Source organism: Orcinus orca, chromosome 5, assembly GCF_937001465.1.
Source record: "Orcinus orca chromosome 5, mOrcOrc1.1, whole genome shotgun sequence".
NCBI lineage: Eukaryota > Metazoa > Chordata > Mammalia > Artiodactyla > Delphinidae > Orcinus > Orcinus orca.
The window spans coordinates 92050245-92122333 of NC_064563.1; the positions used below are offsets into that span (position 1 = coordinate 92050245).

The window sequence follows — 72089 nt, forward strand, 5'->3', positions numbered from 1 at the left end:
CCAATTAAAGTTAACTACTTGGACAACAGGAAAGAAATACAGAAAGAAATCTTTAAATGTAGCCATCAGTAAGTATCTTTACTTCTTTGTTCTCTTTCCATTGGAACAGAGTCATGGTTGAGTTTATCAGATTAGCTAATTGCTGGTCTGTAAAGTTCACAAACAGTCAGGAGATGAGATCCAGGAAGGAGCATGTACAAATAGACAAGGGATGGATGTGTACAGAAGAAATAAAGGGAGTAGAGATTTTAAAAAAAGGAAGCTGTAAATTTTCATTCACTGAGAAACCTAGTAAGTCCCAAGTCTACAGAGGAGAAGAGAAATCATAATTGAACCCTGAGTCTAGTCTTTGGAAAGGGTGAGGTCCAAGAGAGTCAAAGGAGTCAAACATTTTCTGATGATTAAGAATTGAATATGTCCTTCATACTAATTGATCAAACTTCTCCCATGACATTTGCAAGCAGGAATTGGTCCTGTAATTATGCTTTTGAAGCCTATATTGTCCTGGAAATGCTGTCATATACTGGGGCCAAATTGGGTATTCATTTCCTGATTAGTACCATTCTGTGATGCTGCTTGTGGGAGAAGCTTCACAAAACATGGCTTTGAGATCACAGGGATAGTCAGTGCTTGCTGCTTTGTCATGGGAGGCACTAAAGACTGAAAGCCACCTCCCTGAAAGTGTGACCTCTGGACAGCAAAGTGTTTGTGTTGACACTTCAACAGAGAGATGGAAATGCTAGATGTACGATAAAGTGATTCATAATTTCCTAGTATTTCAACTTGAAAACAAGTGACTCTGCACTTTTATTTTTAACTCAATAATCTGACAAGCTCTGGGATGGTAGTCTGTTTGACCTTGCAAGTCTTCCTCCAAGATACGGCATATATTTGGGAGCACTACAAGGTTGAGTAAACAAAGAAAACATATTTAAAATTACAGATGTTATTTCTAAATTGTTTATAAGTAACAGGAAACTGCAGGATGATATTTAACTACTCTGTAGGTAGCAGGCAATTTGCATTTGTAATATCAGCATAATGAGTTTAAGATGTGTATTGATCCCATTTCATTTTATAAGGAATGCAACAAAGCATGTTAATGGATAACCTAAAAGCATATAAATCAGGGAAAAATAGAAAATGTCATAAAATGCAGAGCTGTCATAGTAATTGTGCTTGTTTGAAACATCCCACCCAAGGTATCCACAAAGTCTATGGCAATTAATATCAAATGTAATTACAGTGAATGGAGAAATGAAGAATTTTCATTTTCAATTTTTCATGAGACACAGTGGATGATTTTTTCTAGAAAGATGCCCCACAGTAAAATCTTATATGATTGATGGTACTTTAATTAAAAATAAGAAGCTATTTCATAGTCGTGTTAGTCTTCCTGTCTCAGAAGCAGCCGATAGACTTTGTCCATGCTGGCCTTTTATTGTGTTTTAGTTGTTGCTCATTAATTGAATTTTTCAGAGTCATAACTCACTTAAATATTCAAAGGGTCATTTTATCCCAGTTAGGCGTGTGGGAGTTTACTCATTCATCTCAGTTTTGAGAGAAATGTATCACATTATTCCAAGTTATTCTTATTGTATGATTTTGTTTTTCTCTGTGGTTGCCGATTATTTTAAGAAGAGCAGAGTAAGTGCATAAGAATCATGAGAATGGGTGCTGTAATACAAACACAACAAAGTCAGTGTAAGTGATTACGGATTATTTTTCTGTTTATAAATGCTATTGTTGAGGTTCTCGAGAGAGGTTTTCTTTTCTTTTCTTTCTTTCTTTATTTTTTTTGCGGTATGCGGGCCTCTCACCGCTGTGGCCTCTCCCGTTGTGGAGCACAGGCTCCGGACGTGCAGGCTCAGCGGCCATGGCTCACGGGACCAGCCGCTCCGCGGCATGTGGGATCCTCCTGGACCGGAGCACGAACCCGTGTCCCCGGCATCGGCAGGCAGACCCCCAACCACTGAACCACCAGGGAAGCCCCATTGAGAGAGGTTTTAAAAGATGCTTGCTCCCTCTAGTAATCAGAGCAATGTAAATTAAAAGCAATTGTATACCATTTCATATACTTTCAGTTGGCAAAATGTGAGTCTGATAATATGGTAAGGGTGCAAGAAAATAGTCTTGCTGGTAGGAGAGTGAATTATTACCAAAACTTTGGAAAGCAATTTGTTGGAACCTAGAGAGCCAACGATGCCCATGGAATCTACTTGATATCTAGAGTAGTGGCTATCTAGATAGCTACTAAGAAAAATTCTCCCAAATGTGCAGAAAGATCATTGTAGTATCTTTGTAATAGAAGAAAAATGAAAACAACCTACCTAATCATCTCTTAATAGGGGAATTAATAAGTTTAGTTTTTTGCGGTACGCGGGCCTCTCACTGTTGTGGCCTCTCCCGTTGCGGAGCACAGGCTCCGGACGCGCAGGCTCAGCGGCCATGGCTCACGGGCCCAGTCGCTCCACGGCATGTGGGATCCTCCCGGACCGGGGCACGAAACCGCGTCCCCTGCATCGGCAGGCGGACTCTCAACCACTGCGCCACCAGGGAAGCCCCAATAAGTATAGTTTTAATTGATAAAGTAGAGTGCTACTTACTAATTAAAATGAATCAACCAGAGATTCATGTAGCAAAATATATATTTATATTTTATATATATAAACATCAATAGGTTGAGTGATAAAAAGATATTTCACAGTGTGATGATGTATATGTAAATTTAAAAATATATAAATGATACATATAAAAAGATAAATACTTGAAACTGATCCACACCAACATCAGAGTAGTGGTTGCCTCTGGGGAAAGAGGGAGAAGGAATAGAGAGTGGAGTCATAGCTGTATCTGTAATGTTTTATTATTGAAAAAGAGTGATTTGGAAGAAATACAGCCAATGTTAACATTTGATAAGTCTGAATTTTCAACATATAGATGTCCATTATATTATTTTCTGTGTTTTTGTGTACGTTTGGAGCATTTCATGTTTAAAAATTTTTAAAGTTAAATATGAATTAATATATTATCTCTCATATTTTATGACTGTACCAATATCATTTATAAGTAAAATGCCATTGCATATGCTGTTTTATGGGAATTAACCCTTTTAATCTGCACAGTGATTCTGTTTCGTAAATACTAATATTATCTACATTGTACAGGTAAGGAAACAAAAGCATAGTGCAGGATTACAGATTTTGGGCTACCATTGTATTCTTAGCATGTCTCAATTATCTGTCAAATTTAATAAGTTCTCATATGTCATATGAGACGTCATATCATATATCATATATTTTATATATATATATATATAATATACTGCTTGCATGCCTTTATCCTTTTTCCTGGGACACTTTTATCTAAGAATACATCTTAAATGTTGCTATTAATTAATTAGGGATAACAGAGTAGATAATGACACTATCCAAGGCCTCAGAATGGTGAGACCTGATTTCTGATCTCGTCTCCACCGATGCCCTACTGAATGATTTGTGGCAAGATCTTTCATTAGTCTAAATATTGGCTTCTCACTATAAAACACAATGGATCAAATCTGTCTCCTGCTCTGAAGATAAAACAATGGAAGGTATTTGGAAACACATTGAATAACACAATTATTTAGAATGTTATAATATAGAATGTTGTTTATTTTGCTGTTTTAATATGAAAGGTTATTTTTCACACAAACTCTGAGAAGATAGTCTACACACTGTTCTGAATCACTGTAAAATACACCTTCTTCTGCCTGAATTATGATTATTTAATAAACAAAAACGTAAGAGAATCTCTTTGGGATTTTTTTTGAGTCAGAAATGCTGCTCATGTGGACTTTGCCTCAAACTCTAGAGTTGAGCTGACTACTAGCTTCTATTTTGTGACGTTTGCTTCACTGTGTTCAATAAATCCCATGATTTCTGTCTTTAAAATGCTAGGTCTGGCTCCGTCTGAGTGCTGTCAGGGTGGCTCTCAGAAACTGCAGCACACAATGTTGAGCTCTTTCCTGTAAATGAAGCTCAGAATTAACCAGAAGTCAATTATTGCTAGCATTAAACTGAAGTTGAAATCGCTGGGAATTGCAAGGCAAATTAAAGTGGATGTGTTAGCGAGATCAGGAAATAGCAGATTTGAGTCTCACAGAGGAAATGAGGAGGCTCCATGTGGTAATCCGTATGAATCCAGAATGGACAAAAATCTTATAAACATAAGCTGGGATAACTGAACTGAATTAACTGAGATGTGGAGTCACAGCCTGCATCTTTAGCATTCTGCTATTATTTCTTTTTATTTTTAGTTCCTATGCTGTCAGTGACCTTAAAATTTTACTTTCTTCCTTTTATTCTTTTACTTATTTGACTTCCTCTATCCTTTTGCCTTATCTCCAGCATCTCAAGAACTTAAAATGGCAAGTTCTAGAATTCTCATTCTTTAGTTTTCCGTTTGGAGTTTTCTAAGCCCCGTAGTGCTGTTTGCCACACAACTGTTCTTTTTTTTTTTAAATAGATCTTTTTTGGAGTATAATTGCTTTACTGTGTTAGTTTCTGTTGCACAGCAAAGCGAATCAGCCATATGCATACACATGTCCCTTTATCCTCTTCCTCTTGAGCCTCCCTCCCACCCTCCCTATCCCACCGCCTCTAGGTCATCGCAAACCACCGAGGCGATCTCCTGTGCTATGCAGCTGCTTCCCACCAGCCAACTATTTTACATTCAGTAGTTTATATATGTCGATGCTACTCTTACTTCACCCCAGCTTTGCCCTCCCACCCCATGTCCTCAAGTCCATTCTCTATGTCTGCCTCTTTATTCCTGCCCTGCAACTAGGTTCATCAGTACCATTTGTGGGTTTTTTTTAGATTCCATATTTGTTTTTCTCTTTCTGACTTACTTCATTCACTCTGTATGACAGACTCTAGGTCCATCTACCTTACTACAAATAACTCAGTTTCATTTATTTTTATGGCTGAGTAATATTCCATTGTATATATGTGCCACATCTTCTTTATCCATTCATCTGTAGATGGACATTTAGGTTGGTTCCATGTCCTGGCTATTGTAAATAGTGCTGCAATGAACATTGTGGTACATGTCTCTTTTTGAATTATGGTTTTCTCAGGGTATATGCCCAGGAGTGGGATTGCTGGGTCATATGGTAGTTCTACTTTTAGTTTTTTAAGAAACCTCCTTACTGTTTTCCATAGTGGTTGTATCAATTGATATTCCCACCAACAGTGCAAGAGGGTTCCCTTTTCACCATACCCTTTCCAGCATTTATTGTTTCTGGATTTTTTGATAATGGCCGTTCTGACTGGCGTGAGGTGATACTTCATTGTAGTTTTGATTTGCATTTCTCTAATAATTAGTGATGTTGAGCATCTTTTCATGTGCCTCTTGGCCATCTGTATGTCTTCATTGGTGAAATGTCTATTTAGGTCTTCCATCCATTTTTTAACTGGATTGTTTGTTTTTTTGATATTGAGCTCCATGAGCTGTTTGTATAGTTTGGAGATTAATCCTTTGTCTGTTGTTTCATTTGCAAATATTTTCTCCCATTCTGAGGGTTGTATTTTTGTCTTGTTTATGGTTTCCTTTGATGTGCACAAGCTTTTAAGTTTCATTAGGTCCCATTTGTTTATTTTTGTTTTTATTTCCATTACTCTAGGAGGTGGGTCAAAAAAGATCTTGCTGTGATTTTTGTCAAAGAGTGTTTTTCCTATGTTTTCCTCTAAGAGTTTTATAGTGTCTGGTCTTACATTTAAGTATTTAATCTATTTGGAGTTTATTTTTGTGTATGGTGTTAGGGAGTGTTCTAATTTCATTCTTCTATATGTAGCTGTCCAGTTTTCCCAGCAACACTTATTGAAGAGGCTGTCTTTTCACCATGTATGTTCTTGCCTCCTTTTTTGTAAATTACGTGCCCATATGTGCGTGGGTTTATCTCTGGGCATTCTATCCTGTACCATTGATCTATATTTCTGTTTTTGTGCCAGTACCATAGTGTCTTGATTACTGTAGCTTTGTGGTATAGTTTGAAGTCAGAGAGCCTGATTTCTCCAACTCTGTTTTTCTTTCTCAAGGTTGCTTTGGCTATTTGGGGTGTTTTGTGTTTCCATATGAATTGTAAGATTTTTTGTTCTAATTCTGTGAAGAATGCCATTGGTAGTTTGAAAGGGATTTCACTGAATATGTAGATTGCTTTGGGTAGTGTAGTCATTTTCACAATATTGATTCTTCCAATCCAAGAACATGGTATATTTCTCCATCTGTTTATGTCATCTTTGATTTCTTTCATCAGTGTCTTACAGTTTTCTGAGTACAAGTCTTTTGCCTCCTTAGGCAGGTTTATTCCTAGGTATTTTATTCCTTTTGTTACAATGGTAAATGGGGGTGTTTCCTTAATTTGTCTTTCTGATTTTTCATTGTTGGTGTATAGGAATGCCAGAGATTTCTGTGCATTAATTTTGTATCTTGCAACCTTACCAAATTCATTGATTAGTTCTAGTAGTTTCCTGGTGGCATCTTTAGGATTTTCTATGTATAGTGTCATGTCCTAAGCAAACAGTGACAGTTTTACCTTCTTTTCCAATTTGTATTCCTTTTATTTCTTTTTCTTCTCTGATTACTGTGACTAGGACTTCCAAAACTATGTTGAATAAGAGTGGCAAGAGTGGACATCCTTGTCTTGTTCCTGATCTTAGTGGAAATGCTTTCAGTTTTTTACCATTGAGTATGATGCTTGCTGTGGGTTTGTCATATATGACTTTTATTATGTTGAGGTAGGTTCCCTCTATGCCCATTTTCTGGAGAGTTTTTATCATAAATCGGTGTTGAATTTTGTCAAAAGCTTTTTCTGCATCTATTGAGATGATCATATCATTTTTATTCCTTAATTTGTTAATGTGGTGTACCACATCGATTGATTTGCGTATATTGAAGAATCCTTGCATCCCTGGGATAAATCCCACTTGATCATGGTGTATGATTCTTTTAATGTGCTGTTGGATTCTCTTTGCTAGTATTTTGTTCAGGATTTTTGCATCTATGTTCATCAATGATATTGGTCTATAATTTTCTTTTCTGTGTGATATCTTTTTCTGGTTTTGGTATCAGGGTGATGTTGGCTTCGTAGACTGAATTTGGGAGTGTTTCTCCCTCTGCAATTTTTTGGAAGAATTTGAGAAGGATCGGTGTTAGCTCTTCTCTGAATGTTTGATAGAATTTGCCTATGAAGCCATCTGGTCCTGGACTATAGTTTGTTGGAAGATTTTAAATTATGGTTTCAATTTCATTACTTGTGATAGGTCCGTTTGTATTTTCTAATTCTTCCTGGTTCAGTCTTGGAAAATTGTACCTTACCAAGAATTTGTCCATTTCTTCATGGTGTCCATTTTATTGTCATATAGTTGTTTGTAGTAGTCTCTTATAATTCTTTGTATTTCTGCAGTATCAGTTGTGATTTCTCCTTTTTCATTTCTAATTTTATTGATTTGCATCCTTTCCCCTTTTTTCTTGATGAGTCTGGCTAATGGTTTATCAATGTTATCTTCTCAAAGAAGCAGATTTTGGTTTTATTGATCTTTGCTACTGTTTTCTTCATTTCTGTTTCATTTATTTCTGCTCTGATCTTTATGATTTCTTTCCTTCTACTGACTGAGTTTTCTTTGTTCTTCTTTCTCTAGTTGTTTTAAGTGTGGTGTTAGATTGTTTACTTGAGATGTTTCTTGTTTCTTGAGGTGAGATTGAATTGCTATAAACTTCCCTCTTAGAACTGCTTTTGCTGCATCCCATAGGTTTTGGGTCATTGTGTTTTCTTTGTCATTTTTTTCTATGTATTTTTAAATTTCTTCTTTGATTTCTTCAGTGATTTCTTGGTTATTTAGTAGTACACTGTTTAGTCTTCATGTATTTGTGTTTTTTACAGTTTTTTTTCCTGTAATTCATTTCCAATCTCATAGTGTTGTGGTCAAAAAAGATGCTTGATATGATTTCAATTTTCTTAAATTTTCTGAGGCTTGATTTTTGACCCAAGATGTGATCTATCCTGGAGAATGTTACATGAGCACTTAAGAAGAAAGAGTATTCTGCCACTTTTGGGTGCAATGTTCTATAAATATCAATTAGATCTATCTGGTCTGTTGTGTCATTTAAAGCTTGTGTTTCCTTATTTATTTTCATTTTGGATGATCTGTCCATTGGTGAAAGTGGGGTGTTAAAGTCCCCTACTATGATTGTGTTACTGTCGATTTCTCCTTTCATGGTTGTTAGCATTTGCCTTATGTATTGAGGTGCTCCTATGTTGGGTGCATAAACATTTATAATTGTTATAGCTTCTTGTTGGATGATCCTTTGATCATTATGTAGTGTCTCTCCTTATGTCTTGTAACAGTCTTTATTTTAAAGTCAATTTTATCTGATACGAATATTGCTACTCCAGCTTTCTTTAGATTTCCATTTGCATGGAATATCTTTTTTCATCCCTTCACTTACAGTCCATATGTGTCCCTAGGTCTTAAGTGGGTCTCTTGTAGACAGCATATATATGGGTCTTGTTTTTGTATCCATTCAGCCAGTCTGTGTCTTTTGTTTAGGGCATTTAATCCATTTACATTCAAGGTTGTTATCCATATGTATGTTCCTATTACCATTTTCTTAATTGTTTTGGGTTTGTTTTTGTGGGTCTTTTTCTTCTTTTGTGTTTCCCCACTTAGAGAAGTTTCTTTAGCCTTTGTTGTAAAGCTGGTTTGGTGGTGCTGAATTCTCTTAGCTTTTGTTTGTCTGAAAAGCTTTTGACTTCTCCATCAAATCTGAATGAGATCCTTGCTGGGTAGAGTAATCTTGGTTGTAGGTTTTTCCCTTTCATCACTTTAAGTATATCCTTCTACTCCCTTCTGGCCTGCAGAGTTTCTGCTGAAAAATCAGCTGATAATCTTATGGGGATTCCTTTTTATGTTATTTTTTGTTTTTTTCCTTGCTGATTTTAATATTTTCTCTTTGAATTCAATTTTTGCTAGTTTGATTAATATGTGTCGTGGTGTGTTTTTCCTAGGATTTATCCTGTGTGGGACTGTCTGTGCTTCCTGGACTTGGGTCACTATTTCCTTTCCCATGTTAGGGACGTTTTCAACTATAATCTCTTCAAATATTTTCTCAGACCCTTTCTTTTCCTCTTCTTCTTCTGGGACCCCTATAATTCGAATGCTGGTGTGTTGAGTGTTGTCCCAGAGGTCTCTGAGATTTTCTTCAATTCTTTTCATTTTTTTTCTTTATTCTGCTCCTTGGCAGTTATTTCTACCACTTTGTCCTCTGGCTCACTTATTCGTTATTCTGCCTCAGTTATTCTGTTATTGATTCCTTCTAGTGTATTTTTCATTTCAGTGATTGTGTTATTCATCTCTGTTTGTTTGTTCTTTAGTTCTTCTAGATCTTTGGTAAACATTTCTTGTATTTTCTCAATCCATACTTCCATTCTATTTTCAAGATTCTGGATCATCTTTACTATCATTACGCTGAATTCTTTTTCAGGTACATTGCCTCTTTCCTCTTCATTTATTTGGTCATCTAGGTTTTTACCTTGCTCCTTCATCTGTGACATTTTTTTTTTTTTATGAGTGGGATTATAGTCCTGTTTCACTGGTTGTTCAGCCTGAGGCTTCCAACACTGGAGTTTGTAGGCTATTGGGTGGAGCTAGGTCTTGGTGCTGAGATGAGGGACTCTGTGAGACCTCACTCTGATTAATATTCCCTGGGGTCTGAGGTTCTCTGTTAGTCCAGTGGTTCAGACTCAGAGCTCCCACCACCCAACCCTGGGCTTGTGAACCAAGATTCTGCAAGCCATGTGGGGTGGCAAAAAACAAAAAAAGTAAAAACAAAATAACAATAACAAAGTAAAAAATAAAATTAGACTAGGAAACTAACGTATGTTAGGAAGAAAGTAAAAATAAAAATATAGATGAATCAACAACTGGAAGCTACATCAATACCACAATAGTAAAAAAGAGGAGGAGGGAAAAGAAAAACAAAAGGAGCGGGGAAAGGCCTTGGCTGTGAAGGGTGGGGCCTAAGCAAGGGCAAGGTTTGGGTGGTGGGCGGGGTGTATGCTCAGGACCCACAGGGCTGGAAAAGGCCCTGGGGACTGTGGGGGGTGGGGCTTAGGCTCAAGGAACAGGAGGGACCCAGCTGTGCCCCCCACTCCTGGTCTCAGAGGGCAGGGGACCTCACCTGGGAGCCCATTAGGTTTCCTGGGCTTGAGTGGGTGGGGCAAACGCCCCCCTCTCCTCTCTTGCTCTTCTGGTCTGGGAGGGTCCCTCCCACCTGCCTCTCCTGATCTCGCCGTCCTCCCTTCTATGCCCCCAGGACCAATGTGGCCGGGGGGAGGGGGGACCTTGGAGGGCAGGGGATTGGCCTGGGAGCTCAGCAGGCTCCCCATGCCCGAGTGGGCAGGGCAATCGCCCTCCGTTCCTCTCCGGCTCTTCCCAGAGACTCCTTCCCGCCTGCCTCTCATGATCTCCCTGGCCTCAGGGGTGCTGATCCTGTCTGGCCTCCACTTCTCCTCCCCCCTCAGTCCCCCTACATCCTGCAGGTTCACTTTGGGGTTTCTCCCATCTCCTTGGGCATCAGAGTTCCCCACCAGCGGCCGGCAGGTATCCTAGTTGTGGGGAGACGGTAACTCTGCCACAACTCTTCTTAAATTAAGAAGCACAGCCATCTCTTTGCACTTTACAGACTTGTAGAAACTACTCCTTCTTACAAATCAAGTTGGACTGTCCCTGTTTAATGTTTGATGTGATAAAATAAAAATGTATGGGAGTAACGCTGAGAGTGCCAGAGGAAATCATGATCTTGAGGCAGTGTAACTGAAAGGAGAATCTGTTACAGTAGCACCTACCAGGTAAATGGGAGCTATAAAAGGATGTGAATAAAGTTAAGCTCATTATTGAAAAAGATAATTAAGATAGAGGTAAATCTGGGATGTACTCACTGAGATTGTGATTAAAGCAGAGAAGATCTGATTGAGTCACAGTTCAAGTGACTTTGAGAAGGACAATTTAGACATGAAGCTCAGGGGATAAATCAGAGTTTCAAAGAGAAGAGTGCCTTGCTCTCTGGATGCCATGACAGCAAGAGGGGGTTGGGAAAAGAAGGCTCAAGCCTAGAGGTGGGTCTGTTAACTAATGCCTTTTTGGCAGATGCACTGGTGCCAAACTTGAATAACAAGGCTATGTATTTACATCTTTCCAAAAATTATGCAGTTTTCATTCTAAGCTGCCCTAATAAAAATTATATGCATACAAAAATGTATTATAACCTATTCTAGACTCCAAATTATTTTTTCAGTATTTGTTTCTGGGCAATTCCAAATAAAAGCTCTGAACTGTGTACCTGTTCCTGTATGATCTGTAGTACAGAGGTACTCCAAACTGATTGCCAGAGTTACCTAGGGAGGGAGACAGATGGAATAATAGATGGATGTGTGGATAAATAGGTAGATTTCTGGATCTTTCCTCAGATTTACTGTATTCGAAGCCATAAGAATAGAGTCCTGGAATCAATATATGTAAAAACTTTCCAGATGATTCTGATTCCACTTGTCCAAGTTGGAGAATCATGTGGCATTGTCATGGAGATTGTGAGAGAAGCATGTTACCTATAAACAAAAAGAAAAGGGTAGATCTGAGATTTCTAGGAGCTTAGTCTCTAGAGAAATGACCATCTCTTTGTCCAGTGGTGGCAGCAGTAACTTCCCAGGAGAAGCTCCCATAGGAATTGATCTGGTAGAGCCTTGTGTTGGAAGTTACTATAGGGCAGATGAGCTGAAGGGAAACAAGGGCCCAGAGAGCTAAAGTGCTTCTTTTTCCCTAATAGGCTATTATAGATGACCCCCCAAAAGTATTAAGGACAATGTTTTGGGGTCCACTAAAAGTGGGGGAAGGAATTAGAGGATTGGCCCAATAAATGCATAGAAAGGTTGTGCCCAAGGATCACACCTTTGATAATGTGTGACCATGGTAAGGGTGTCTCTCCAAAGATAACCAGAAAGTGATCCATCCAAATGTGGTGGGGACCGCTCCAGGCCTGAAGCAGTGCTTGTACACCTGAAGATAGGGGACAGCTATGACTCCATCCTGTGCTCCGTGGCAGTCCCACTTCACTCTCATGGGCATTCTTTTCATTGCTTCTGGTGTCACAGGTAAAGCCTCTTTCCTGTTTGGCCTGAGATGTGCTTATATCTAGTCTTGCTATATATCTCTAGTCTGCTCTATTTACCTCAGATGTACCTTCACAACATAAAATTTCTCAAATGTGATACAACATCAGCACTTCTTCATGCACTACATCATCTCTCCTCACCTCTTGTTTAGAACTATAAGGATGAAGTTATGCAAAGATGCTTATCTAAATTCTTAAGCCCAACTACCACAAAGGCTGTCAAACAAAAATTGTTGTTTTCTTTTCCCAAACAATGTGTTAACCTGTAGTAGAAAGAATACATCCTTCTATGGAGCAGAGACTCTTCACTTTAAATTCTTTTAAAGTTAATTTTTTAAATTTATAGTTATCCTTTGTGTAGATCATAAACACTTACATTTAAATTCCTCCTACTGCTTTCTACTTATGTGCAAGTTACTAGATCTCTCTGGACCTTAGCTTTAAATTGAAGATAATTTCTACTTTATAGGGCTATTGTTAGAGTTCAATAGGATAAGAATGTAAAGAATTTAATACTCAGTAAATATTAAATATTCTTTCTTCTTTTACCTACACTTATAGACCTAAAAGAAAAATTTATTTTACTTTTCTCATTGATGAGTTCCCAAAATGCGCAGCATTCTGTCTAGAATCAGAGGTAAATAATGAAGGATTCATGAGCTCCTAGGGGTTCCATAGACGGACTTTAAGTGTCAATAGTTGTAGGTATGTATATGTTTTGGGTAAAGATTCATGAATCTCTTCAGATTCTAAAGTAATCTTTGACCTACCCACTTAAAATGTTGGGAATTATGGTTTTATCTGCCTTATAAATTATACTAATCCCCCCTAAGTTGAAAATCATCTTTTTGTGAGTTTCCATGATGCCACCTTAAAATTTCTGTGAGCATATTTTATCAAGGCATATTTCATAGAGTAGGTGTGAGATCAAATGAGATAATGCATACAAAATGTTTTCTTAAGCTATAAAACTCTACATAAATGAAAAGCATTACTATTAGCAGCAATCTGTACTGTACTGTTGTCTTTGTAGCTGTGGGATATCTCCTCCTGATTCGTTATGATAAAAATGATAATTGATTACAACATTAATCACAATTACATTGTATTTTTATCACAATGCTCACAGCTGAGCAAGTTAATTAAAAAAACCTAATTGTGGCTATTTTTAATTTTTCTTGGGCACCACTTCCTATGAATTTAGAACTACAATATTTTTTATGCTTTAAGAAATCTTTGATGGCATCTAAAATAACCTCTGTTTTTAGATGAGGGAACTGGGCCTTGAGTCCCTTGATGGCTATGAGAAAGTAACCTGCCTGTAGCCATATAGCTAGTTTATTGAAAGTTAGGACAAGAGAATATAATTAGGCTATTTCTTGCACTCTTTGATTTGTTAAAATAGTTGGTAATTTGAATGATCTTTCCAATATTTTTAAGGGAACGATGTTTAAGGAAAGTTCTGTTAAAGTATTTGTTATGGTAGATAAGGAAGAAAAGTAATATTGATAAGGAAAAAAAGAATTACTCCTCCATGGAGTATCTCCCCTTAAAATATATTTTGATTGGAATGACCCAGAAATCTGCCTCAATTGCACAATGTGTTTTCCTTAGTAAGTAGCAACTTATAGCTCAAACACTAGTGTTTTACTCAATGTGCTTTGGTAATAAGGGCCCCCTTTAGGCTTGCTTAAATAGAAAGCTATATTGAAGAATAAAGAAGCAAACCTCAGCCAGTCCCTGTGGGAGACAACCTTTGAGAACCTGGAGACCTTCAGGACAAGGATTTTTCTTTGTATGTCTGTTCTGTTCTTCAAGCCAAGAGAAGAGACCAGCTTTGTCTGCTTCTCATAATTGTACACGTGGGTAAATCTGACCCTAAATGAATTTTCATTTCACGTACCCAGACTTTTCTGTCAGGGCCTCTGTGTCTCTTCATTCATTTCAGAGAGACAGAATCTGATCATTGAGCAGTTGATGGATTGGTCTGTAGGCTACAGGATCAATTCTGGTTTTCCAGTGACTGGAGGTGAAATTTTATTTCGGTCAGCCAATCCCACATGTTACCAGAGGAGAGAGCTGCCTCAAAGAAAAAACTTAAAACAAATTTAAAACACCAGAATAAAACAATGGTTCTGAAATTTCTAGGGTTCAATTTTTATTTTCAGAATTATGTTTTGGGGCACGTATTTTGATACATGATCTAGCTATGGAGAAGGCTTTAAAAAATAGATATGGTCCTGTATAATCTAGGATATATGATTACTATATTTCCAGTATCAGGAAAATATAGAAGATTCTTTTTCCCTGGGAAAAAGCAATGATCTAAGAAGTTTCTGGGAAATTCTAATTGGATGTTAGGGAGTCTAGTACTTATTTTTTCTGGTTTAATATAAAACCACATGAACTGATTGATATAAACCTCTCCCATGAATATTATTTCAGGTTATCTTCTAGTTTTTATCACCACCTCCCGCCCCCAATGCTGCTCTTGAGTTAAGGGCATAGTATTTCAATGGCTACAATGTACCCAGGGAATTTGGGGTTGTTCAGCATGAAATGTTTTCTGAGAAGTCTCATATCCTCTTGTGTTTTATCAGATTTATACTGATGCCATTTTTAACAATTCAGATGACTTCTTCAGAAATGCCATCAATTAGGACATATTTTAGTGCCATTACCATATACATATTTATATATACAAATCCTAAAATATGATCATGATAACTCTGAAACTATTTAACATCATCTATACATAGAAACATAGAAAAACCATAATAATCCAGTACATACCGTTAGACTTTGTTAGTTTTTAAAGTAATGGCTATAGTATTTCATATCTCTATTATAATTTTGAGCTCCAGATTTTATTCTTCCCTTTTCCTTTCTCTCTGCTTGGAGAGTGAAACATGTAATAAAAGAGATAAAAATAAATCTAAAAAGTAATTAGCAAAACAGATATCTTAGTGTGTAGTTTATATCTATATTAATAAGAATAAATAACAGTTTAATTCTGTAGCTGAGATTGATAACTAGGAAGCTAAGGTAAAGAATTTCTTTTTCTTAATGCAAGGTTGAGAAGGAAACAATGAGTTGTTTCAAGGAGGTGGTTGAGGTTTTTAAGAGAGCAAGAAGAAAATCATTTTGGTCACAGACTCTAGTATGAATTTTCAGAAAATATTCTTAAGTTTACCAAGATTGGACAGGGAGAGACTAAATATTTGATTTTATTGATGAAAGAGGGGAAGGGTAGAGTTTTAAATACACAATGGAAAAAGAAACATGAAGTTTGGTTGAAATGATTCAGTAAGTAATGGGCACAGAGTCAAAGAAGATTCTTAAATTCCAAGTTGGGAGACAGGTGAGAAGATGTCAATGTCCAGGGCTTCCATGGTGGCACAGTGGTTGAGAATCTGCCTGCTAATGCAGGGGACACGGGTTCAAGCCCTGGTCTGGGAGGATCCCACACGCCGCGCAGCAACTAGGCCCGTGAGCCACAACTACTGAGCCTGCGCCTCTGGAGCCTGTGCTCCGCAACAAGAGAGGCCGCGATAGTGAGAGACCCACGCACTGCGATGAAGAGTGGCCCCCGCTTGCCACAACTAGAGAAAGACCTCGCACAGAAACGAAGACCCAACACAGCAAAAATAAATAAATTAATTAATTAATTCCTACCCCCAATATCTTCAAAAAAAAAAAGAAAACCACAGCTTTAAAAAAAAAAGGTCAATGTCCACTGAAATGTATCATTTCTACAAATATTTGTTGAGTGTCTAAAAGGGGGGGCAAGCATTATAACAGACACTGTGAGGGATATAAAAAGAAATCAAATGGAGAGACTTCATTCAATTTGCCATTAATTGAAAAGGAGGTAGAAGACATTTACAGATTTGGGGAAAATGACTGAATATGGAAATACGTAAAAGAAACACAAAGTGCTATGGAAGTTCAGAAACAAAACTGCAAAATGGAAAATCAAAGACTTTTTATGAAGTAGATAACATTAGACTTCTGCGTGCAGAAATAGTATGGAAGAACATTCCAAAAAAACACATGGAGACAGAGCCATACTTATCTGTATCTAAAAAGGCCAGTCAGTATAGTGAGAAATAAATAGCTTGAGTGACGAGGTTACCTTATTTAACATTTTATCATTTTTTTCTGGTACATAATATGGGTTCAAAAACAGTTGAATATTGCCAAAATGTGTAGCGATATCAAGGGAGATGAAGTCATTTGACCAATAGTTATTAAAGAATGAAAACAAAAGTTAATTAAATACCTTCTAATGTGTTTAATTTTTTAAATATACATTGCAGGAAAAAACATTTATATATTTTTAAAAAAGCTAATTGTTGTAGCTTTTTATTTCTGAGGGATGACACAGAGCATACCGGTGGGGAAAAATATCATCATCCTTTTTATTTCAGAGCGTCATGGGGGTCAGAGTAAAGACAGAAGAGAATGTCTTGTTTCTGCCTATTTTTTTGGGCTACTTAAATTTAAGGTCCAGAAGATGCACTTCTGCTTAGAAAAGCACATAAATAAATCCTTCTAGATAAAAGATAGACTTTCTAGGGAGAGAGTTTGAAAAAGAAAGGAAGAATCAGGAAACATGTTTTGAGCTGGTATTTGATGAAAAAAATTCTGCTGCTGAACAGATTCATGGTCTTGGATTGTTTTAATTATGTACGTTATTGGAGTATAAACTTCTTCCCTGACCCAAACTTTTAACAGAGTCTTCTGCACATAATAATCATTGGATGAGTGGATTTGGTGAAATCTAGGAAAAGAAGTTGTGTTCCACATCTGAGTCAGAAAGAAGATAGTAAAGAGACTGACTTTGAAGTAAAGAAGAGATTGAAATAAGGAAGTGAAGGGAAGCAGCAACTCGGAGCCAGTTGTAATTATGAGGAACTAAATCTCTAGGAATTCACAAAAATCACAAAATTGTAGGTTAGTAAGCTTGAACAATTTCATTTAAATTTCAAAGGAGAGTGAGGGCTCAATTCCATATACTTATGTCATTTAACACTGATTATATGGCGAAGGCAGAGTTATAACTCCTAGGTCTCTTGAGTCTCAGTTTTGCATTCTATTATATGAATGGAGGAAAGTAGAGCAAAAGAACCCAGAATTGTTAGGGATTGGGTAAACCATGGTTGCTAAGTAAAGTGTCCTATCTTTAAGGTACCCTGGTCAAACAAATGGTGACATCCAATGCTTTGCCAAAGGAAAAAGGGCAGTGGGAGCAGGAAGATGGATTATTTCCTGGAGAATTTAAAAGCAACAATAAAATTGACTTAAAGTTAAACTGCTGTTGTTATTATCAGGCACCGGTGAATCTAAACAATGTCCACGATAAAATCCTCTTCCCTGCTGAGGCTAACCTTTCTATCATTCCCATCTTCGGTGTGCCAGTGAAGATTTCTATTTGCAAGAGGCATGTACAGGTATCCCCTGATTTTCAAAAGTTTGCTCTCTGTCACTATGATTTTACGAAAGACCTACATCAGGACCTATTTTCCTTAAAGGAAAGAAATCTGAAAAGGATTTTTGCTTTTACGAACAAAGCGACAATAGCTCTCAGCATTCGTTTTGCAGCGAGCATGTTAGAGAGGCAGCAAGAGTGGCATCACCAAGCTATCTCCCCAGGAACAGCACTCAGCATCCACATCAAGCTGCCACAGCTTTGAACTGTCTCTGTGAGCATCTTGCTTTGTTAATCTCGATTTATTTTGTGCATCCGTTAGCAAGATGTGTCCTGAGTTCATTGCTTTTTTGTTTTATGCCATTTTGGCTTAAGAAAGGTTTCTTAGTAGGAATACTCTACTTTCGGGTGGTGGAGGAAAACTGTCATCTGCTTCCCTGTCTGCAAGACTAGACCCAAATCATGGAATAAAATCGACATGAATCTGGACGACTGTAATCAGTCTGGTAAATCATCTCACTCCCTAGAGCCAGGCACTATCTCATAGTGGCAACCTCCCTGTTAAGTATTTCAGTTGAGATTGACTGCATCTGTTTGCCTATACCCACTCTCTTCTATTCTACACCTACCCTTCTAGATCCTGTCCATTCTGATACTCAGATTTCCCTCCTAAACTGATTTAGCCAGTTAGAAATAAAATCACATTAGTCTAAAGTGTAAGCTCCCTGTGAATAGGAAAAGTGCAGGCTTTCCTTTTCTCTTTTTTAAAATTTGGTAAAAATTACATACAGTGGAACACACAGATCTTTTATGTATAGTGTGATGTTTGAGTGTCTCTCAAATCTTTTTCCCATTGCTTTTTATTGGGTGATTTGTCTTTTCGACAACAGACTTGAGGAATTATCCTGGATACATATATCTTGTGACCACCCCTCTTCCAGGTTCACTCCTCTTCCCACAAGTTGGCAGCCTGAACTCTATCCTTCAACATTAGATCAGTGAGAATTCTGCTCTCTCTTTAAATTCTAGAAGCCCTGTGTTCACAGCTGACTAAGAAATTTCCTTGGGGTAAAGAGCATATAAACATGGATCTCTTTCTTTCAAGGCTTAAATCGTTTCCAGTTTCTGCCCATTTTCAGTTACTCCCCTATGCTTTTAAATAACTTCAAACATTTCTTTTTCTTCAGACTTTGTCATTGTTATCTATAGAAAGATTAGTCAATACTAATTCACTGTTAACTGGAACAGGAATAGATTCCTGCTTTTTTCACTGTTTTATTCCCAGATACTTTAACAGTTCTTTTTATATTTTTGGAATTAAATTAACAATAATGAAAAAAAGGTACAATGCTTTGAAAAAGCTGAGTGTTATGGTCTGAATTGTGTCCCGTCAAATTTCATATGTTGAAACCTTAACTCCCAATGTGACTATATTTGAAGACAGGACCTATAAGGAGGTTATTAAGGTTAAATGAGGGTAGAAAGGTGGTGCCCTGATTCAGTAGGATCAGTGTCCTTATAAGAAGAGACATTAGCGAGCGTTGTCTCTTTCCTTTTCATGAGAGGACACAGTAAGAAATTGGGCATCTGCAAGTCAGGAAGGGCGCTCTCACCAGGAACTGAGTCGGCCAACACCTTAGTCTTGGCCTTCTCAGCCTCCAAAACTGTGAGAAATAAATATTGGTTCTTTAAGCTTTTCAGTTAGTGGTATTTTGTTATGGGAGCCTGAGAAGAATTTTTTTTTTCATCAAGTACACAGACAGAGTAAAGCCTATATTTTAAACTATTTTGTTATAAGACCAAACCAACTCACAGCATACTACCTACCACGTAATTTAGAGTTTATAATTTAGTGTAATTCTTTACTCCCTGTATTAGTTATATTTTGCTATGTAACAGATTACTCCGTAACTTAGAAGTTTAAAACAACAAATATTTCTTTTCTCACAATTTCTGTGGGTCAGGAATGCAGGCACAGCTCAGCTGAGTGCCTCTGGGTCAAGGTCTCTCATGAAGTAGCAGTCAGTATGTCAGCTGGGACTGTAGTGGAGGTTCTGCTTTCAAGTTTAGTTACGTCATGATTATTGGTTGAATTTCAGTTCCTCACAGCATGCTGGACAGAGGGCCTCATTTTCCCTGTCTCTGTTGACCAGATCCTTTTTCAGTTCCTTACCATGTGGGTCTCTCTGTATCTGACTGTCCTCAGAGAGGGTGAATGGAGAGAGCAAGAGAGCCACCAGGGTGGGAGTCACAGTCTTTTTGTAACCTAACCTTCGAGCCATCCCATCACGTCTGCTGCATTATCTTCATTAGAAGCGAGTCAGTGAATTCAGTCCAAGTGGAGAGGATTAAACAGGAGTAAAAATATTGGAGGTAAAGTTTATTAGAAGTCATCTTAGAAGCTGTCTGCAACATTTTCCTTACAGGCAAAATGATAATCATCAAAAATTTAAATATAAAAAAAACGGACCTCATCTTATTTCAGGCACTGCTATACTCTAAGGGATAGAAAGATACATATAACACAATTCCTGTCTTCCTGGAGCTGGTGGTCGGTTCAAGAGGTAGAACTGGATAAATGTGATCAGTGCTGTAAAAGCTGTGGGAATTGTGGGAACAAGGAGAACTTTATAAGATGTAAAAAATGTTGCCTTCACAAAGGAGGTAAAGCCTGGGCTGTGTGTTGAAGAGAAGGGACCAGCCTGATAGACCAGAGAGAAAGCACCTTGCAGCGTGTGCCTGAGAGCCTTGCAGGAGCTGCAGGCATCCTGAATGACAAAGCCTGGGGTCTGCATTGTGGGGAGTGGTGAGCAATAAGGCTGGATGAAGGAGCCAGAAGCCACACTGTGAAGGGCTTTTTAGGTCATACTAAGAACTTTGGACTCTATCCAGTAGGTGGAATGGAAACACTGAAGGATATGACCAGATATGCACAGTGTAAAGAACAGCCTGACCCAAGCTCCATGTGAACCGCCTTGCCAATCAACAGGCCAACGAGGAGAGGGATAGGTCTCATCTCCAGTTACACGAACTCCCCTGTCAGAATGATTAAGTCATAACCAGGTGGAAAGCGCTTTGTGAGTTCCTTTACTTCAGATCAAATCACACATCTCAATGACAATGCACCAGATCTCAATGGCATGTAATTTCTCACAAGCACCACCTTCTGTAAAGCAACTGGAAGACTATGATTTAAATTCATTTCCAGAGAAGAATGAAAGGAAATAGTGGTATTTCTGCATAATGTTAACCATGATGCAGCCCAACCCATAGCTCCTTTATTTAGCTTGCTAAATTCAATGAATCTCTAAATACTTTAATTACTTCCCCCACTGCAACTCTGTGCCATTCATTTCTTCCTCCACGGTGCCAACTCTATGCCATTCATTTGTTAAAGCCTCCTTTGAAATTCATTTTTCACTTTTGCCCAAAGATCCATAGGCTTTCTATATAGAAGTGAAAAGAAGCAGTGAGGCGTATAGTCAGTGATACTTAAAACTAGATGAGTCACCCGCAAGGACTGTCTGGAGTGTGTTGGAAGTCTCAGCCCTGTGCCACAGTCTACAGTCTGGTAAAAATCCAAACAACCCAGATTCTATTTAAGTCCATAACCTTCTTTTTAGTTCATGCTGAACCCAAAGGGCTCACCAATATTTACTAAATTTACATCATCATCAAAGGGCAATAACACTGTCTTTAGAGTATTGTGTGATGTGACTTCTGGTCATATAGTGCTCAACTAAACAATGAAGATTTAAACAATTTGAATGTGTTGGGTCCCTATTGACAGTAAGCCTTGCTCCAATATTTTTCAGAAAAACCCAAAATGCCTGGGTCAAAACTACAGGAAGTGAGATCCAGGTCACCCATATATGTAGAGATTATATGTCTCCTATCAAAAAAAAAAATTTTTCTCCATGAAATTTTAGAAACAAGTAGGAAAGCTGTGATTATCTTCAAAAAATTATTTTGTTCTAGATTACTATATTTTATAAATTTATCAGCAAAAAGATACTTTTATTCTTCTTAATTTATAAGCAGTCCAGCATGAAGTTCAGATATCAGAAGCAAAAAACATTCATTTTATTACCCATACCTTCTTAGTTAGGATCATGGAGGGGTTTGAAATTATCATTTAATTATGACTTAGGAAAGGCAATCTTTTGGAAAAATTAAAGGATCTGGCATGGCCCTTCAGAGAGGGTAATTGCCAAGGAAACTTAGCAAATATAAGTTAGGCAAACTTGAGTGATGACAGATGTAGAAACTGAGTGACACAGAATGAAGTGACAACACAAAATTAAAGAAGATACTCTCTAGTCCACTGTGGCTGATACATTCAGGATTAGAAATGTTTCTAAGATGTACAAAACACTAGCATTTTGCCATCAGATATAAGTTAATATAGGAACTACCAGAGTTCTAAAATTACAAACCTAAAAGTAATTAAGCAAATATAACTTAGTAAGAGCATTTATAAAATATCAATAAGATATTTTGCTATTTTGGAAAGCTGTTAATGCCAGAAACTCATGTCGCCATGCTGTAGTAGAGAAATGGAAGTACATATGGAAAAAGAGACAGCCAATTAAAGCCAATTTCTACCATTAGGGCATTTTCAATTTAATATATTATTGTTGGGCATTTTACTTTCAAGACTTTTCACATGGAAATTAATGGGTTTCAGGCTTTAGACTTTTACCTTATGAGTATGTGATTACTACCTCAAATATAGGAATAGAGTACATATGACCAGTTGAAATATAATGTTAAATTCATCTTAAAACAAACTTTAGATTATAATATTTTTTGCTAAGGAGCAGAAACAAGAACCAGTTGGGTAGGGTTTTTCTCCTATCCATTCATTTCAATATTTATCAGGAATCTGTGTCCTTAGAGAAAGAAAAAGGACAAAGTTGGCTCTATACTTATACGTAGTAAAGATGTGGTGAAATGGGGCCAAGCAGAGTGTCCTCCCATTCCATGATTGGGTAACTCTTAACGCCACCACAAAGTGAAGTACCAATAAGCTTATTCTCCCAAGTCACTGGTCTTGGGACTTTGGAGGTTCATTTTCACCTTCCTCTTGTTCCTTTCACCTACAAGCTTTCTTTAGCCCTGCACATGCTCAGTCATTCAGTTAGAGTTGAGCAACAGTGCTAAAAATACTCCTACTCATTACATGTACCCTGGCACTTCATTTAAGCTTTCTACTTTGTGCACGAATTTGGATTTGAATAGTAGTCTCTGGTTTCACTTCCTTGTTTACCACTTTATTTTTCTGCCTGTCCCTAGCCTAAATAAGGGCTTCTCAGCTCTTTGAAGGTGGAAGTGCTAAAATTTCTGCACTGTTTCATTCAAGTAAGAATATATTTCAGATAATGTAAGAGGATCTTTGTTACTCCATACTGTTCCTCTCTGGGGAATCTCCTTTACATCCAGTCTACGCCATATTTCACGGATAATCGGCTTTACCAGCATGTTTCTGTGTCTCCTCCCTTCCTGTTATTCATCATGCTTATTCCATGAAAACTGGCTCACCTCAGCCTCAGCTAATATCTCTACATGCTTCTTTCTTCTGTGTCACTTTCTCTCCCACTGTCCAACACCTTCCTTCTCACATTTTCTCCAAACTTGTTTTTCTGAAGGAGTAGTTAGCGGCATCTACATTTCTCTACATCCCCCCTTCTTCCCATTTGGATCTTCTAATCTCTGGGCTGACTCACTCCTCTCTTCCTTAGTTCCTAATATGTCAGGTACCAGCAGTTCCCTGATTTCTAGTTCCTCCAGTTCCTTTCTTTATAGAACATGAGCATATTTGCATTTTGATTAGCTTTGACGGGGCTCTGGATTTCTCTCAAATCACTTAATTTTTTCCTTCTGGCTTTCCTTCCTTGTTGCCTTCTTTTCTCCTTTCTTTCTTTCTCTCTTTCATTTTCTTCCATTCTTTTATTTTCTTTTTCTCTTCTTATTTCTATTTACCTCCCTCCCTCTCTCCCTCACTCTTTTCCTCCCTCGCCTTTCTTTTTCTTTTCTCCTTCTTTTTTCCTTCCTTCCTTCCTTCCTTCCTTCCTTCCCTCTCTCCCCACCCTTCCTTCCTTCCTTCAATGTTTGTCTCTCTGTAAGTATGAAATATAGTCTTGATTATTTGATTCAGACAAACAAGATACCAGCTGTGTTTCTCCCACTTCTTCCCAACATCATCTCATGATCTCATGTCAAATCTTTTTCAGGTTTTACAAGAAATTCAGTCATGTTCAAACTAAACTTTCCTTAGGATTGGAGAGAATTGGGAGTGAGGAGTCATACTGTACAATCTGTAGTATTCTTTCATCTCCTAAATTTTTACCCCTTTCTCACTCAATTTCTCTCCTCCTTAATCCTTCATCTATGGATTCCTTGTTTGCCCCTGATCCCAACTGTTCAGAGTGATGTCTTTCTTCATCTTAAGCCTAGGAGTAGGGGCTTAGAGGCTTAGCTATTACTCAAGGGCACTTACTATTATTAACTAGATTTTTGTGGGAAAAATACACACTCCTGAAAAATACTCCAAACAGTGGAGATATAGAAATGAAAATTAGATCTTTCTTGGACCCAAACCACCAGACTCTCTCCCTTTAGGTAAACACTGAACTGAGTATCTTTCTAGGAATATTTCACGGCTATATAAGTATGAATGTGTATATGTCCTTTGATAAAACACAAACTGTGGCATAGTAATTGACTGTTCAGCTCAGGGTTTTGTTGTTTTTGTTGTCATAAAGTCACCACAGCATCTCATATTTCTCACTTTTGTTTAGCTGAGTAATCAGCAGGAGCAACTATTTTAGAGAAGTTCATCAAGTTACAGTGTTACATTTGTTTGGCACCAGGGAACAACATACTACTAGACCTTAATTCTCATTATAAAGCTTTGCCATCATGCTATTTTTTTAACTCATCACTGTAAATCAGGCTCTCTTAATCTTTTTAACCTGGAAGAACATGCAAACTGATGTTCAGGTCTAAGGGAAGTCCTGCACAAAACTGTGATATCTATATCTCACAGTATATTTGATTGATCAGTCAGTTATAGATATAAAAATCCAATAATAAATGCCAGTGTTCCTTTGAATCAAGGTGGCATTTGCAAATACAGTTCTATTTATTATAGCTAACTTATTAACCTGTTCTTTATGTACAGTTTGCCCCTCCACCAAGATTATAATTGCTAAAACAAGTGGATATTGTAGGTGAAAGAAACTTCAATTTTTCTTAAAAGTCCCACTTAATTTTTTTAACCTTATCCATATTAGCCTAAAAGTCTCATTTCATGTTCCTTTAATGTGGTTTGCTAATGAGATAGGGGTGTATGGTAGATGCAAGAATAGTACTTTTTGTTAAAAGTGAGAGGATATTTTAGCCAAGTTTTTTGGAAAAAATAATAGGTCAATTTTACTATTCATAAAGTTAATTTTTTTCTTCCCATTTCTTAAGTTTTACATACACATAAGGTATACATAAAAAATTTCTGTTAAACAACTGTCTCAAGACAAAATCATATTTATTTCTTCCAAAATAAGGCTTGGTAGACTTCAATTTGCAATACAAACTGCAAACTGATTGAATTAAGGCTCTTTGCAATATGAAAATCTGTTAACAATATGAATAATAAAACTGTAAAGTCATAATCCAAAGCACTGAGTGAAAATACAACATATGACACAAATTTTATATAAATTTTAAAAGTACATTTTCTAATCAGTGATATAAGACTCAGATATAGGCTTAGAATTATCAAAATGTAAGCATGAGTTGATTATTTGATCTTATTCATGCGTCTACATATGATATAAATATAATATTTGAAACTAACTGTGAAAAAGTAAAATTTCACCTCTTTAATCTAAAACTTATGTGCTTTGCTTTCTTTTTTGCTTTGTTTTGTGTTTTGCTGCCAAAATTCTCACTTTATGGTTAAAAATTATATAAATACCCAGAGCCAACATTTTCAACAAAATGAGACAATTTCTACCCTTGCTCTTGATGTTAGATCAACAAGAAAAAGCTTACACACATATGTAAGAAATTGAAAAGTACAGCAAAATGTTCATTGCTTTCTTATAATGGCAGGATACTTTTGTTTTGTTTTCAGAAATACAGAACTTTTCTAGAGATCAGTCAATTTCTCTTCAGTATATGATCAGATGTAGCTCATTAAGTTCTTCCTTGTCTCTCAAATTCACATTCTGTGACTGAGAAGACTGTTCAAAGATAGATTCCTTCACACAGTCATACATAAAGACTGTTCAGTAGAGTTTACTGTATTCTCAAGAGTTCTTGGGGAGTTCCCTGGTGGTCCAGTGGTTAGGACTTGGCGCTTTCACTGTTGTGGCCCAGGTTCAATCCCTGGTCGGGGAACTAAGATCCCGCAAGCCAAGGGATGTGGCCAAAAAGAAAAAGAGTTTTCAATAGGATTTGAAACTTGCTGATCTTTTTCCTTACTCTCAGGCCCAAGTAGCAAATGGAAACATTTTATGATTTTTTTTGCAAAATAATCTTTACAAATATTCCATTTCCTTTGATATCCAAGAATTGCATCACTTGAAGTCAAAACATTTTCTCCAGGACCTTGCTGAGATATGTACAACTGGTTCCTGTGATGCAAAGTGCCCACCAAGTTCTGCAGACCAGGGTTGTGTAGCCATGCTTCAAAGCATTTCAGCAAAATTTCTTGATAGCACTTCTGCAGTTATCCTTTCAGTTAAGACATCCTGTTGAAAAGCCTTCACACAGTTTCCAAGAATATTCTTAAGTGAAATATTTTTTGTTTTTACTAAAACTAACCATTTTTTGGACCATTATCCAGAACTTCTATCCTTCCATCTCCAAGACTATTTGACACTAGCACCTTTCTGATGTGACAAAAATAGTATGTTATGATCACATTCAGTATTTTCATTTTTCCTAAGAGAGACAAAAATCTCTGACAGAGTACCATCAGTACAGATACAAGTCAGTTTCTCCAAGACACATTTCCAAAAATTAAGGGAAAAATATTTGATGTTTTCTTTTGGGGGACAGCTTTTTGCAACAGAAAAAAATTTATGAATTTCACAATAATTTTCAAATCTTGCAAAGGCTAAAATATGACATTTACTGATGAAACCTGTGGACAACTCAACATATATGGAGAAGCCATTGGTCTTTAGTTGATTACACAAAATCTTTTCAACATCATGTGACTTGTCATCAATAAGCTGGCTTATACAGTTTGTGATTGGAATCTTCAATTTCTTCATCATGAACTTTATCAGAATTTTCTTTTAGGACAGATCTAAAATTCTCCTCTACCCCTATATACCTTATCATCAAAAGTAACCACACTGGATCTTCAGAAATGTTGATAAATTAGAAAATATTAATGAAATATAAAATAGAAAGACATAAAAATAACTAAATGAAAAAAGTTGCAAAAATGTTAAAAATTGTCCCATTACAGTTAATTTCTAATCTATACAAGTCATGTATTGCAATGTCTTGCAACAACAAAAAAGAGGCAAATAAAGTTGAGTGTATCATATTTTTTTCTTTATAATGAAAATTTCCCTGCTAATTCCATTATACTAATAGAGCTTGTTCATGCCCATAAATCTGGCAGTTATGTATAATAGGAAATTGAGGAAAATAATTTGGGAAGGAGAGGTTATTATCATCAACCTAACATCATCCCCTTCTTGCAGTACAGAAAACACTAATTGTCAACAGCCTTTCATGCCAAAATGGAGAATGGAATCAACCAAATACACAGCTCTACCGTTTGCTTCCATATGGGGTCAATAATGAAACTCATAACAGAACTGCATGGTCACTGTCCATCATTGTGAGCACAAGCATTGCAGTTCAAAGCTCAAAAATTATGCTTGTTCAAAAAAAAATTGCTGTCTATTGTAGAACCCTTTCGCAACATCTCATAGTACTGTAGAGTTTTACAGAAGCTAGTTGTGAAACCTACTCTAGGAAACCAGAGTTCTGCATAGCTTTTATGCTTTTCCAGTTATCTATTGCTATGTAATAGAATACGTCAAAACTTAGTAGCTTCAAACAACTTATTATTCTTCCTCACATTTCTTGGATGACTGGATCATCTGGGCAGTTCTTGCTTGGGATCTACTGTGATTACAGTCGAATGGTAGCTGGGCTGGAGGCATCTGAAGTTTTCTTCAATCACATATCTGGCAGGTGGCCTGGGATGGCTGGAACACATGGGAGTTGGCTGGCTGTCTTTGCTCTCCCTGTGACCATGTGGCTATCTTAGGCCTCCTCACTAAGTAATTCCTAAGGCCAGCTAACATTCAACTGGAAGGGAATTTGGCTCCACCTCTCAGTGGGAGGAAAAACAAAGATTCTGTGACTATCTTTCATCTGCCATATACTAATTGTTTATCTAAGGCCCCAGATTTGTAGAATTCTTTTATCTTTCGAAAATGAGAAAGAAACTGAGATTTGGAGCATTTAAGAGACTTGCTCTCAAGGTCCTTCAGCAAATTAGTGACAGAGAAGTGAACAAAATTATACATAAATCCCTTAATTCTTTAAATAGCATATCCTCCAGTTGCAGAGTGTTTTTAAAGTGAATAATATATCCTCAGTGTTAAAATCTACCAGAATGACATTTTAAAGATTCTTGTTGATGTGCATTAGTAGCTTTTGTGCAAATGAAATATTTTCTCAAATTTAATGTTTTCTTTTTCCATCTCCAGATCCCCTAATTTCTAGTCTCTAATGTTTTAGAGACATGTTACAAAAAGCTACTGCACATATAATTTTCTCAGTGGTGATTTTATGCTACTGATTCTGCAGGCTGGAATTGCCATTTGCCCTTATCTTCTGAAAATTAAACTGTAATGTCAAGTAGACATTGCAAAGGTTTGGCTAGTTAATATACTTTACTCATGAAAATCCACTTAAATCTTAATAAGCAGAAGTTGAAATGTTAGCACTTTAAGCTCCATACATTTATTTTAAACTGGTTTGTTTGGGGGGAGGAAAGAGAAGAAAAAGGTGTTTTCTAGAAGCTTATTTATGTGACGTTCCTGGGGAATAAAGCTGCCTTCTTTGGGCCTTCGCCTAGAGTTTTACTCTATTTTCTTCTTGCTCAAATCTGTTGTTTTCTCCTTGATTTTTTGCGAGTATATTCTGCTGCTTTTTGGGATAGTTCTCCTGGAGGTTTCTTATTTTGTTCTTAGGCAGAAGCTTGACGCCTTTTTTTTGGTCATTTGCCAATGGATATTTGAGTTGACCGTGTAGCCCCTGATGATGATGGTGCTAGGACAGACAGCCTCTTTTTTGTACTTCTGTAGTTGCCCCTGAAATTTGTAAAGGCATCCTGTTTCATCTTTTCTAACTTTGGCATGGGTTTTTAGCATGTGTGTATATGCACATAAAATTCCTTCATCTTCCAAGTGAAAATGCACAGAACCCTTCCAGATATTGCAACCTGATAGAAATAAAAGACCGAACTCTTCAGCAAAATTATAACTCCATATACTTCTTTGCTTAAAGGAACTTTATAAAAATCATTATGACATATATTGTATGATACCACTTTCTTACTTATAAAGCAAGTTCAAATAGGCCATTTATTGGAACATCACCCACATAACTGGCCTGGCTCACAGCCCAATTTTCTGACTTACAATTTTATAATGTGTCATGTTAATTTCCCTACAGGAGAAAATTAACTGACTAGTTGATAAGTCTTTCTATAGTTTTATTTCTCATTTTAAGTTTATATATTAACGTTATGGTCAGGTTTATTGTGAATTAGTTGCTCTGATCCAGATCATCTTTAAGTTTACTGGCAAAATCTAGTTTCTATGGGTTGATGCTAGACTGCTGTTTCTTCCACTGTTCTAATGGCCATGATTATTAGAATCACCTGGGGTTGCTACAGAAAAAGCAGATTACTTAGGTCCTTTCCTGATCTGTTGAATAAAATTCTCTTCTGGAACAGGCTAGGAATTTACTTTTAAACAGATTCCCCTAGTGATTCTTATGTATACAAAAGGGTAAGAATTACCACACCCTATTATGTTGACTCCACAAAGAAAAATGGAAAAAATATAAGTATGCTTTTTTTATGTCACAGGCATTAGAGTAGATGTAGGGGACATATGATTGAATAAGGCAGAGATCTGTCTTCAAGGAATACCTAAAAATGACAGACCAATGGTCAACTATCTATATATTTCAATGACTTTTTGAATAAAGTTCTATCAAGGGATAGAGAAAAGAGAAAGTAATTTTTTGTTTGTCAGAAAAGGACTCTCTAGGGATAATAAAATGGGAAGTTCTGAGTCAAGTTCTTGAGAAACAGCCAGATTTGAAACATTACAGATAATGAGAAGATCATATTGCCTCTAATGCAGAAAGAAAAATCTCAAGAAATATGGATGACAAACTATACAGATGTAGTAGCTTTAGACAGTTTGAATAACTTTCGTGGGAAGAGAATTAGGAACAGAATGAAAGAAAAGGCCCTGAGCCAGAGTTCTTAATCAGAAAAGTGAGGAGTGGATGCTGGCCATGGGGAGTTGTTAGAATTCCCTGGGGGATTTGTCCAATTGCCCATGTCCAACATTCTCACCCATCCCAAGGTGGGAATGGTTATTATATAAAATGGAGTGAGGTTGGAGCTTAATAATATTTCCTTAGGATTCTTATACATGCTGATCTCCCATTTGAGATCTACTGATCTAGGAAATAGTGTTTGTCTAACATTTAGGCCATCAAAACTGTAAACTATCACATGCAGTTTTCAGGTATATACAGTATATGAAGAATTGCATAATCATACGGTAGAAAATCCTCACCATGATTAGCAAAATCAAGGTATACTTTGTACTTTTTGGTTCTTAATGGGAAAATTTAGAAAATAATCTTCCTGGCCTTTGTGTTCTCCATCAGTAATACTTAGAAAGGTTTAGCTAACCAGATGACGACCACAGCTAGCATCCACCATTAATGTGGTATTCAGCTGAATTGAGGAGCAGTGCCTAGAAATATATTACTTGTCTCTGAAAGTCATATTTTTTTTTTTTCTTTTTTCTTTCCTTGCGGTACGTGGGCCTCTCACTGCTGTGGCCTCTCCCATTGCGGAGCACAGGCTCTGGACGCGCAGGCTCAGCGGCCATGGCCCACAGGCCCAGCCGCTCCACGGCACGTGGGATCCTCCCGGACCAGGGCACGAACCCGCGTCCCCTGCATTGGCAGGCGGACTCCCAACCACTGCGCCACCAGGGAAGCCCCTGAAAGTCGTATTTTAATTGCACAAATCCATAAGGTGAAAATAAGTCCCATAGCAACAAAACGTAAAAGAAAAAAAAAAGATATTGAAAATGTGACAAGTCACTAGTGGAATGAAAGTACAATATCCTTTTTAAAAATGTGAGCAACGAAATTTGGGTATAAGTCATAGAAACAACAATGAGAGCTGATGTTATATAGTACTTGTATATATTATATACCAGAAATAGCTCTAAATTCTTTATATATCTTAATTTAATTCTCCTAGTAACCTTTCTTATTACCATATTACTATCTCCATTATTATAGATGAGGAGATTGAGTCATAGAGGTTAAGAAATTTGTGAAGATTACTTGGTACTAAATATATTATTCACTGCCCCACCTGTATAACAGCTTCTCCTCCTTAAGACTAAGGTAGGGCTTCCCTGGTGGCGCAGTGGTTGAGAGTCTGCCTGCCGATACAGGGGACACAGGTTCGTGCCCTGGTCCGGGAAGATCCCACATGCCGCGGAGCGGCTGGGCCCGTGAGCCATGGCCGCTGAGCCTGTGCATCCGGAGCCTGGGCTCCGCAACGGGAGAGGCCACAACAGTGAGAGGCCCGCGTAATGCAAAAAAATAAATAAATAAATAAAGACTAAGGTAAATTAAATCTGTGAAAACAATGATTCCTCATTCTTGCCTGTTGGCCTCGTAGTACACAGAGTCTGAAATAACTGGCAGGCAGCTGTGGCCTGAGGCTTAATAGAACTATGAGGACATCCCACGAGCACCACACTTATCCACTACATCAGTGATACCATGTTAACTGAAGTGGGTGAGCTAGAAGTGGCAAGTATGTTGAAGGCACAGAAAGCTCTCTAGCTGAAAAGATGAGAGCCTCTTTACCTGCTGTCTTTTTTTTGCGGTATGTGAGCCTCTCACTGTTGTGGACTCTCCTGTTGCGGACCACAGGCTCCAGACGCGCAGGCTCAATGGCCGTGGCTTACGGGCCCAGCCGCTCCGCAGCATGTGGGATCTTCCCGGACCGGGGCACGAACCCACGTCCTCTGCATCGGCAGGCAGACTCTCAACCACTGCGCCACCAGGGAAGCCCTACCTGCTGTCTTTGAGGCCAACTATCTTTCATATTTAGTCCTTAATTGGTGATTAATCCCCCTCAGCATTTCATTGTCTTTTTCAAATCATCAGTTGCCCCCAACAGTAGTCATCACCTTTCATAGTCCTTGTAATCATGATTTCTCTGTATTTCTTAACTACTTTGTACATTGTATCTATTAGTGCATTTCCTTCTTCCAGTACACCATCCAAATTCACAACCTGTAAAAGTTTTGACAATTGTACCACTATCCCATGCAAAAGGCTATGTCTATACACTGACATAATAGGGCTCTTCTTGCCAGCTAGAGATCCAGCTTCAAAATCTCATTTTAGGCCTGTGTTTTCAGACCACTGCAGCACCAACTATTTCACATTGAGTTCCCCAGGAGGCAGCCTTCGAGACAAACCTTTGCATTGAGGACATTTACTGAGAAGTTCTCCCAGAATCAGCACCTAGGAAGGGAGCGAAGAAAGTAGGATCAAGAAAGTGGAGGAAGAGATTTAACTGCAATGAAGTTATGTAAGAGGCCTCAGCCAATCCTACGGAGAGCCCTCTTATTGAGATGACCCTTGAAAGTTATCTGAGATCGATGCAAAGGTCTTTATATTCTTATATCAATCAGTCCTTAGATGCACACTGCTTCTGGAAATGGAGCATGATTTGGGGTAAGTCCTGAAGATATACTCACTTAAGCACTCTTAGCCACCAGCACTCCGAGCAGCTGGGAGAATGTTTCAGTCTGCACAGGAGATCCTGGTGGTGCATAATGGGATCCACTGCAATTGTTCTGGCTGCAACTGAATGATTCTTAGATAACTCTTCACAGCTAATAGAGATAGTCATCTTGGTTATGGGGTGCAGATAATAACATAGAAAATATATTAAGCCAACATTTAAATTTTTGTGATGGCTCAATAAGAGCACATGTGGAGGATGGCTGCAGACCAGAAAGAGTCATCAGCAAGCGGGCTCATTAAGTAAAGGCACTGTGGTGAGGAGGACTAGTCAGAGAAACTAGGGATATATCATGACTCATGAATTCCAAATTGTGCGACCCTAGCAAATGAATTAAATTCCCCGAATTTCAGTTTAATAAACTATAAAATGGGGATAATAATCCCTTCATTATATGGTTGCTGCAAAGCACCTAGCTATGACTGTCAAAATTAAAGTATGAGTTCAGGGCTTCCCTGGTGGTGCAGTGGTTGAGAATCTGCCTGCCGATGCAGGGGACATGGGTTCGTGCCCTGGTCCGGGAAGATCCCACATGCTGCGGAGCAACTAGGCCCATGAGCCACAACTACTGAGCCTGCGCATCTGGAGCCTGTGCTCCGCAACACCGTGATAGTGAGAGGCCCGTGCACCGTGATGAAGAGTGGCCCCCGCTTGCCACAACTAGAGAAAGCCCTCGCACAGAAACGAAGACCCAACACAGCCATAAATAAGTTAATTAATTAATTAAAAAAATAATAATAAAGTATGAGTTCAACATATGCCCTTTTCTTAGAAAAGGGTTCTAATTTCTTCTCACCATTAATCCTTGTTGATTTGGGAAGAAGTATCTCGGTTAATACTTAAATCATTAAAAATAACCAGTTTAAGAAAAGGTAATAGGGGGGCTTCCCTGGTGGCGCAGTGGTTGAGAGTCCACCTGCCGATGCAGGGGATACGGGTTCGTGCCCCGGTCCGGGAAGATCCCACATGCTGCAGAGCGGCTGGGCCCGTGAGCCATCGCTGCTGAGCCTGCGCGTCCGGAGCCTGTGCTCCGCAACGGGAGAGGCCACAACAGTGAGAGGCCCGCGTACCAAAAAAAAAAAAAAAAAAAAAGAAAAGGTAATAGGGTATGAAAATGGTAATTCTCTTCCCTGTGTTTTACATAGTATTCAAAAGTCTGTTAATAATTCTAGGAGGGAAGGGAAGTTCAAATACACTATTGTCATAATTTTATCTATCAACTAGAGAATTAAGTTTACCGGTTTCCAGGCAGATTGCTATTCTAAGCCTTTCCTAGATGGACATTCTGGAGCTTCTACTGAGCATATCCGATGTCCTCTTCCTCCTTCCCTATCCCCTTCTCCTCTTTCTCTCTCCTTTCGTTTCCCTTTCCCTCTCCATTCCTTCCGTTTATTATTCAATTGATTGTTTTCTCCATCATCTGCATCACTTGATTCATTTTCAAATAGCCTTGCAAAAGTTTACACTAACTTATACCCTAGAAAGGTTAACAAGTGTTTTCTGATGATTATATTTCCAATTTATTTAAAAGTAGGCTATGTATTTATTAGTTTTTCCCTACTTATTTGTTATTGCTGTGGATCAAGCTCGTGATTTAAGTCTCTCCTTTCAGTAGTAATTTTATTTGCATTTTTAAATTCTTATTTTGCATTCAACATGATTATTTAATTTTAGTACATAAAATAGCCTATTCTTAAGCTTGTATTTTTCTCAGTACTATTATTAAAATTAAAGTTATTACCTTTCTTATTTGTGAAATTACGTAACGATTTTGTGACTATAAGTAACGCTGACCTAAACATGAGAGATGAAAAAAAACGCAGTTTTAGACAGGCCAAGACAGTCATTCTAGAATTAGTGACAGGCTCAACTATTGAAGATTGATTTTATTGGACATTTTTCCACAGGTTATTCACCAGCTCAAGGATAGCTTGAACACTTTTATGTTTTCTGCAGATGGTGCCCAGTATAAAGCTACTTTTCTAATGCAATGCATAAAGTGATGTGGCATAAAGTTTGTCAGACAATATAAAATAATAAATTTGTCAGATGCTGCCAGAAATAAAGGGAAGTGTATTTTTCTTCGTTTTCTTTTTTAAGTGAATAGCAGGATTTAGTTCGTCATACCTGTAAAAATTTCTTGGTGAGTATTTACTAAGTGCCAAAGTTCCAGTTTTGCCTAGCCTGACAGTTTGAAACCTCAAAGGGCATTTGGCTACATCACAGGAGAAAGGTAAAGACGGGGAAGGATGGATTACTAGGCTATGTGTAGGGCTCAATTTGGGAAGCTACCTGAAAATTGCAAGGAGGGAAACTGAAAGCATGAAAGTCCATGCAGTAATGGGAAGAGAGAGATTTTTATTTAAAAAATGAGGAAGAAAGAAAGAAGGAAAGAGAGAGGGAGTGGAGAGGGAGGGGGAGAGAAAGAAGAGAGGCAAGAGAAAGAAAAAGCGAGAAGATCGTTTGTGGAGAAAAAGAAAAATCCTTCATGAAAAAGATTCAAAGGGTGTAAATACAGCTCCTAATCTGTAGCGGGAAACACATGAATGAAGAGCAACCAACATTGCTTCCACAGCATAGAACAATAACGTTGCTAAGAGAACCACTGCTTTGAAGAGCAGACTGCTGCTTGAATGCAGGTGCAGTTTTGTTTGAGCCACAAGTATTTTGTATCTCTTTCCTCTTGTTGCTTTCTCTCTCCTTTGATCCTCTGTCCATATGCTGAGCCTTTTTTTTTTTTCTTTTTAAGTTTTTGGTCGCACCCTGCAGCATGTGGGATCTTAGTTCCCCAACGAGGGATCGAACCCGCGCCTCCTGTATTGGAAGGCAGAATCTTAACCACTGGACCACCGGGGAAGTCCCTGCTGAGTCTATTTTGAATTTATATCCTATGGAAATTTTCAGTGTATGGAACTAGCAATCAAAACCTAAAGAAGTTCACAGTTTTGAGCCCTATCTTGCTGAACTTGGACTTTCCTTATTATGGGGGTAGGAATGTGTAGAAATCTGAGCAACGCTTAGAAGGTCTGCTTTTAAAATAATGCTCCCAACTGATATTTTAAAAATTTAGAATTATTTCTTCTTGTATTAATCACTAGCCTCTCCATAGCTTCCTCATTTAAAATGCATTGATTCCTGATGGGTAACAAATTTCATATTTTGCGAGATCTTCTACACAATAGTGGCAATTTGGTCAGCGCAGTTGTCAAGTTTCATCTAGCAAAAATGAAATCTCCTCTTATTTCTGCATTATTTCACACATCAGTAATATTATTTTGAAATGCAACTATTTTAGACTCAATTGTGTTGAACCCCCCTAAACATTCCAAGACTAGGTGAGAGGCCATCGTGCAAGTGTTGCCTGGGAGGTGGCCAATTCCAGTTTGTGAATCAATTCCTCATCCACATTTAGGTCTAAATTCCTAAATGTCAAGTTGGATGTTGGAAGAGGATTTTTGCAGAGGACTGTCAGTATGGTTTCAACTGTCTCTCTCCCCTAGTGCCCTACCCATGGAGGAGGGATGGGAGGCCATTGCCCCCCACATCAAGAATTATACGTGTTCCCTTTAGCTTGGTGGGCTAGGGTCTGACTCGCATCTGATAAATCTAAAGGATAAGAGGCCATGTAACTACTCTGATGGCAGTCTGAAAAGGGCTTAAAACACGGGCAGTCTGCACTGCCAGAATTGTCAGGACAAAGGCTGCCTGGGCATCTGGCACTGTTTGTGCCAGATGAAGGGAAGCTGACCGTAAACATGTTTGAAGAAGACTGGAAGGGCTGGAAAACCACAACAGCTTAGCACTGTGAGAGACAGTGTCCCTCACAGGCGGCAGCAGTGGAGGGGAATGAATGGGCGTTGTCCAAAGAGCAGGAGGGTCCGGAGCCCATGGAACCAGTGACCAGCCCAGGAAGTCAAGGCAGATTCCCAGGGAGAGCACCTGTGCAGTGCACATGTGAGACCTGCCTGGGGGCTCTCAGAAAGGATTTTAAAATCCCTGGGAGGATTTTACAGCACTGTGCATGTCCGGAATTCTTGGCTTACGGCCGAGGACCAGAGCAGCCAAAGTTGCAAATGTATAAACGTAGATGGAGAGTTTGCCCAAACAGATGAAACAGAACATATAGGGCCCTGAAGACATACTTTCATAGGCTGACTTTTAAAATCAGCACGATCCTCCTCTTATGAAGAGTTTAGTGGGCAGAGTTAAGGATAGACTAAGATGAAGAGCTTGTGGCTGCCTTTTCCCTGCTAAGGACAGGACGTCAAATTTTGAAGAATATAGAGGCATAAAAGAGTCTGAAAATGCTATCTTTTGCCCCAAATTTAATCTCTTAGGGGAGATGCAATTATTTGGAATTAAAAATATAAAACTTAAATTTAAATGTTCTCATTGCAGTACTATTTACAATAGCCGGGTCATGGAAGCAACCTAAATGCCCATCGACAGACGAATGGATAAAGAGGATGTGGTACATATATACAATGGACTATTACTCAGCCATAAAAAGGAATGAAATTGGGTCATTTGTAGAGATGTGTATGGATCTAGAGACTATCATACAGAGTGAAGTAAGTCAGAAAGAGAAAAACAAATATCGTATATTAACACATATATGTGGAATCTAGAAAAATGGTACAGATGAACCAGTTTGCAAGGCAGAAATAGAGACACGGATGTAGAGAACAAATGTATGGACACCAAGGGGGGAAAGGGGGGGATGAATTGGGAGATTGGGATTGACATATATACACTAATACGTATAAAATAGATAACTAATAAGAACCTGCTTTATAAAAAATAAATAAAATAAAATTCAAAAATGCAAAAAAATAATTAAATTCTCTCAGGGTATAGTACCACCTTTTGACATACAATTCATACTGCATTCTTTCACTAGTAATTATGTGTTAAATTATAAAAAGAGGGGATATAAAATTGGGTATACTTCCTACCACTAGGACACACTTGGTTTTGGGTAATCACAAAAATTAAATGACTGAGAAGTCTTAAAATATAGTGAGTCTTACTTGAGAATGCTCTGAAGAAAATGTTCAAAGTCCACGACTCAACAATAACTAGCCTAGCTGGGGGACGGAGACAGCTGAGATTTTTAGATTTTGTTCACCTGCCTACAGGAAAGGTCTTTTATAAAAATAGCTCTTTACAGATAGCAGCAAAAGCACAATGAAATACCCTATTTATTCTTGTTTCAACTTGGGTTTAAAATAAAAACTTTTGATCTAGACATCACCATTAAAGTCTGTATTTTAAAGTTGAAGCAATGGTAATTCTCTAGGATGATTCATTTGAAAATAATAATATTAATAATGACACTAATGCTACAAAACAATAATAGCTGACATCTCTATGTGCCAGATACTATTCTAATTAACCATCACATATTAACTTGTTTAATCTTCAAACAACCTTATGCATTTGGTACTATTGTTACATCTCTTTTATAGAACAGGAAACTGAGCCTTAGAGAGCTCAAATAACTTTCCTAGAATACCAAGTTTTAAAATGCCCCATAATTTTTTATATGTACAAGTTCTGCCGAGTAAAATTCTGAATTTTTATAAAAGAGAAAACAATTCAATAATATCACTTGGTGTGATACCAAGTTCAAATAAGGTAATGCATAAGTAGAAACTTGTAATATGATATACAAATGTGTAATGACATTACCATCTTATGATGTAGTTCTGATCTCTGAGTTTAGGACTGATAGGAAAGGAGCTATATGGGAAACCAACTGATAAATCAACGACTACAGAAAAAGAGGATCCTTGATTTTCTTCTAGGCTAATATTGCTGTTAACCCGCAAAGACTGTGGTGATTTTATAATGATTATAGTTGATGGGCAGAGGCTGGTACTATTAGGCCCACGTTGAACTCTATTTCTTTAGGCGTACATCCATCTACCCAAGTAGTACATGCAGTGACCTTTAATGAATCCCTGTAAGGGTGACAGAATGACCATGATCTCAAATCAGCACATGCTAATTATGTACTGCTCTCAGGGATGAGCCTCAACGGTGCCCTCCTCAGCTGTCCTAGCCCCTGGTCTGACTGTCTAGGAGACAGAGGAGAGAGCGTTGCAGAAACTAACAGTAGTGCCTTAAAAATGAGAGGGTCAGACAGATGCTTGAGTTTCTGTACACATGGGGGAGGAAATGTGGAGGCAAGTGAAGAGAATGACTAGAAGGTGGAAAAAGGGGTAGATTCTGTAGTTATAAAGCATGAAGGTCTTAATGAGAAGTAATTTATAAATGTACATCTTCTAACATGTTTGGGGGTTTCTCTGTAGATTAGGTCACTCATGACCACAAAAGAGACATTACTTTTGGTGCAATTAAAAGAGAATTAGCACCAAGTGCACATATAGTAGCAGGGGGAGTTGAGAAATATTTAGCTTTCATTTGTTTATGAAATACATATGTGCCAGACTGTGTGATATGCTGGATATTAAAAAAAAAAAAAAAGATGCTTAGGTGCTAAGGATGTGGTATTCTTACCTTCCAGAGCGTCTAGTTAGCTATTTTAGCTCTTGTAGAAAACTCATAGCAAAGAATATCTATTTATTTAGAATGGACTACATGGGTGAATGCCAAACTATCAAGAGCCCAAAGTCATTATGGGTCTTGTTCTGATTTAGAACCTCGTTTACCAGTTTGTGTGGTGTGAAATCTTTGCTTGTAGCTCGTGTCTGTCAGGATCCACATGTCTTCCAGCACTAGCATGAATAACACAGTCTCGTTTCTGTCTGTTCACACATCTCTCTCCTGCCAAGTGTAGGACAGCCTCCTTTTATATATAATGCTTTATATACACATCTTCTGCTTCTGAGTAGTGACAGACTGTTTTGTGACAGCACAAACACAAAACCTCTCCTTCGTCAAATCCCAGATACTGTACAACGCATAACAGAGGAGGAAGAAAAGGGAAAGGTAGCTGGCTGTTTCCATCAAACGAAAGAGAGAAATTGTCTTGAAACTAATCAGGGAAATGCTGCCACAGCTGGCCAACTATTTCTGTAAAAAAAAAAAAAAAGCTCCCTTTGTACTATTGGAGAGATGTACCCAAACATCCTGAGTGTGTCATCACTATTTATATGTGGCCTCGAGCCTCGAGGGGCCTACTCTACAGTGTAAATTTGCGATTTTAAGATCTGCAGCATATGCAGACCTGCTTTATTTGCCTCAGCTTGGGAAGATAGGCTGTTACTGGGCAATATCACTAGGTAACCAAAGGGGAGGTGACAGTGTTCAAAACTCCTTTTCTTATTTAGGTAAAAACACAATTGTTCTGCAACCTGTTACTTGCATTGTATGCTCTTTATCAAAAGCGTTTTTTTTTTGGTTTTTTTTTTTAGCTATTTAGTTACTGAGATCACTATTCTAAGTAAAGAATACCATGAACTATAACACTGACAAGAACAAAATCCCCCAAATTTTAAACTAGGATGTCAAACAGTCCTTTAATGAATTCACCTAAAAGCAAGACAAATTTAGGTCAAACCAGATAGCTCTTGATATTTTCTACAACTCTTTGTGACTTATTGTCCGATTATCCATTTTGCAGCTCTCCTCTGTAAGCTGTGTGGTTTACAAGTTGACATAACAATATTTGAGACGGAGAAGTAAAATCTAAATGCTTCATATATGTACATTACTGAGATGTTCTCAAATTAGGCAAAAGTAATGGTCTCAAGTTCAGACTTCCTTACAGAGAGAAGACCAAAAAAATGTCCAGAATGTTTTAGGAGATACCCATATCTTTTCTTCCCTATCAAATGTGTCTACATATTGATCTATATTCACTGTTTCATTTTTCTGGCCCACACTTACTCTTTTCACCCTAGTCTGGCTTCTGCCTTCAATACTTGCTGTGATTGTTTTCTCAACTGTCAGAAAAGCCCACGTAATTGCCAGATACCACTCGACCTCTCTGTAGTGTCTGACTTTGTTGTCAGTGTGGTTGCCTTGAAATGCTCTTTCCCTACTTTACTTTCTTGTGATGGTCCTCCCTCTTCTCTAACTGAAGCAACTATGCATGTGGAGCCAGACTGTGTTCAAAAGCTATGTGACTTTGGGCAAGTTACTTTAAAAATCTGTGCCTTAGATTCTCTGTCTGTAAAATGGATGCGATAATATTAATAATTGTGGCTACATGGTGCTCTTGAGAATTAAATGAGCTGATTCATGTCAAGGGCTGATGATAGTGCCTAGTATTATCTTACTCTAGATTGTGTTTTTACTGTATTTAATGAAGTTTAGTTCTGAAAAGCTATTGTTCTGAAAAGTTATTTTCCTTGAGTTTTGTATCTCCTTCCTGGTTTACACTTTTAGCTAACTTATCATGGTTCACAAATGTGACCTCTTTCCTCCTGGGCTCTACTCTCATGTCTTTCAGTTTGCCAGAACACTCTGGTGGATGTCCAACAGGGACTAAAACTCATATGCCATTACTAAGGTCATTCATTTTTTTTAATCTATTTGCTGTTTTCCAGACACTGTGCTTGGCTCAAGAGCACTGTTCAGCCCAAGAGCCCAACACTTTGTTGGGTATAATGTTCTTGTATCTCGATGCTTTTGCCCCTTAAGACTTTTGGATATATTTCCCCACTGAATTCTAGTGTTGAATAATTTTGCTGACAGTGTGTCTTAGGACAATCTGAATGTTTTCCTCTGGGTGACTCAGGTCTTTTTTTTTTTCATGGATACTCAACAGGTTCCTTATTTTTTATTCATTTATCTATTATCTATTATTTTATCTATTATTTATTTATTTATCTATTATCTATTATTTTATCTATTATTTATTTATCTATTATTTATTTTGGGCTGCATTGGGTCTTCGTTGCTTTGTGTGGGCTTTCTTTAGTTGGGGCGAGTGGGGGCTACTCTTCATTGCAGTGTGCAGGCTTATCGTGGTGGCTTCTCTTGTTGCGGAGCACGGGCTCTAGGAGTGCGGGCTTCAGTAGTTGTGGCACATGGACTCAGTAGTTGTGGCACATGGGCTTAGTTGCTCCGCGGCATGTGGGATCTTCCCAGACCAGGGCTCAAACCCGTATCCCCTGCATTGGCAGGCAGATTCTTAACCACTGTGCCACCAGGGAAGTCCCTATTCATCTTTAGTTTTGAAGTTCTGTAATTTTACTAGGATACATGTTGGTGCCCATTATTCTACATAAAATGACCTTTTCTAAGGTGCAGTATGTTCTTTCAATTTGTAAATTCAACTTTTTTATTTCTAGAAAACTTCTGAATTTACATGTTTAAATATATTTTTTCTCTTGGAAGTTTGGTTTTCTTCTTCAGACGTATTTATATTCATGCAGTACCTCCTTTGACTGTCTTCCAGATCTCATATTTGCTTTATAATCCTTTACATTTTTATTTTGCTTACTCTTCTTAATGTGGTGTTTTTCCCATTTCTACATATATATTGCTTTTATTTGTGTTATGACTTGTCTTTCTTTTATACTTTTTCTACAGAGTCCTGTTAGCTTATATTTTATGTTTTCCTGTCTCATTGTTGCTACCCTGAGTTATTGTCTCTGCTGTGACTTTTCTTGATTTGTTAAATTATTCAAACTCATGGAATCATACTACTCTGTAGTAATATTTTTCTTCATCTATGGTTTATCTTTCTTGTTCTTTCCGTTATTGTATTTTCTAATGGTTTCCAGTTTATTTTTTATGATTTCTCATCTCTGAATGTGATGAGTTTTAACAAGATGATTTAATTACAGAATAGTCATTAGAAAAGTGAGCAGCACAGCACACGTTCCCAGATGACGGGGATTCTCCCCAATTCACACAAAAGTTCCTTATGCCAGAGCTGTATACGTTTTGTAAACTGTTTCTCTTCTCTTCAGCCAGCAGGATTTGCAGTTACAGGGATCGTCATGATTCAGAATCTCTTCCCATAAGACATATGCAAAACTGTTCCCTGTGGAAACAGCAGGCTTCAGCCTCATCGCCCTTGTTGCTCAGGGTGCCACTTCAGAGCCTGGGGAAGAATGTAACACCAGTTCCATGCAATATTTTCATTGTTCCTGTTATGGATTCTGGGTGTTTCCCTTAAGGTGTGCCATCTTCTGAGGACAGCTGTGCATAAGTTGATAGCTTGAGATCTTGAAATCATTCGCTCTTGTCATCTTTTCATACCTCTTTTACCTCCACTACATAGTTTTCCACACATTGTAGTTTGGATTATAAATGTCTTCCACTTCCCTTAAGGTGAGACTTTTACTTCCGTTTCTTATTCTTCTTTTTCCTGACATGCTTTTCAAGAAGAGAATGGGACAGGACCATTTTTTCCACCATTTAAATTTTGGAAGTTAACATATACATTTAGATCTAAGCTATGCTAAAAAAATATTATTTCAGAAGGACAAAAGAATAGTTTCACCCCCCTTTATTAAGATTAGGTTTCCAGTCCGATTCAAATGTATGCATTTTTCTCCAATTAGAAATGCACAAAGAAAAAAATGTCATTGCAGCCGATAAATGCCAATAATTTGGACAATAAAAATGCTGGCATTGAGCATTTTTAAGCATACAATGAATTTAACACTTAACTGGATTTCAAACTGTAGATACTTTAAGGAATTAGAGGATCAGTTTTGTTAAAAGTAGCTGTTTAAACAAATTCAATTGCAAGTAAAGAACTCAATTGGTACTCAAAGGTATATATATTACCATGTACTAAGCGTTGTGCTGAAAAGGCAGCAAAACAAGTGCATAATTTCCTATAGTGGTAAGGGAATTTACTTTTTGTTAGACCAATATATGCACTTGTAATGTAAAGCTCTTCTGTACAGCAATAGTTTAATGCTATTCTGAGGCCAATGGGAATTCACTTTGGTATTTCAATCTCAGTTGTGTCACAAGGAATTTTTCTTTTTCTTGGCTTCAGTTTGGTAACTATTTCATATATCTATGATGAATGAATGTCAAAAAAATGATACATTTAAGGCAAATTCTATGGGTTTTTGTTTTGTCTCTTTACGCATGGGTTTGGAAGTGAGTGACTCTTTGACTATGTCATGATGGGATGAGGTCCTCTGTGCAGAATCTATAAGAGAGAATGAAGGAATCAAAAGAAAAATGGGAGAAAATAGCTACCTGATTATTTATAAAAATAGAGAATGATACCTGGGGAAAAAATGGATTTCTGTCTGGAGAGCTTTTGCTTGGTGTGCTCCTTATCTGTTTGCGACCCACACTGTTACCTGAAAAAAACTATTCTTCTCTGAACTGTTCTTCTTTATCAACAACAGAGGGAAATTTTCCTGATAGGGCAGTTCATACCAACCATGAAATTTCTACAAGAAGATCAAAGTTCAGCATGTACTTTGAGAAGCACGGTATGGTTTTTCCCAGGATCTGCTTTCACTATTCTCAGACTGAGAGGTTCTTCGTGGTTTATTGTTAGAAGGAATTTAGATAAAAACATGCCCAAAAGAAACAATGTCTGGGGACAAGCTGTCTCAAGAGATTAGTAACAGATGACATGGAAACTTTAACCTCAAGGTCAAAAGCTCCAGTCTACCCCTAGTCAATAGTAGCTGGGAAGTCATTATACAAATGGCCAGTATGCTAGGACAAAGAAAGAAGGCGTCCCAACCTTGCTCTTCAAATGTACTTGTATCACAAATCCCAGTTTGAAAATAAGAGGGGATTTATACACATATACAAGCACGCATAAACACACAAACCCACCCACGTACATACACATAGGGGAATAGAACTGGACGATGTTCACACATATATTAAAAATGTTTTTGAACAGTAGGATTATGAATTAAATTTCATCTTTTTGCCAATTCCTATTTTCTAAATGTTACACAATGAAATACATTCTTTTTTGTTAGGAGAAAAAAATTAAAACATTTTCCTCAGGCTTGATTTTTATAGAACTAAAAGATAATCGTATCATTTCTCTCCACATGTCTATCTCTTTAGATCCAGTCTTTAAAATGCTTTGGCCAGTAACTCTTCTGAGAAGCAATCAATCTTGTCTTAAGTAACTGGTCCAATAGATAGTCTTCCCAGCTTCTTCGTTATTTAGTACTTATGTCTCCCAATCAGCTGTCAAAATAGGTTAAAACCTATTTTGAAACCTCCAAGGGACTATCCAGATATTTTTCAAATTCAATATCATTTTAGAAAGTTTTTTTCTTTATATTTGACCTAGTTCATATTTTTATAAAAAATATACTTTTCAATGAGAGTGTGCTCATTAAAGTCACAGTACAAGGCTTATAATAATAATAATAATAAAACCCAACCAGCCTCTTGCTCTTCAGAGATAATAACATTCAACAGAGGTTTACTTATGTACTCACCAGATAGCTAATGAAGGCCTACAATGTACCAGTATTCTAAGTGCTGTGAATTAGCAGTGAGAAAGCACATAAAAGTCCTTTCCAATATGGAGTGTACAATATGTACAATAGGAAGACAACTAATAGATGAATAATAAATAAATAATAGATTATCCATTGGATGTGATATGTGCTCAGAAAATATAATGGAGCAAGGAAGAATATATGAAATATTCAGAGGGAGTGAAACTCTAGATAGATTGTCCAGAGAAGACTTTATTGAGCAGTGATTTTTGTCACCTTAGGGAAGTCAGGGAGTTAGTCAAGAGGATATCTAGAGGCAGAGTTTCTGAGCAACACATGCAAAGACCCTGAGGCAGCAGTGTGCCTGGTGACTCAAACAAACTCAATTATTCATGTCCCCCCTAAAACATTTCTACATAGCTAATCAATCAGTAGGGTTTATTAATATTAGATATGTTCTATTGAATCCCACCAATATATAGGTCATTGGCTCTCTGCCTCATGACGGCCCCATCCCATTTATCTTCCCTTGTCCCCTAATACAGTAATGTTAGAATATTTGGTTAAGTTGATTGTCACTTTTTATATTATTTTGACTATGCAAATAATATTCATAATAACTAAACTTTTTGCATGATTTAATTTTTAAAATTAATAACTGTCTTATTCTTCATATGCCTGGCTTGTGATGGATACAACTGTGGTTAATATTTTCCCAAACACTTCTGTATCACTGTTTAATGCCCATCTGTATCATTTATCATTTACTGCCCCTAGTCTTTTCTGTCCTTCTTTTTCAGTGAGACTCCTGCTTTTCAGGCCTACTGTCCTTCAGCAGGCAGCTTTTTGTGCCATTTTGCTAACCATCTGTGTTGAATCTCTTGTTACCTGGCTTTCTTCTCTTATTGAGATTTCATATTTCCTACTGAACTATCCAAATCAATTTTCTCTTATTCTTCATTCATGGCTGATCTTGCATTTCTTTGTGTAATTACTTTTTATTATTTACTATTTACTTTTGAGTTCAGTTTTCTGTTACTTATAACCCAAGGTACCCTAGGTCATACAGAATTTAAAAGATTATATAAAATCTCATGTAATGAGAAGTCCTGCAGTAGTTTGGCTCCATGTCTGGTTAATGCAGTGGATCAACAACATCATCCTAGACCCAAATTTTGGGCCCTGTCTGTCCACTTGCAATTTTTGTATCTTCCATCATGGTCATGGCAGGCTTAACAGCACTAGGCATCACCAGAAATCAGAGGAAGAGAAAGACACATTTTTTCTTATGTTAAGGGCTTAATAACTTTTCCTCTAGGTTTAATTACGCTATCCAGAGAAGAATCATCTACTCCTCACCTGTGATGGGGAGTGATCAGGCAGTAGGGTGGTAGGAAGATATATGTTAAAAGCTTCCTCTTCTAGTAGAGAAAGAAGTTTAAGAGTCACACAGTTCAGTATATCAACTTCCACTTAATTTCTCTTCCACTTAAATTTTTTTCCAATTCTTCATCCCAGCTCATCACTACACCTAGTAATCACCAGTCCACAGCTGTTCAGAATGAAATTTTGTAGAAAATAGATTCATGATTATCATCCTGGAAAAGGGTGGGTTTTTCTTCTAATTATTCAGATTTAGAGGATAGGACTTCTGGAGCCCATCATTCTGTGTAAAATGCTTTGTGTGGGCATAATCTTTCATTTCTCTCAGAAATATTCCCAGAAGTGCAATTTCTGGGCATACGTTGAGTGATTGTTTAGTCTTTAAAAAACTGCCAACTGTTTTCCAGAGTGGCTGTACCATTTTACCTTCTCAACAGGGATGTATGTGAGACGCAGTGTCTCTACAGCTTCACCAACTTTTGCTATTGTCACTCTTTAAAAATTTTAGCTGTTTTAATATGGATGGAGTGACATCTCATCATAGTTTTAATTTCCTTTAAATAATATCTTTAAATATTTTCTTTAAATAATTTCTTTCCATAATATCCAATGGTATATATTGCTTTTAACATTTTACCAGTTCAAGTAAAACATAGAGAACTTACCACACTTTTCATTCAGTTACCTTTTCCCCTTTATATTACAATTGTCTTAAATATTTCCTCTGCATACATTAGAAACTACATCAGACAGTGTTAAAAGTTCTGCTTTACCCCCTAACAATTTAGAAAACTCAACCTGAGGATAGTATATTAACGTTATCCATATTTCTACTCTTCCCATTTTCAAATTGTTCTTTTTTCATATCTGATGCTACAAGTTTCCTTTCTTTATTATTTTATTTCTGTTTGAAGAATTCCCTTTAGACATTATTTTAGGATAAGCTTGCTGATATCAAATTCTCTTAAATTCCTTCACCTGAGAATGTCTTGATTTCACTTTCATTTCTAAAGGATGTTTTTGCTAGGTATAGAATTTTGCATTGACTTCTTTGAGCAATGAAGATGTGCTATTTCCTTCTGGCCTCCATGGTTTCTGGTGAGAAATTTGCTGACATTCAAAGTGTTGTTCTTCCATAGATAGTGCATCATTATTATTTTTTTTTCTGGGTGCTTTCAAGATATTTCATTTGTCTTTAAATTTCAGAAGTTTGGCTTCTGTTTTCTTCTGAATGTATTTGAGTTTATCCTGTTTAGGGTTTTCTCAGTTTCTTGAATATATAAGTTTTTTCCTTTTTGCCAAAGTTTTAGTTCATCAGCCATTATTTCTTTGAATACTTTTTTTTTTAATTAAGACAATTTTTTTAGAGAAGTTTTTAATTCACAGCAAAATTGAGAGAATTTGAATACTTTTTAAGCCTTGCTTTCTTTCTCCTTTCCTTCCAGGACTCATAACACAAAACGTAACGCCTTTTGTTATAGTCTCATATGTCCCTGGGGCCCTATTGTTTGTTTTTTTCCAATCTACTTTTCCTCAGTTGTTCAGATTAGGTAATATCTATTGTATTGTCTTTGAGTTTATGAATTCTTTCCTCTGTCCCTTCCATTCTTCTGCTGATCCCATCATTGAGCTCTTTATTTTGATTATTTTGTTTTTGGTTTGTAAAATTTTCATTTGATCCTTCTTCATATCTTCTATTACTTTGCTGAGACTTTCCACTTTTTTTCATTTGTGTTTTTGAAACTGTTTGCTGAATAATTTCTATGATGACTACTTTAAAATCCTTGTCAGATATTTTCAACATCAGTGATATGTTGGTATTGGTATCTGTTGATCGACTTTCCTCATACAAGTTGAGATTTTCCTTGTTCTTAGTATGATGGGAGATTTCTTATTCTGACCCTAAGAATTTGGAATTTGGGGTTTTGTTTTATGAGAACCTGAATCTTATTTAATCTTCTTCTTCTTCTTTTTTGTAAGAAAGTCACTATTTTGTGTGAAGTTAAGATCTAGCAGAAGTGAAATTTTATTTTACCATATATTACCACAGTGAGGGAAGCAGAATGCCAACTGGCATCTCCCTGCACCATCTCATTCCACCTCTTTGCTGCTATGTGTGGGTAGAAGTTAATGTTTTGCATTTGGTCCCACTGACACCAATCAGGTGAGGGGAAGGGGGAGGCCAACTTGCCCAGCCTTGCTGTTTTTAGGTGGGGCCAGAACTTCAGCCCCCAAGAGCCCCACTGATTCTGCAGGGGTGGGGGCAGTTTTCCCTTGGTGTTTGGCTGGACTAAGGTATGTATTATTAAAAAGCTGTTCTATACTTCTAGGTCATCCTTCACTGGTCCTTTGGTTAGAGCGTATAGGCTTTTCTTTGGGCTTTGTTGCTTGTCTGTGCCTCTTGGCTGCTCTAGGTCGTAGGTTTCTCCAGTGCCCCACCCAGGATACATGAAAGGCAAAAAGAAAACCTACGGAACGCTCACCCTCGTCAACATATTGTTTTTCAAGTCCTATAATTCTTATCCAGTCTATGTTCTTTTAACTTTCAGACTCTTTCTATGTTTGCTTCCTGTACGATGTCCAGGATTTTCTGGGTGACTGAAAGAAGACTAGCTAAGAATGAGCTATCCCATCCTGGCCAGAACCAGAAGTCCTGGCATTCATCTTTAAGTTTATTTTATAACATTATTCCATTCAGTTGACACGTAATGTTGAATTGTGTCATCCATCCATCCATACACCCATCCATCTGTCTATTCTTCCTTCATACCAGCCTTTTATCCACAATACATTTGGTGTGTGTGGAGTAGGTGTGAGGTACTATTCTGGAGGCACCTGGGGCATGGGATGGGAAACATGACTACCCAGGCTAATCAGCCCCTGGACAAGTCCACACTTTATTGTAGGAGACATCATTGAAAAAAACGAATTATGTTCCACATAGGAGAAAAAAAGACAAATCATTATTGGGTTTATTGATATGCATAATATCTGTTTATAAATAAGCCACAAACACTTTTTTAAAAAAGAAGGTTATTTGTGAAATTTAAACATGTGCACAGAGGATCGATGTGAAAGCTTCAAAGGCCTTCCACTCACTGGCTTTGGTGATGGTGATTATGTAGATGCCCTTAAGTTCTCTCTTGGCATCAGACTACCATCCGAGTCACCCTCACCCCAGTCTCCGCCTCCAGCCCTGGGAGTATACTTTGCAGTTCTCTGAAACACCTGGGCACTCTTACAGTGAGGACTGCAATTCATAAATAGTATTCACAAAATGATCTGTTTACAGTTGATCTTGAATATTTCATTTTCTTTACTAGCAGATTTTCTATTGTAGGTTTGGTGTCTCCCAAAACATGGAGCACAGAGAAATCACCTTCCTTACTGTACTCCAGTGACAGCTGCCACCAGTCACAGACAATTACAAACTCTCAGGTCAGATGTAGTAAGCCAACCAGAGTGTCATAAATTGCATGTGTGAATTGCCAGGGGCCCCTGGCAAAGTCTGCAACTGAGCTGAAAATAAAACTCCTGACTCTTCCCATACAACTGCCTTGCTTCTCTGAATCAAAGTCCCAATACACTGTTCTTTTATTGTCCTGGTATCTCCCCTTGCTGTACTCTTCAGCTGTCTCCTTTAATCTACTCGGCAGGCTCAGTAACAATTTCCATTTTTTCTTGACCTTATTAACAGGTGGTACCAAAGAGATGATATGTGTCATTGTGCCATGGAAATTGATGTCTTCTTAATTTGGTCTCACTCCTATTATTAATATACTGCTAACACACACACACACATACACACTTTTTCTCAGTATTTTTTGGCATGCATTATGATAAAATATTACCCTTGTTTTGTGTCCTGAAGATGCTTAGTCTCTAAAGGTGGTCTATGGCAAAAAGTTTACTTACTACAGCTCTTGGAGATTAATAGTACATATTAGTACTATCAAAGAAATATTACTCTTCGCACTATTAAAGAAGTCTTACTTTATTTAATTCTATGTTTTTCAAACATTAACCAAGACAAAAATTTTAAATATATATATTTTTTATAATATAAATTTATTTTATTTTTGGCTGCATTGGTTCTTCATTGCTGCATGCGGGCTTTCTCTAGCTGCGGTGAGCAGGGGCTACTCTTCATTGCGGTGCGCGGGCTTCTCATCGCGGTGGCTTCTCTTGTTGCGGACCACGGGCTCTAGGCGTGCGGGCTTCTGTAGTTGTGGTACAAGGGCTCAGCAGCTGTGGCACATGGGCTTAGTTGCTCCACAGCATGTGGGATCTTCCTGGACCAGGGCTCGAACCCGTGTCCCCTGCCTTGGCAGGTGGATTCTTAACCACTGTGCCACAGGGAAGCCCAAAATTTTAAAATATTAAAAAAAATTATTTCTTATGAAAGTAGTATTTTTATACAGTGTGTGTACCAATCTCAAGTTTATAGTTTGTGTAGCTTTGACAAACGCAAACATGTATGTAACCCATATCTCCCCATCAAGATATAAAATATTTCATCACTGCACGTAGTGCCCTCTGCTCCCCAGTCAATCTTTGAGAGTCCTGCTGAATCCATAAATCTGTGTTCTTCCATTGAATATTATTTTGGACTTTTTCATATAAATGAAATCAGACATACACATTCTTTTGTACCAGCCTCTTTTGGTCAGCATTTGTTTTTGAGATTCAGTCAAGTTGTGTATTTTAGTAACTCAATCCTTTCTATTTCTCAATAGTATTTTATTGTATATCATAGTTTTTTTATTAATTCTCCTCTTGATGGACACAAAGATTGTTTCCACTTTTTGGCTATTATGAATAAACCTGTTATGAGCATTTTTGCACAAGCTTTCTGTAGACATACACTTTCCTTTTGAATGAATCCCTAGGAGACGATTTTATGGGCCATAGGGTAAATGTATGTTTAACGTTGTACAAAACTGCAAATTTGTTATCCAAATTGGTAGCACAATTTTACACTCCTGCAGTGTATGAGGATTTCTGACAATAAAAAATTTTGTATTTTCTTTGTCAGACACTTGGTAACAGACTGAAGTATACAGTGTGAAATGCTGATGTAGTTATTACAGAAATGGGTATGGTCAAAAGAGGTGAGAAGGGCTTCCCTGGTGGTGCAGTGGTTGAGAGTCCGCCTGCCAATGCAGGGGACACGGGTTCGTGCCCTGGTCCGGGAAGATCCCACATGCCACGGAGCGGCTGGGCCGTGAGCCATGGCCACTGAGCCTGCGCATCCGGAGCCTGTGCTCCGCAACAGGAGAGGCCACAACAGTGAGAGGCCTGCATAACGCAAAAAAAAAAAAAAAAAAAGATTAGAAAATAGGAACATACTTTTGCAAGGTCTGATTCAGAGAAATTCAGCTATATTTCTTGAGTTTGTTCCATTCATGACTCAAAGTTTTTTAAGGTATAATTGATCTCTGGTGGCTGAGAAATTTTAGGTATTTCTTCATATCTCTATAGAGTTTCATCACAAAACGTTCTTCAGTTAAGTTACAAAAGCTGGTGCAAAATTTCTAGTCTGTTGTATATATGTGCCACATCTTCTTTATCCATTCGTCTGTCAATGGGCACTTAATGTTGCTTCCATGTTCTGGCTATTGTAAATAGAGCTGCAATGAACATTGTGGTACATGACTTATTTTGAATTATGGTTCTCATATATACAATGGAATATTAGCCATAAAAAGAAACGAAATTGAGTTATTTGTAGTGAGGTGGATGGACCTAGAGTCTGTCATACAGACTGAAGTAAGTCAGAAAGAGAAAAACAAATACCATATGCTAACACATATATGTGGAATCTAAAAAAAAAAAAAAGGTTATGAAGAACCTAGGGGCAGGACAGGAATAAAGAAGCAGACATAGAGAATGGACTTGAGGACATGGGGAGGGGGAAGGGTAAGCTGGGACAAAGTGAGAGAGTGGCATGGGCATATATACACACCAAATGTAAAATAGATAGCTAGTGGGAAGCAGCCGCATAGCACAGGGAGATCAGCTTGGTGATTTGTGACCACCTAGAGGGGTGGGATAGGGAGGGTGGGAGGGAGACGCAAGAGGGAGGAGATATGGGGATATATGAATATGTTTAGCTGATTCACTTTGTTATAAAGCAGAAACTAACACACCATTGTAAAGCAATTATACTCCAATAAAGATGTTAAAAAAACTTTTTTAAAAACACACAAAAACCCAAAATTTGTAGTCTGGTTCATTCCTGTATTGAATTGGTAGTTATTCTGGAAATTCATATTTCTCTTCTATATTAAAGTGGCAGGTATTGAATGACAATAAGAAATTGGATACTGAAAGCAGAAAATTTTTATTTTTAATTTATAAATTGAAACTCCGTGGTATTCTTACAATGCTTCTAAATATTATTTAAATCTGGACTATTTGCATTGTACCTTGGCTGATAACATTTCAGGCAGTTCTCTTGAAGCGTTTTAAAAACATGTATGTTTTGGAAGGTCATTTATTCATGACTGTTTAGTCACATGTTTATGTTTTATATGAGAGAATGGTTACTCACGGAATAAGATATGGGTAGGTTGAAGAAGGGTCCACTGATTTTTTTCAGTGGGGGGCTTAGTAGACAGAATGAGAATATGATGACTTGCAATTACTGAGTCACTCATATCCCCTTTGCTTGACTTCTAAAATCTTCTCAACATTTTATGATATATTTTCTATTCATAGGTGCATGTGATGGTAACTGTAGGGGAGAGTTTTAAAAACATCTAGTCAAAGCTTTCTATTTGATGCTTAAATTTCCGCTAAATCATTTCTCCAGTTGTTGTTTACCTTCAACAGCAGAAAGATTTGCTTCCTTGGGCATGAAGAAGTTCTAGGGAATATCTATTTAAGGACTGGAAGTGGGTTTTGTCATCAGTTTCTCACTCGCATCAGTTATGCTTCTTTTTTTTTTTTTTATTCCAAGACAAAAGAGAACATGGAGAGTGTGTGATGACAAAAGGCACACTTCCTACCTGGTAATAATGCTCATAAAAAAGGGGCTGTTTGATGCCTTTCAAAGTAGGAAGCACAGATTAACACAGCTGGAAAGCACCATGGTGTCTGCAGCTACAGCCCACAATGCCACAGCCACCAAAATGCCTCCTTTCTGAGATTTCTGAGTGTGTAGTGGTCAGCAACACAGTCTCACTGACTGCATCCTACACTTATTGCTGACTGGCTACAGCCCACTCTCCAGTTCTCAGATGCTGCATTGTTGCTATTGTTTTACTTTGTTATTATCTTAATTTTTTATTGTGAAGTATTTTCTCCTTGGAGACAACAAATGGTTAGTTTAGGAATCATGATTTTAATCTACTCTCACCAACCCAAACTAATAATATTACAAATAAATGCATTTTCTTTATAAAGTAAGTTTTTTTTTAAGGGAAAATGATGTGGGTATCAGAGAGTAGGAGGCTGTCTGAGAATTTTTCCCGAAATGTTTTTGTTAATAAAATCAGAATTTCACTTTCTCTAGATACAGCAACCACTCCTTGCTAATATTATCATGAGCCTTTTATTATCCTGGAAACATTAGGTTGTTTTGGAAAGGACAAAATGGTGAAGTAGGAATGAAAGCAAAAATTAGAGGTTACAAGTAGCCATTTGGTTCCAGTTGAGGTTTGCTTATATAAGGTTGACTGGGGTATACTGGAGTCCACAGTGGTCATCCATCAGCCTCTTATGTGACTGTGGTGCAGAAACCTAAATGCCCCCTAAGATTCTGAACACCTTGGTGCACGTGTCCTGTATAATTCCAGGCACTGTGACTATAATTCATTTCACTCTGGTGATTAAGTTATGCAATATGGTAGAGTTTACTTTAAGAAAGAGGGATTATTCAGGTGGGTCTAACTTAGTCACACGGGGCCTTTAAAAGTAGAACACTTTCTCCAGCTGGTCACAGAAGAGAAAGTCAGAGACAGCTCTGACTGACCAGGAAAAAAGCAAACATCCCTGTTGTGAATTGCCAGTGCAGGCCACATGGCAAGGAACCGGGGCAGTCTCTAGGAGCTAAGAGTGGTCCCTGGCTAACAACCAGCAGAAAACTGGAGACCTCCATCTTAGAATTCCAAGGAAGTGGATTCTGCCAACAACCAGTGGGATTGGAAGGGACTCCAAGCCCCAGATGGCAGCTCCACATGACTGGAACCTTGATTTCAGCCCCACGGGACCCTGAGCAGAGAATCCAGCCACACCACACTCAGACTTCTGACCTGCAGAAACTGCAATAATAAATTTGTATTATTTTAACTTGCTAATAGAAAACTAATACAGTGAAGCAATCAAGATGAGTTGGTTAATTTTTATTAAGAAGATTCATTTTTATTAATCAAAATCTTTATTTAAAGCAAATAGTCATGACAAATGATTCAGACATATTTAAATTTTTTAAAACTAAATGCATTTGTTAATTAACTTTCTGATTTTTGTTGTAGGACAAATGAATTCTGCAATTAAAATTTCAATCATTTTTTTATATAAATCACACAATGCTTCCTCTACATTTTCTAGTTGTGTGTTCTTTAAAGTGGAGAGAGATCTTAAAGGCGGTTGTGTTATGGTCTTACAGAATCACTGTAAATGTTGTGATTCTGCTCTCACTCCTGCCCCCCAGTCTTTCAAGTTATCTGGATCACACCTAGTTCCACAGCGATCATTTAAAGATTTATCTTTATTAAGTCTTTTGAAAGCAATCGACTAATTTTCATCAGTCCAACCTTTTTCTCTACTGTTACTTCAGCATTTTATATCGTAGCTGATTAAATTTATTTTTAGTAACATATGAAGCTAGTATAAATGGGTTTTGAAACAGACACAGATACTGGTTTGCATTTAACTTAGTAGAAGTACATATCACAGCACCCTGTTGGTGTTCAGTATGCTGTGGATCTCAGAAAGAGGATATTATAGAGGAATGAAGAATGACACTTAGTATGTAAACTTTTACTTATATTTGGCAAGTAAATGAAGTGGAGGTAGGTTAGAAGGCTTTCTAATAAATACAGACATGTAGTTATCAATACCATTTTTATTGCTGTATGAAGATTCATCAAAATTAGAGTAAAATAATATTAGCCCTCAAGAACGCAGCTGCCCAGAGGCTCCAGATTATTCAAACGTGAACACAAAAATACTCTGTTAATACAAAAGCCATTAATTCCACAAGGGTCAAGTAAATATTCATTTTCACAGGGTCTTATTTCAAGCACTGGTAGACACAGGTTTGAATCAGGTTCTCTGGCTCTGTGGTTTTAGATGTTACACCATCATTCCAAAACTCCATTTGCTCCTCTCTAAAATGGGGTAATACAGCTGCCCCCCAGGATTGCTGTGGCGGTGAATGAGATAACCTGAGAATGCCTGCCATGTATTAGTTGCTCCTGTTTGGCCTTCCATGTCATGGTGAAATTATCTTTAGTAATCGATTTGTAAGATGGGGGCTATAGCCACCTGTAATTCTAATTCTTCCATACTTTGATGTATTGCTATTTTCTGGGTGTGAATGGAAAGCTATTTATGGGTATCATTATGAATCTTATTTTAAGAATTGAGATACAGTCCCTAGATTTAGTACCAACAAATCCTCAATGCTATACCTACTTAGTTCCCAACTTTTCAATGATCATTAATGCATCTTCCTAATAATAAAACAATCATAAAATTCAAGGAAAAAAGTTACCTATCATTTCTCTATCCTAATACGTTTACTCTTTCTATGTTCTCTGTTCCATTGGGCTCCACATTCTCTTACAAAATGGTAATTGTAATTTTTAAAAAATCAAAGGTCATTTTCTCCCCACTTTTCATCACATCATGGGACCATTTTCATGGTATATGCAGTTAGAAAATCTATAGATGAGCTGAGTGTTATTCCTGTTGCTACTGTCAGTCAGTCAGATGTTTCCAACTCCCCTCCTCCAGGCCTCTTCCGTTGCTCTTCCTGCTGGGTTAGGAGCACACACTTCCAGAACGAATTTCTGTGTGAGATGCAGAGCGGAGCTGGTACCAACAGAAAAGCTTGCTCCCACTGACTCTGAATTGAAGCCTCCAACAGATCATTTGCTTCCTCTTGAATACAGAGCATCCAAGCTGGTGTTGAGCAGAGCTCGTTTCAGAAACTGTGAGGCAAGGTAAAGCCTCTTTCCTCACCAAATGGCATACAGCGAGAAGACAGAAACCATGGTGGAGGTATTCTAGAACTGGGAAAATCGGCACTTTTCAGAGCGGTAGAAAAGATGATGTAGGTGAAGTGAAAAAGAATTGGGAAGTCAAGGAAGAAGAGGGGATAGGGATTAAAATATATAACTGAAAGGTAACAGAATCTCAAAACCAGTTGTGAATCCTTGCTCTTTATTGGTGTATGGTAATTTTGCTGCCAACTGAAGCTCCAGATGGAGGCTAAGAGTCCCAGGTCACACCTGTTGCATGGAGTGTGGTTCATGATTTATGTCTGTGTGACCTCTGAGGGCACATTGCAGAGACATAAGTTCTATAGAAATGAGACATAAATATACTCCCCCTCTTTGACACACACATGCCACCCCAAAATCTTTTGTGTGTGAGCTTCAGACATTTGTGTTGGCACCTGTTAGGCCAGCTGCAATGTCTTTACAATAATGTCTTTGCTAATAAAAGATGAACAAAAGTGATCCCCAACTCAGCTGTTTCACAATTTAAGTTTTACTATATCATTATTTATCCTTGTTTTTTCATGTATTAAAAATATGTTTTGAGCATCAACTACGTGCTGTTCTCCATTCTTGGGAAAACTGTAGGGAACAGGGCAGGTATGACCTTATGGAGCTCAGCTTGTAGTTGGGAGAAATAGGCAATAAAATTTTAAAAAATTAATATATAGTATATCTAGAGGCTAGGGAGTGCCAAGGTGGAAAGAAGTTTCCCTTTTGTATAGCAGAGTCAGGAAGAGCCCTACCTGATCATATGACATTTGAGTAGGTAATCGAAAGAAGTGAGAGAACAAGCCGTGGGAATAGCTCTGGAAAGAGCAATTCAGGTTGAAGGTTCAGTGAGGGCCAAGGCCCTGAGCCAGGTGTGTGCTTTGTGTGTGTGAGGAACAGTAAGGAAGCCAACGTGGCTAGGAAAAAGAAAAAGGAGCGTGGAAGAGAAGGGTAGGAGATGAAGTTAGGGAAGCAACAGATAATCTACAGTCTTATAGACCAATGTAAGGAATTTGAATTATTTTATTTTATTTTATTTTTAGGTTTTAGATTCTTTTCTGGGTGAGATAAGAAGCCCCTGAAGGTTCTGGCAAAGTGATAAGAGCTGACTTAGATGTTCACAGGTCAAACTGCATGTTGAGAATAGAAGTTGAATTGTGCTAGTGTGACCTGCATGTATGGAAGTGAGAGAGACAGGCATCCAGGGGTCTTTTCCAATGTTTGAGAAGAAGTGAATGTTAAATTGCTGAAAGGAGACAATTTCCAGTCCTTATATTAAGAATATGAATGGTGTGTTTTTCCATAATGAAAGGCAAATGTGCTCTAGAAATTAGACTTGAAAAGTGTGTTCTTTATACAAAGACAGACTTTCTTTCAATTCTGACATGTGATTTCCTTACTTCAGTGATATTGAACTCGAAAATTCATAAAAGATTTTGCAAGAGCCTTCTGGGATTAGCTGTTCTCTGTCTAGCATAAATTTGTGAGAAAATGTAGGTAATGACCTAACAGTAAGGTTTATAGCTAACATCTTTTCTTGATTCACTCAAATGAATCATTTATTTCTTCACCTTGCCTCAGTTGCCCAATTTCTCAAAAGTAAATAAAAACTCTGTTCTGACCCACCTTGTAAAAGTCTCAAAAGCTTTCTTAATCCTTGAGCATGCATTATTTTGAAAACACTAAATCTCTAAAAATTTTCAGCTTTCAGAAGTCATCATGTAAATGGCTATAGATGGTTAGAAAAACAAAGAAATACCCAACAAATGGGCTCTTGCTACTGTGGCAGAATAATTAAGATATAAGGGGGAAAAGTTTTATGAACTGTCCCATGCAAGATATGCAATATGCTAGGGAGTCACTAAAATAAACATGTCTTCTCGTGGATGTTGGGTATTTTTTGAAGTGACTGAAGAATATGCTAGATATTCAGCTTTTGACCAAGTTTTGACAATGATGCCTGCAATGTGAGGCATTAAGTTGAAATACAATAAGGAGCCGTTGTCCAGTACAGCACATTGTAGAGAACCTGTTCAGAAACCATTTATATTTATACATGCACACATACACACATATAATTAAATTATACACAGATAATTTCACACGAAGACTGCAAAAAGCTTTAGACTGCTGCCATAAATCCAGCAGAAATCTTCTTCACTCACTCTTGGTTCAGACACTCAGGGACCCAACAAGAAACCAATTCCCCAGTCAAATGGAAGGCATATTCAGTAAGTCCCCACTTAAATTATATAAGAAATATGTCTACCGTTCAAAAGTAAATTTGAATGTGGTTTTAATTGTAACTCAGGAATGTCCTATTCTCTAAGTTTCCTTAGCCTGGATCCAGCACCATGCTGAGTGAAGGGTAAAGTTTGAGAAGCATCTATATTCACAGGCCGTCACTGGAAGTTTCTGTGTTTACTGTCTGGCAGCCATAACGCCCAATGCCATGTCTTTAGTACCAGGAAGAGGAGGATTGTTAACAACTCTTATCAATGGAGAAGGTACCAGCTTAAAGTAACAAATGTCACTAAACAGAACAACTCTTGTTTACCATACTTTTCCCAGTCACCTTACCATAGCTGGCTTCACTTGCCCAGAACCCCTAAATTCCTTTCTTTCTCTTTAGCCTAAGATAGTACATAAGCCCAAGTTGTAACCACCCTTTGAGCTACTCATCACTGGGTGCTTCCATGTGTATACCTAGGCACATATTAATAAACTTCTGTTTGTTTTTCTCTTGTTAAGATGTCTGTTGTGTCACCTAGTATATGGGTCTGATCACAATTTTTAGGTGTGCAGTGTGTTGCCTTCCTACAGAAGCCATAGTGATATCCCTTGGATTTGATTTTGACAGCACTTGATCAGGTGCCTTGAACATAAGATTGAACAAATAAAGATTCATTGATTTAGGGGACTGGTTTTGGGGACATAGGATTTAATAACCTTGCAGGAATCATAGGGGATTGGGTGACAGGGTACTGTGGTAGCTCTTAAGAGCCTGAAGAAAGCATGGCTCATGCTGAGAGAAGCGGAGAAGCCTGGGTTTCCCTGGCATACAGAAGAAGAAAGAATAAAAAGCTTGAGGAAAGTGGTCATGCTGATGTGAACATATTCCGTGAGACCAGAAAACCCACATCAACTAAGAAAAAAAAACACACACACCACATGAGAGCTGTGATTTCTGTTTTATTTGGGGCTTACTGACTGAGTACTATGGCCTGGGAGACAGCCCCCAATGAAAGAATCGCCACCCAGGCCCCTGAGTTCAGAAGGAACACAAACCATTCATAACAGAATTATATGACTTTTGAGAACCAGCTTCCGGCCTTTAACTGGGTCCTCGTAGAGATGGGACACATAATCCTGTGAAGTGATTGTGCTTCTAGAATGTCCATCAGAAAGCCTATCATCTTGAGCTGGCCTTGCTATATCATAAAGACAGACAGACATACCAGCAGTCCATCTTAAGATGGAAATGGTACATCCGCCATTGCACTCAGGACTAGAGGGTACAAGTGAGCTGCGCAACAGGTGGTACAGACCCTCACACTACCCATCATCAGAACACACCTACCTCTTCCCTATAGCTATATGGAAAAAGAGTCTCAGAAAACCAGCTGAAGGAGGTTAAAGGAAAGGAAAAAATCCCTGCTTTGTTTAAGAATGCATTGTTAAGAACGCATTATGCGCGCACTCAAAAATGAGTGGTGTTTTCATTGCAGTAATTTTTTTTTTAAGATTTTTTTGACGTGGACCATTTTTAAAGTCTTCATTGAATTTGTTACAATATTGCTTCTGTTTTGTTTTGGTTTCTTGGCCACGAGGCATGTGGGATCTTAGCTCCCTGACCAGGGATTGAACCCATACCCCCTGCATTGGAAGGCAAAGTCTTAACCACTGGACCACCAGGGAAGTCCCACTGAACCCCCAGGGAAGTCCCCCTGATTGCAGTAATATTGAGGGATGGTGTTGAAAAAGAGCAGGGAGAATTTCCCCAATGAGCAAAGCTGCAAATGGCTTACAGGGTTCACCCCACTTTGGAAAAAAAATGGCTGGAGGTGAGAATATATATGGATTCCTGAACAGGGGTCAAAGGCCTAGTTAACTATTCAGGAGCCTGGAAGGCAAAAATTGGAAGATTGATGTTAGGGAGGTGTGGGACAAGAATGTGGATGGATACACAGGAGTGCACACAAAGTGTGAACATTTTGGTACACATATAACACCCACCAAAAGCAGCCACCATGGAAGAGGCACTGAAAAACCGAGTAGACAAATGACTTGACCAGTTGACATCAATCAGTCCTTGTCAGTGGCCTTCTCCCGCCTTCCTTCTAAAGAGGAAATAGTGATTCCGATGGGGGAGTTTGGGAGAAAGATCAGTCTGCCTGAAGAAAACATGTATAACTCTCCTGCTCTGGACCAGGCAGGAAGTTTTCCAGTATCAAATGATTTTGTGGGGTGAGGCAATGGGGAAGTGCAGTGCTCTGAGATGCCAATGACTGTGACTGAAAATGAATGGCTAATTTAGGAGGAAGCTCTTAGCAGGCCCATTTGGCTAATAAGCCTAAAGACACACACTTCAACAACTCTATCAGTAAAGAAACAATAGTTTATTTCCATCTGCCTGACTCTTATGCCCATCTCGCCTTTGGTTCCTAACGTGGGGTCTTCTCATTAGCCCCTCAAATCCAAATAACTCACAAAATGGAAAGTAAAGATCATTTAAGAGTGTTTTATATTTTCTTCAAAAAGATGATTTTGTATCAGAAGAGTAATTTATGAGAAAAAGCAGCCGATAGTTCATTTTGTTTCTTTCATTATTATCTTGTAGGTGGTTGGGTGTATCTTTCCTTTCCCTTCCCTATTTAAAATTTTATTTTTAATAAGATGGGGATTTAAATTATGCAAAAATCATAGTCTATGTCTACATTTATTAAATTTTAAATGTCAGGACATTGGGCTCTAACAATCTGTTTAAAGCAAGGAAAGTCCAGGGTATGCATTTAGTTGGCAGTAAAACTAAAGAGAAGCCTCCCACATTCCCCAGACCAGACAGAGTCACATGTACTGTGCCCGGTAGGACTCAGGCAGGGCGGGGAAGCTGCTTTCCCAGCCACTATGAGCATTTATATGATACTTGGTCATGTCCTCCTCGCTCTAAGGGTGAGGAAATTCAGAGCTGTCCTGTGTATACCACAGTGTTGAGTGCTAAGCAATACTGTTAAATAGATTAATGTAACTGTTGTTTAATTTAGTGCTCCTGAGTTTATCATGGCATATCCCACCTTCGAAAATGGCATAAAGAGCATAAACTTTAGAGGCCAACAGATCAACGTCCAAGTGCGTTAGCTCCTCTTGTCTTTTCATTTGTAAAATAACAGTATAGACCCTACCTCCTAATGCTTGTCCTGAGAATTAAATTAGAAGATATATAATACCACCTATGGTCGCAGGGTCATATTAAAAACTTGAAAACTGTTAACTTCCTTCTCCCAATTAGTTTTAATTTTGCCTCACATCATGTCATAGCAGACCTGGATTGGAGCATGGGAAAATCTAGAAGTTGATCAATGTAGATGAAAGGCCTTGGACCACCCAGATCCTCATTTTCCTGTTTGTCAGTTTATTCATTTATTAGAATGACAGTGGCATGACATCAAACACATTATAACAGATGCTCTATTAATAAAAAGTTGGTGGCTGATAACCATTTGTCTGGATGGCAAAATATTGATTTTCCTATTGCATATATAGTCTTACAATGGGAACTACAGAAAGAATGGAGCTGTGGCCTTGAAGAAAACTGTGAAACATGTCTATACATACTCTTGAATGAACGTTTTAATGGATATTAATTTCATTTTAAAAGTATATATTGAAAGTCTTTCTCTTAATTTGCCAATGAAAGAAATAAGAAAAAATGAAACAAAACTCTAAAGTGCCTGATCCACCCTGACACTTTTGGAAAGGCTTTTGAAAGTCATTAACACTTCTCCTTGCATATCCTATCGCTGCTGCACAAACACCATGATTATTTTATTTACTTTGAAAATGTTTTCATTAATAAAAAGGAGCCAATTTATCTATGTCAAAAATGTCAACATGAGCCAATACAAGAAATTGATTTAACTTTGTTACTCCCAAGTGCTTTCCAACTCTTAATAAGAAATATATAGACTAAATACAATTAACACACAGTACATTACCTCTTAACCTTGAAAACACTTAATGGCTTACCGGCATAGTGTGAAAATACCTCCAACTATGAAAAAAATTGTTATTTCAAATTTTTTATTTTGTGTAGAAGGTAAAAAAAATTAGAAGCAAACATTTTCTTTCAAGACTGTGAAACATAGTATTTCAATGGTCAAATAACTATGTTCTATATTTTTAATATTACAATGCTCACTTTTCATACTGTCTCCACCTTTTTCTTTTCCTTATTGTCTTGCATTAGTTTGCTGAGGTTGTCATAAAAAAATACTACAGACTGGATGGTTTAAACAACAGAAGTTAATTTTCTCATAGTTCTGGCGACTGGAAGTCCAAGATCAAGGCAGGTTTGTTGGTTCTCCTGAGGTATCTCTCCCTGGATTGCTGATAGCTGACTTTTTTTTTTTTTTTTTTTTGCGGTATGCGGGCCTCTCACTGTTGTGACCTCTCCCGTTGCGGAGCACAGGCTCCGGACGCGCAGGCTCAGCGGCCATGGCTCACGGGCCCAGCCGCTCCGCGGCATGTGGGATCCTCTCGGACGGGGCACGAACCCGTGTCCCCTGCATCGGCAGGCGGACTCTCAACCACTGCGCCACCAGGGAAGCCCTCAGCTGACTTTTTACTGTATCCTCACATGGCCTTTTCTCTGTGCATGTGTATTCCTGGTGTCTTTTTCTCTTCTTATAAAAACTGCAGTCATATTAGATTAGGACACCACCCTACTGGCCTCATTTTAATTTAATCATTTCTTTGAAGGCTCTATCTCCAATGCAGTCACATGGATTAGGGCCTATACATATAACCTCATTGAGCCTCAACTATCACTTTAAAGACACTATCGCCAAAAACAGTAACCTTCTGAGGTCCTAGGACTTCAACATATGAATTTGCAGGGGTGTGTGTGTCACAATTCAGCCCATAACACTTCTCAATTCTCAAACTTACAAAGTTGCTAATTTAGTATTCTGAGTTCCACAACTGCTATAGGATTTAAACATTTTAGTCTAACATCACAACGACTTGTTTGTGCAACTAAGTGAGTAAACTTCTGTCTATGCCCAAGGAAAGTTTCTATCTATGCTGTGGAAATGTATCCATTTGCTCATTGTCTGAGGATGGACATTTATCTCCATGCCCATGTTCCTTTCTTTCTGGTTCTGCATCACACCATACCCTGTCAAACACCTATGGATAAGAATTTCCACATTGTCTTACTTCTCCAGAGACAACTTGTTATTTCAGAGCTGGAACAGGGTACAATCTGTGTGTGTGTGTGTGCATAGGTACATGCATGTGTGTGTAGTGATGGGTGATTGACAAGCACACGAATACTTCTTTGCTCAAACTCAATCTCTTGCCACATTTTCTCATTGGTTTTCTCCTAAAGTCCTTTTTAAAGCTCTTTCTATGTTGTACTCTTTTTCTACAGGACACACCACCTCTGCAAGGATAACAGAGTCCCTGTTCCATCATGTTCTTTCAACTTCTACAACCATGGAGGTCAGCTAATGTTAATGCAGTTTCACTTTGTCTATTGCTTAGTCTTCTTAGGATACTGATATGGGTGACAGTGAGCTCAATTTCTTTTCTCTGCAAGAGGATGTGTTAATAGGAACAGTTGGTTCTTAAAATATACTTATTTCATCACCAGCAATGCTATAGCAATAAGTAGCTTTCAGCTTTTTTTGATCATGACCCACATTCAGATTCAGCACCCAGATACCTATATATATGGAGTGCTCACTTTACTGGCAGTGGTTGTCTTGAATTCAGATTGATAGTCAACTCAGGAGGCACCAATGAGGTTTCACCCAGCATTGTCTACTTATATGTAAGAAAGGATACTGAACGGGACCAAACACAATATGCACAGGAATGGCAAAGTGGCAGTCTTATGATCCCTAGGCCCAACTTCTATTATCATAATTATTCAGTGCATGGCAAAGTTAAGAGATAAGGCTGAATGTGTACAGAAAAACTTAGGGAAGGCATCAGCCCTGAAGTTTCTTAATGTTTTTTTTTACTAGCTTAGTCGCATAGCCCCTCAGGTGCAGGTGACTAGCTAATTATGTGGACCCCTGAGGGGTGCATGACTAGTGACCATTCTCTGGAGCACTTGTATCTCAACAATGCCAGTTCTTATTAGTCAGTCTTGACAGCAAGCTACAGGTGCTTGGTCTGGTACATTTCTCTTGACCACTTTCTAGTTATTTTAGATGTAGTATTCTCCTGTAAATTCCATGAGTTAATGTTATAAGGTAAATTGATGAATCCTCAAACCCTCAAGAGTTTGAGTCTAGAAAAAAAAACACCCACATTCTAGAAGAAAAACTACAAAACAGTTACCTTTCTCTATATAAAACTGTAACAAAATTTAATGAAGCAATTTTTTTTTTACATGTGGGGTACTTTCATAGTTTCTGTTTCTCTATTTTATCTCATTTAAAACTTTTTAGTTGTAATTCACTTCATGAATTCACCCACTTCACTTTGGGTCTCATGAATATATTTTAACCTACAGTATGATTACTGGAGTCTTAACATATTTAAACGTAAATGTACCTCATTATTTTGAGCACCATTTTTTCCTAAAAATATCTAGTCAAGTCTATATGGAGAATGCATATTCCTCCAATCAGCATGACTTTGATTCTATTCCTTGAGAGATACTAACCCTGGCTTAACTATGCCAAATGTAGTTACACTTCTTTCCATGCCTGGTAACAAAGGCTTCCCACCCTAACTGAATTCGACCCACACTGCACTGTGAATCTCAGATTACTACCCTCCCTGAAAGAAGCAGGGTTCACTACATTTTGCTTCACTTGGTAACTTCTTTATTTCTTTTTTTATTTATGTAAAAAGTTAATGAACAGAAACTCCAATTAAATAGAGTTGGGAGACAGAAGGGGGAGCTCTCATGCCTTGTGACTATAGCAGAGCCCAACAGGAAGAAGAAACACTCCTCTTCTTTCCTGGCAAAGACTCAGCCAATGAAAAGCCATGGACTCTGTTTACTACAGCCCTCCCAGCTTCCTTTTCCTCCCCATAAAAGTGTTAGCCTTCCCTTGCCGTGAGGGGGACTTGCACGTGGCTCGCCCTGGTTGCAGACCCTGAATTGCAATTCTCTGCTGATCGCAAATAAACCCATCCGTGCTGGAGAAGTATCTGGCAGTCTATTTGTTTTGGGTCAACATTTAGAAATTATCATTGAGAACTAGAACAGAAAGGTAATCCTTTACTAAAGCATTTAGTGACTGATTTAGCCAAAGAGGCACTGTCTACTGCTTTGTCACTTTATGAATTACCAAGTTAGTGTCCATTACTGGAGAACTAGCTAATGAAATCCATTATGGCTACATTGCTCAATGTGTTTTGTACAGAGTCACAGAATAGGAGTCAGTATATGTGTTTTTTTGGTTTGTTTTTGACAGACAACCACATTTTATCACAGAAAACAACCTAGCAAATTTGGGGCATATCTTTTTTTCTTTTAACATCTTTATTGGAGTATAATTGCTTTACAATGCTGTGTTAGTTTCTGCTTTATAACAAAGTGAATCAGTTATACATATACATATGTCCCCATATCTCTTCCCTCTTGCGTCTCCCTCCCTCCCACCCTCCCTATCCCACCCCTCTAGGTGGTCACAAAGCACCAAGCTGATCTCCCTGTGCTATGCGGCTACTTCCCACTAGCTATCTGTTTTACATTTGGTAGTGTATATATGTCCATGCCACTCTCTCGCTTTGTCCCAGCTTACCCTTCCACCTCCCCATATCCTCAAGTCCATCCTCTAGAAGGTCTGCATCTTTTTCCCATCTTGCCCCTAGGTTCTTCATGATCATTTTATTTTTGTTTTTTAGATTTCATATATATGTGTTAGCGTACGGTATTAACATATTTAAACATAAATGTACCTCATTATTTTGAGCATCATTTTTTCCTAAAAATATCTAGTCAAGTCTATATGGAGAATGCATATTCCTCCAATCAGCATGACTTTGATTCTATTCCTTGAGAGATACTAACCCTGGCTTAACTATGCCAAATGTAGTTACACTTCTTTCCATGCCTCTTTCTGACTTACTTCACTCTGTATGACAGACTCTAGGTCCATCCACCTCACTACAAATGACTCAATTTCGTTTCTTTTTATGGCTGAGTAATATTCCATTGTATATATGTGCCACATCTTCTTTATCCATTCATCTGTTGATGGACACTTTGGTTGCTTCCATGTCCTGGCTACTGTAAATAGAGCTGCAATGAACATTGTGGTACATGACTCTTTTTGAATTATGGTTTTCTCAGGGTATATGTACAGTAGTGGGATTGCTGGGTCATATGGTAGTTCCGTTTTTAGTTTTTTAAGGAACCTCCATGCTGTTCTCCATACTGGCTGTACCAATTCACATTCCCACCAACAGTGCAAGAGTGTTCCCTTTTCTCCACACCCTCTCCAGCATTTATTGTTTCTAGATGTTTTGATGATGGCCATTCTGACTGGTGTGAGATGATATCTCATTGTAGTTTTGATTTGCATTTCTCTAGTGATTACTGATGTTGAGCATCCTTTCATGTGTTTGTTGGCAATCTGTATATCTTCTTTGAAGAAATGTCTATTTAGGTCTTCTGCCCATTTTTGGATTGGGTTGTTTGTTTTTTTGTTATTGAGCTGCATGAGCTGCGTGTATATTTTGGAGATTAATCCTTTGTCAGTGGCTTCATTTGCAAATATTTTCTCCCATTCTAAGGGTCCTCTTTTCATCTTGTTTATGGTTTCCTTTGCTGTGCAAAAGCTTTGAAGTTTCATTAGGTCCCATTTGTTTATTTTTGTTTTTATTTCCATTTCTCTAGGAGGTGGGTCAAAAAGGATCTTGCTGTGATTTATGTCATAGAGTATTCTGCCTGTGTTTTCCTCTAAGAGTTTGATAGTGTCTGGCCTTACATTTAGGTCTTTAATCCATTTTGAGTTTACTTTTGTGTATGGTGTTAGAGAGTGTTCTAATTTCATTCTTTTACATAGTATATGTGTTTTTAATAGGAAGCTCTCTACCTAATATCTTTGTGGATTTTAGTGTATTGATGCTATTGATTTGAAGTAAAGCATAGGTTGAATTAGTTTTATATCACATATCTCTTCTAAAATCAAGAAAGTGCTAAAGGTGGTACATGAAGAGGTAAGGGTATGCATTTGACTCCTTTTAAAAAAAATCTAAATTGAAATCTTAAAGTTAGGAGCCATGTCTATAAAGAAACTACTAAAGGGATTTTAAAATTGAGAATACAGTCATTAGTTTGAAGCATAAAAGTTTGTTTTTGTATAGGACAAAAACAATCAGATATTAGCAACTTTGTATAACACACTTATTTTTAAATTATTTAATTAAAGGTTTAACCTGGGGAAAAACATAGAAAAACATTTGATGTTGCCTTTATGTAAAGCCTTGTGTACTTTGTTATAAGGTGAGGTACATAAGCAATTTATCCTTACTTACATAAATATCTTCAGGAATAAACTAAGTTTGCTCAATTAGCAGGGATTTCTTAAGGTAATCTTCACTGATACAGACATTTGTCTTAGTCAGTTTAGGCTGCTATAACAGAATACCATAGATAGGGTGGTTTAAACAACAAACATTTATTTCTCACAGGTCTGGGAACTAGAAGTCTAAGATCAAGGTGTAGGCAGATTTGGTGTCTGATGAGAGTCCTTTTCCTGGTTGCTGATGGCCACCTTCTTGTATTCTAACAAGGCAGAACAAGGAAGAGAGGACTCTGGGTTCTCGCTTATAAGGGCACTAATCCCATTTGGGAGGGCTTCACCCTCATGACCCAATTACCTCCCAAAGACCCCACCTCCTGATACCATCAAATTGAGAGTTGGGATTTCAACTTGTGAATTTGGTGGGGGGGGGGGATGTAAACATTCATTTCATTGCAACATGTAAGATGGGAAATTTAGGAACAAAAGAATTGAAAAACGAAGTCTTTGACCCTCTGTTAAGCTTTTCAAAGAATAAGCATTTCACTTGCAACAAGATATTTCTAAAACCTATAGGACTTTTTGTTGCAAGAAATGTTTTAAATGTCATCTTAAAATCAATTTTTAAAAACATTGTTTTCCATGTTTTCAGAGCAAGCTATGGACAGAGGAAAAGTGAATTTAGATGATTAAAATAAAAATAGTAAATAATGTTATCTTAAATGGTGGAATTGGAGTTGACTCATGCTACCTTATGTTCCTTCTTGTTGGCTTAGAGATGATTAACATGATTGCCCTTCTGACCCCACCTCATCAGCCCATTATCATCACTCTCACCACCTATCACCATTATCATTACTGTCTCTAACTGACTATTCTCAGTGCACTACTAAAGCTCAGAAAATCCAAGTGTAGAATGTGTGAATGAAATGTTTTTCTATTTCCTATTGTCCTTTGAGATGGTTGACTCAAATGATATACATATGAATTTTATTAAAAGGTTTGACATGTTCTGCTTTTGAATTCTCATAAATCTAACAAATATAGGGCCTTAATGAAGAGATTTACAAAGAAGAAAGGCATTTAATATTATTGTCCAGAAAACAATCCATTTCCAAATTAGATATCCAATAATACACATCCAAAATAATCTAATAAGCCGGCCATATCCAAGAGAGAAAACTGAACGATGAAGTAGAAAATATTTCTCTCCTAGGGGATGGTGAATGGAGACTACTGTATTACCTACAGAGAAGATCATTGGCCAGATGGTGAAATTTCAGGGTTGGCATATTTAAAGTACTATTCCATAATGCTTAAAGTTTCTATCATGGGAATGATACTTCTCTGTTAAGATGTGTGTACACATGTGAACATAGCACACACACAGTTCTCAGAGTTGTTTTGGTTAAGGTGAGATACGGGCTTTCCCAGATAGATTGCGGGCGTATCTGAGCCAAGGTGAGGAGGGCAATGTGTACCTTGCCCTAAATGTGAAATAAAAGTGCTTTTTTCCCTCTCAGATCTTTTTTCTATTAATAACTCCGATTTTAATCCTATATGTTTGTAACTGTTAACTTTATGTGTCAACTTGGCTGGGCCATGGTTACCAGATATTTGGAAAAATATTATCCTAAATATTTTCTGCAAAGGTGTTTTTTGGGTGAGATTAACACTTAAATCAGTGGACTTTGTGTAAAGCAGATTACACTTCATAATGTGAGTGGGCCTCACTCATTTCCTTGAAAGTCTTAATAGAACAAAGACTGATCTCTTGAGCAAGAAGGAAGTCTGCCAGAATATTGCCTTTGGACTTGAACCATAAGACTTCCCTGAGAATCCAGCCTGCTGGCCTACTCCATCAGATTTTGAGAGTTTGGATTTACCAAGCCTCCACAATTGCACGAGCCAATTAAAATCAATCTCTCTCTCTCTCTCTCTCTCTCTCTCTCTCTGTTGGTTCTGTTTCTTTGGAGAATCCTGACTAACACATATTTTGTTACCATGAGTGGTTCTATCAGCAGAAGTTCTTTGTAAGAGAACATTTTTTTTAATTAAAAGTTTTTTGCAATTGTGAGAAATGTGTAAATTCTTCTGTCAATTTTTCTAATTCAAAGGAAAACCTGGTTTTGCTATGGAAAAAGGGTGAGGCATTTGTAATTTCCTTCCTTCTTCCCTCCCTCCCTCCCTCCCTCCCTCCCTCCCTCCATTTCTAAAGAACAGTGCAATGCTGGTTCAGTTGGATTGTTGCAATTCAGAATTGAAGAATTCCAAGAAGTAAAGGTATAAGGGATGCTTGAAATTCACAACTTATGGCACTTACCAAGGGTGGTTAAACCTTAAAAAAACCGAGTTAGAATAAAGTTTCTAAAATGCTGCTTTGAAACGTTAGCCTACTGTCTTCACTACCCTTGTGAATGGGGTCATAATGCCCCGTTTGCCAAGATTTTATTAATTCTATACACTGTGCCTTGTTTTTAAACACCTAGCTTTCACATTACTTTTTTAAAATATAAAATTACAGTTACAAGGCAAACAAAAAAAGAAACACATTTTCCTGTGGTCCTCAGGACCTCATTCAACTCCTTTTTTAATTCAGGTATTTGAAAATGTTAGTGGCACAGTGTGGAATTGTTGTCCTTAGTGATAATAGATAATCACCAGGGATCCAACCATAAAAACATAATAGTGGTGACATTTCTCAATATTAATAAAAATAAAAATCCCCTATCTCAGAGGTTTCAAGGTCTTGTAAACCATAGAAATCCTCTCTCAGGGAAAGCAATAAAGCACACATTTACTGAGTGACCAATTGTGAATTTCTCAAAGGGCAGGATACTTTCTTTACATTTCTTAATACTGAAGCAAGAGTCTGTACTATGTACCAAAAGAGGCTGAGAAACTTTTATTGATATGACTACTTATTACAAAAAAAGAAATATGTCTTGCTTCTGTCATATTAGAAATGGAGGACTGAATGGTGTCAAGTACACCCTCAATGTTGCTTTAAGGCAGATAAGCTGTGGAATCAAACTAAGCTTAGTATAGAAGGTAGAAAAATCTCATGTGTCCAACTCAAATGATATTCCAACAATGATTTTCTCTTTACTGGAGTATCTCAATAATTAGACCTTAATTCCTACTTGTATATTGTGTGATTTTGCATCCTTGTGGCAGGTTTAGTTACATGACCTGGTGATTCTCCTATTTCACATCTATTGTTTTGTAGCTCTGTTGGTGGCTTCCTTCCTTTACTTGACTCTGGACCCAAGGCTCACATCTACTCAGCTGTACCCAATACATGTCTTCTAGGGTTCTCAGAAGTCCTTTTTTTCTGCACTAAGCCACCTTGAAGAAGGAAAATGGCATGAGTTAAGGCATTCAGGAAAACCTCTTTATTGCTTATTTGTTATTTATGGAACAATTTCCTTCTCTGTCAACATCCTTAAGCTTCTTGGCGTTCTCCCTGTTTTTTTTTGTTGTTGTTTTTTTTTTGCCTCTCACTGTGTGGCCTCTCCCGTTGCAGAGCACAGGCTCCGGACGCGCAGGCTCAGCGATCATGGCTCACGGGCCCAGCCGCTCCGCGGCATGTGGGATCTTCCCGGACCGGGGCACGAACCCATGTCCCCTGCATCGGCAGGCGGA

General features: G+C 37.8%; 1 long non-coding RNA gene across 1 annotated transcript; it reads left to right on the forward strand.

Annotated features, from left to right (window-relative positions):
* Nucleotides 1-37180: 37180 nt before the first annotated feature.
* On the forward strand, nucleotides 37181-52371 carry LOC125964451 (uncharacterized). Its single transcript, XR_007477490.1, has 2 exons — nucleotides 37181-37302; nucleotides 52249-52371. It is a non-coding gene; the product is annotated as an uncharacterized LOC125964451 (long non-coding RNA).
* Nucleotides 52372-72089: the final 19718 nt, after the last annotated feature.